The 72089-nt window shown below is 45.5% G+C and overlaps 1 pseudogene; it reads left to right on the top strand.

The window, feature by feature from the left end:
* The first annotated feature begins 25595 nt into the window (after nucleotides 1-25595).
* Nucleotides 25596-45688, top strand: LOC120997867 (annotated as a pseudogene).
* The last annotated feature ends 26401 nt before the right edge of the window (nucleotides 45689-72089 follow it).

Raw genomic sequence — 72089 nt, 5'->3', positions numbered from 1 at the left:
AGGCGACCAATTGCGGCAATTGTTGCAGCAATCCATCTCAGACGTTTGCGGCGAAGGAGAGAGAGCAGGCGACGCTTCTGGGTCCATCCTGTCATTGCCAATCGAAATGAAAGGGGACAGTTCTGGGCACTGTACGTGGCCCTCCGGGCCCATGAAGACAATTTTTTTTCATACACGCGGATGTCCATCACCAGGTTTGTACATATACAATAGTTATAGTAGTGGTGTTGCAATTGTGAAGGTACCAGTTGTAGTATTTTGGGAATGTTAACCCTCCCCATTTTCGTTTGGAACAGCTTTGATGAGCTCCTGGGGTTGTTGGGCACCCGTTTAGAACGTCAGGACACCTTCATGCGGGACAGTATACCACCAGCGGAAAGACTGATTATTACTTTGCGGTAAGTAGACCCTAATTGTGGCCTTATAAAGCATTTGCATTGTGTGGTGACTGGATATTAGTGTGGCCTTTGTTATTTTCTACTGGTGGTTGTGACGTTTGAGTGTTTTTGCGGGGGGGGGGGGGGGGATTTGATGTGTATGCTTTTAAAATTTGGCATATAGATACCATACTTACATAGTTTACCCACATTTTTCCATACGGAACCACTCACTTCCAAATAAGAGTCACACAAACTTAGCAAATGATTTTAATTTGGGGAAAAGTTACAGAACATGTTCCAGTTCCTCCAAAAATGCGCAAAGTGTGTTTTACCAAATCAACATAACTATGTTACTTTATAACGTTAAATTATTCGGAAATATTCCGCAAAAAACAATGAATGTAGAACACCCCTGACACACCAAATTATGTCTGTTATTTTTCACAGATTTTGGTAGTGTGGAAAGGTAAAATGTGGCTCGGGATCCCGCATGGCCTCTCTCAGTCCGCCTGATTGATGGCCAGATTGCATTTGAGCGGTGGTGGAGGGGTTGTTGCCCATGCTGGTGGAGGGATAGGTGTATGATGATTATGGTTGTGTGTGCCATGTGTCGTGAGGGTGTGGTATGTTAGTTTGTGGGTATGTTTGTGATGTGTATGTGTGAGTGGTTAGTGGATGTTGTGGTGGATGTTGTGGAGGATGTTGTGGTGGATGTTGTGGTGCATTGTTGGCCTGTGTGATGTCATAACATGGAATGAAGCTGTCTAGGACCCTTGTTAACGTATCCCTCGCTTCTGTTATTCGACTTCTGGGCACTTGCTGCATTTTTTCCTCCAAACTCAACAGGAAAAGGCCATCACAAGAGAGTTTGGGTGCTGGATGGGCAAGTGCATCCAGGCATGCAATTAGCCGGTCCTCATGGCGTTCTGGCCTTCTCCTTTTTGGTCGGTGAGTCCGAAGGTTTGCGGTTTCCACGACAGGTGGGGCAGGCTGGCTGTGTGGGGGTTTGGAATGTAGGGGTGGGATCGGGTGGAGGAGGACTTAGTGGCCCCGTAGACGCACAGGCCTCACTGTCTCTGTTGAACTCCCCCTCTTCCTCCTCCTGCTGTTGAGGTTGCGACCAGCTACTATCGGTGCTGTGAACATGAAAATATACATAAGTATGTGCAAGATATGAAAGTGAATGCATGTCATACCACACCCTCTCCTGCATGTGTATGCACTGGACTCACCTCCGCATTTCAGTGCATGGTATAAGAAAGGCCATTTGCTCGGCATGGACATAACTGGACCGTGCACCTGGCGAAGCTCCGCTCCTCTGTTCCCTCTCCTTGCGCCGATGACGAACGAATGCATCTTTCAGGCTCTTCCACTTGCTTTTAAGTACGTTGACTATATTAAAAAAAAAACAACATCCATTAATTTATATCCTGATTTTCACTCTTTTTTTGCAGCTATCTAGCTACTGGCCACTCTTTGATCAGTCTTCACTACACCTTCCTGATCGGGAAATCCACAGCCAGTGTGATCGTGAAGGAAACCTGCATCGCCATTTGGCATGTCCTACATGCTGCTGTCATGGGCCAACCAAACAAGGAGGAGTGGCTGAAAATTTCGGATACTTTTCAGCTAAAATGCAATTTCCCAAACTGTGTAGGAGCAATTGACGGCAAACACAACCGCGTTCTGAAGCCAATGAGGAGTGGCAGTCAGTTCTTTAATTATAAAAAATACTTTTCTGTAGTTCTTTTTGCGGTATGTGATGCTAACTATTGTTTCCGTTACATCGATGTGGGTTCCTATGGCAGCAGCTCTGACTCTGCTGTTTTTGGCCATTCTGACTTTGGTCAAATGCTCATTAATAATTCCCTTGACCTTCCCGGGAACACCACACTGCCTGGCACCACTTATCCGTCTATGCCATTTGTTTTTGTTGGGGACGAGGCATTTGCTCTAGGTCAGCATCTTATGAGGCCATACTCCAGCCGTGGTCTCTCCATTGCGCGATGTGTTTTAATTATCGTCTAACAAGAGCACGCAGGGTGGTGGAATGTGCATTCGGCATATTATCCAACAAATGGCGAGTTCTGCACTCACCCATAAATCTTAAATTGGAGACCGCCATCTCGACTGTGAAGGCAGCATGTGCTCTTCACAATTTTGTCAGACAAAGGGATGGCTTCAATTTTGAGGATTCTTTGAGCCATTCAATGGAGAGTACTATTCGCAGCGGTGTTCGTGGGACCACACATGGTGCCGCTATTCGGGACCACTTCACTGCATATTTCATGTCACCACAGGGGGAGTTACCTTGGCAAATGCAAGCCATATAAATTTCTATTAGTTTGTCTTTTTCTGCTGCAAAGATTGTTTCGTTATCTTTTAATATTCCATTTTATTTGTTTAGTGTAATGGCTGCATTAAAAGATTTGAAGAGTGAATGTGTGCAATGCCCTTTTTTCACCTATATAGTGCCCCTTGTAGAAGCAACAATAGTGCCCACCAATACTCGTCCATTAACAAGGGAAAACAATGTGGGCGGAATTAGGGGTCCCATTTATGTGGCCAATACTGGTACTGTACACATACACTCACCTATAATGTGCCAGTGCTGCAATAGCCCACAAGCACAATAATGTTTAAACGTAGACAATATCCATATCAACTTTATAACACCAATCCGCACCACAAATGTAGGCCAACATTTGAAATTAAAATACTTTTCCTGATTGGAACAGCGCCATCTGGCGAAACACAGTGAAACAAGTGCAAATTGAGCATACTGCCCCACTACATTGTGCCAGAATGTGGATGACGGGAAACATTGACTGCCCATATACTAGAACAGGGATGGTGAAGCTGCGGCCCTCCAGCTGTAGCAAAACTACAACTCCATGCATGCCTGGACAGGTTACAGCAAGTAAAATACAGCACAGCATATTGGGAGTTGTAGTTAGACCACAGCTGGAGGGCCGCAGGTAGAGCTGGGCTGGACTATTACATATAGTTTTTACACCAGTGCACACAAGGAGTTCCTTTTTACACTCAGAACACACATGTCAATACCTTGGCCTTCTTTCCCTGTTTTGGATAAGCTCATCCACTGTGGCCAGATGTTTTGGCCAATGTCCTCCCATGCCTGCTTCCTGCTTCTCCTATTTTTGAAATTTGCATCCTGGATGTCATACAGGCAGCGTTTTGACTGCACAAGCCTGATCAGTGTCTCACTATCACAGCCTGCTTCCTCCATCTTGGTCAGGCTATACATTTGCCTCTCACTAGGGGTGTGTCCTTTTATTGCCTGTTGCTATGTGCCAAATGCGCGTTCGTACGCGGGTTTTGATGGTCACAAACGCACAAAATAACATATATGCGCGTTCCTATGCTATCCTATGGCCGCAAACGCGCGACAAACGCGCGACAAAACTTCCCAAAGAAGCTCAAGAACTTGTTTGAGCGTAGGGCGTTTTTCAGCGCGTTCAAACGTTTGAACGCGCTGTAAAACGCTCAAGTGAGAACCAGGGCCATAGGGAAGCATTGGTTTTCATGTGTTGAGCGTTTTACAGCGCGTTTGAACGCGCTGTAAAACGCTCAAGTGTGAACCCAGCCTTAGGGTACCTGCACACAGTTGACAAACAGAAATTCCATATGGATTTTCATTCCGATTTCTGTGCATTTCCACACCAAAATCTACATGCAAAATCTTACTTGTGTTTTTTTGGTGCGGATTTAATGCATATTTGGAGCAGAAAGGTCGCACAAAGAATTGGCATGCTGCGGATTTCAAAATCCACAGGGCATGTCAATTTCTGCACAGAAAAAAAAGGAAAATGTACATAAGATTTATCTAATCTCATCCACTTTGCTGGTGCTGTATTAGGGATCATGCACATTACCATTGGGTCTTTTGCGGTTTGCAAACTGCGGATCAGCAAAACACGGATACCGGCCATGTGCATTCCATTTTTTGCAGAAGAGAATGGCTGGTCCCTAATAGAACAGTACTATCCTTGTCCATAATGCAGACAATAATAGGACATGTTCTATGTTTTTGTGGAATGGCCATGCGGGCACTGAATGTAGTCATTTCAGAATTTTTTGTGGCCCCATTGAAGTGAATTGTTCCACATACGGGATGCAAAAAAAATAAATAGAACGGACACGGGAAAAAAAACTTGTGTGCATGAACCCATACGCTGATGTTTTTCCACATGAAAATCCAAGCAGAATCCACAATGTGTGCAGGCCCCCTTAGGCCTCTTTCACATGGGTGTTGCGGGAAAATGTGCGGGTGCGTTGCGGGAACACCCGCTATTTTTTCCGCGCGACTGCAAAACATTGTAATGCGTTTTGCACTCGCGTGAGAAAAATCACGCATGTTTGGTACCCAAACCCAAACTTCTTCACAGAAGTTCCGGCTTGGGTTAGGTGTTGTGTAGATTGTATTATTTCCCCTTATAACATGGTTATAAGGGAAAATAATAGCATTCTGAATACAGAATGCTTAGTAGGTGATCAATTGAGGGTTAAAAAAAATAAAAAAATTAACTCACCTTCTCCTCTTGTTTGCGTAGTTCCCGGTCTCTTCTTTACTTCTTTAATGATGAGCTGTGGGCTAAAGGACCTTTGGTGACATCAGATCACATGCTCCAATCACATGGTCCATCACCGTGGTGATGGACCATGTGATTGGAGCATGTGATCTGACGTCACCACAGGTCCTAGCCGGTAGTTCATCATTAAAGAAGTAAAGAAGAGACCGGGAACTACGCGAACAAGAGGAGAAGGTGAGTTAATTTTTTTATTTTTTTTAACCCCTCCAGCGCTATTGTACTATGCATTCTGTATTCAGAATGCTATTATTTCCCCTTATAACCATGTTATAAGGGAAAATAATACAGTGAATAGACTGTCACCTAGCAACCATGCGTGAAAATCGCACCGCATCCGCACTTACTTGCGGATGCTTGCGATTTTCACGCAACCCCATTCACTTCTATGGGGCCTGCGTTGCGTGAAAAACGCAGAATATAGAGCATGCTGCGATTGTCACGCAACGCACAAGTGATACGTGAAAATCACCGCTCATGTGAACAGCCCCATTGAAATGAATGGGTCGCTATTCAGTGCGGGTGCAATGCGTTCACCTCACGCATCGCATCCGTGAGGAATACTCGCCCGTGTGAAAGGGGCCTTATAGTGAGCCTCTTACAAGCCTAAACTAGGTGATAACAGGTTGCAATAGCCCACCAGCATTATAATTGGATAGACTATAGATGGTAGGTGTAGAGTCCCTTTAAACAGGAAAAAAAAAAATCACTAAAGCGAAGAGCTGCATTGCAACAAGAGGCTCATTTTAATTATAAACTGGCAGCTCCATCATGTAATACTACATACACATATATTGTGAGCGCCGCCTGAGTGATTTCAGGAGAGATGCTTCATCTAAAGTACCTGCAATAATTTTGTAGAAGTCAGGCTTAGTGTACATTGCATGTGAACCATATAATTATCGTATACACCAGGAAAAGCTCCCAACAAGTACGTTAAATGACTCCATAATGTTTCATTTGAATGATGGAAGCCAAAACAGCATCCTTTTGACCTCCGTGGAAATGGTATGGCGTAAGGGGCGTGATGGAGCTAATCCAGCTGCAAGACTGAGCTGCACCCCCTTACCAAGGATATGCGTGAATGGAACTTTGTTTACTGTGCATTGGACCATTTTCCCCAGTGAGGATGACTGCGTCATAGGTTAGCCTATGTGCATTGTAATCGTATTCCATTTAATTTCTCTATTCAGACCAGACCGCCATGATCATTTTTTTCAGCTATCACTTGTCTCTGTAAAGCTTGGCACACCGGTCAGCCTTCTCTTGTCTTTGCAGAGTTTGGCACACAGACATCTTAGTTTCCCTCTTTTCCATCCTCATCCCCACCTTCTGAACACCCCACCCTGCCACCCCCTAATACTATGCCAACTGTGCTCCTCAATATTGTACTGCAGACACAGTCTCCCTGAAAATACTAGTGCCACGCAGATAGTGCCCCCCTTTAATAATTATTGGCACACAGCGCTGTAAAAAATTACAGTACACAGCAAATAGGACCCCTGACACTTATAATGCTGTAAACAGTGTCGTCCAAAAATAATTTCACTAAGCTGATACTGTGCCAGGGTGCCCCCCACTCAGGGTTGCCAACCATCATTTTTCTTTTTTTTCTGGACAAAAATCAACATTTTTTATGGACATATTGGAAAACGATAATGATAAAGATTATAAGTAATACATGTGTATAGCTCAATAAACTGATAAGAACTCATTACCAGCATTTACTGTGAGCTGTAAAATGATGATAAGTACCACCAAGGTAATCTAGTCAGGTACCACTAGCCTCCAAAAAATCATGGACACGTCTATTTTTTTTCACGGACACAGGAAAAAAGTTGACTATTTTTACGGACTGTCCAGAAATTTATGGACGGTTAGAAACCCTGCCCCCACTGTAACGGTCCTCAAGTAGTAATCCTTCTCTGCCAGAGTGCACTATGTAGTAATAGTGCCCCCAACAGTAATAATGTCCCTTATTTTGACCTAGAAGTAATAATGCCCCATAGTGCCAATACTAGTAAGCATGTTCCTCGTAGTCCTCCAGTAGTAATAAAGCTAACAATAATGCCCCAGTAGTAGGATTTGATCCTGTTTGTGACACCAATGTTAGTATGCAGCGACCAGACTGCAGGGATGCAATGTGTGAGTGCAGTGGCCTAATGGGTGTAGTAGTTTGTACTCACGTTTCTGCAGCTCCCTGGGCCGGCGTTTAGTGACGGGAAGGATAGCACCGGATTCATTCAGGGCATGCTCTGGTGTTGAGGGATTTCCTGCCAGATGTTGGTTGAGGTGGTGGGTTTTAGGTGCAGGGAAGGCAGGGTCCCTGAGGTTGGTGACACCAGCACCCTTGGGTGCAAAGAAGGTGTGGAAATAAAGAGGAGTCAGTATAAATAACTGGAACATTTACTGGTAATCAGTTGCCTTGAAATAGATATACAGGTTCATTGACATGGCAGAGGTAGTATTGTAATCCATACAAGGCACATCACAGTTAGGGTCCATTCACACGTCCGAAAGTGTTTTGCGGATCCGCAAAACACTTACACTGGCAATGTGCATTCCGCAATTTGCGGACTGCACGTCACCGGCACTATAATAGAAAATGCCTAATCTTGTCCGCAATTGCTGACAAGAATAGGACATGTTCTATTTTTTTGCGGAAACGGAAGCACGGATGCGGATCCGCAAATGCGGATGCGGACAGCACATTCCAGCCCCATTGAAAATGAACGGATGCAGACCCATTTTGCGAACGTGTGAATGGACCCTTAGCTGTGGCTGTGATCCTAATAACAGGCTCTTGGTGAGGTATAAATTCTGATCACACTCAGGCTGTGGTAACTTCTGACTGACTATCTTCCAGTTGTGTAGTATACATCAATAAATTGCTTCACATGGCCATTATACATATAGCTTGCCCTTCTTGCTATGCAGTTACCAGGAACGGGTACGCTGACGCCACTTATGCAGTGGGCCAGGATACGGGTGGATAATAGTCTGTATTTGTTTGTGACGCCAATTGCAGCTTGCGCAGGGTACGATCCCAGGGCCCTTCCAAGGTGTTATAACGCACGTCCCAGATTAGGAATGCCAGAGTGGTGTAATGGCTTATGATGTCTCTATAGGGTGGTCAGTGGCGTAACTACCAGGGAAGCAGGGGAAGCAGCTGCTTCGGGGCCCGGGCTGCCAAGGGGGCCCGGCGTCCCGGCAGCGTGTGTGACAGTTTATTTTCAAGTTCGTTAAATATCGATGTCTTACTGTTCAGGGCCCCTTCACAGCAGCTGACCAGGCTAATGTGATCTAATCTCCTAAAGTCTTCTGATGTGTCTGGGATTCGAACCCACAACCCCCAAAGTATCAGAGGCAAAGCATTTACCCTCACAACCATAAAGGCTGCATTACAACTGCTTGAAAAAAAATGAGACTTCTACTGTTATAGCTGGCTAAATGTACATCTATACACATGACAGCTGCCCCAACACACCCAGCACTGCTATATCTCTATATGACAGCTGTCCCAGCACACTCAGCTCTGCTATATCTCTATATATGAGCAGCTGTCATGTGTATAGATGTACACTTAGCCAGCTATAACAGTAGAAGTGTCAGATTTTTTCAGTCAGCAGCAAGGCTTCTCTTATGGTCTTGTGGTTAGATGCTTTGCATCTGATACAGAAGGTCGTGGGTTCGAATCCCAGCAGAAACCTTTTCTGAAATACAAGCACTGACTCCATATATGGACATATAGGGTGGGACACAGGAAGAGGCTGCATCGCATCGCTGACATGGAGGTAAGTATAAGTGTTTATTTTTATTTTTTTAATACCCGACTGTTACTGCCATGGGGGGAGCGGGGGGCACTTGATACTGGCACATGGGGGGAGGCACCTGATACTGGCACATGGGGGGGGAGAGAGAGAGGCACCTGATACTGGCACATGGGGGGGAGAGGGGTTGGCACCTGATACTGGCACCTGGGGGGGGAGGGGGGTTGGCACCTGATACTGGCACATGGGGGGAGGCACCTGATACTGGCACATGGGGGGGAGAGGGGTTGGCATCTGATATTGGCACCTGGGGGGGAGGGGGGGTTGGCACCTGATACTGGCACATGGGGGGGGGAGAGGCACCTGATACTGGCACATGGGGGGGAGAGGGGTTGGCACCTGATACTGGCACCTGGGGGGGAGGGGGGGGTTGGCACCTGATACTGGCACATGGGGGGGAGAGAGGCACCTGATACTGGCACCTGGGGGGGGTTGGCACCTGATACTGGCACCTGGGGGGGGTTGGCACCTGATACTGGCACATGGGGGGGGAAGAGAGGCACCTGATACTGGCACATGGGGGGAGGCACCTGATACTGGCACCTGGGGGGGGGGGGGGAGGCACCTGATACTGGCACATGGGGGGGGGAGAGGGGTTGGCACCTGATACTGGCACCTGGGGGGGTTGGCACCTGATACTGGCACATGGGGGGAGGCACCTGATACTAGCACCTGGGGGGAGGGGGGGTTGGCACCTGATACTGGCACATGGGGGGAGAGGGGTTGGCACCTGATACTGGCACCTGGGGGGGAGGGGGGGTTGGCACCTGATACTGGCACATGGGGGGGGAGAGAGGCACTTGATACTGGCACTTTTTTTGTGGGGGGGGAGATGGCACTATGATACTGGGGCATGTGGGGGGGGGGAGAGGCACTTGATACTGGCACATGATGGGGGGGCATTATGGGGGACACTAGGCCGGCAGCCTGTCAGAGGCCGGACACTGAGGGGAATCTACTGGGGCACTATATATGGGGCATTTTATACTGGTACATTATGGGGTGCACTAGCAGGAAGGGGGGAGAGGAGCACTATGGAGGCATTTACTGGGGGCACTATATAGGGGTATTTTATACTGGGACATTATGGGGGCACTATGGTGACATTAGCTCAACTGGGGGCATTACAAGGGGGTATTTTTGCAATGTCACATTATAAGGAGAATTATTACTACTGGGGGGGGGCATTATGGTGGGCTTTATTACTCCCCCATGGTATGACCCCCTAGTAGCAGCACCAGCCTCTCCCTGCCCTGCGACCCCACTGCCCCTTCTCCAAATCCTTATTATGAAATCTTTCTCATTAGGATAACGCACAACATCAGCTCCGCCGAGCCACCGGCCAAAGTGTTGAAGTGGTTTCTGAGATCCCCAAGGGTCAAGTAACTGTAAGTTTTCATGTGAAATATGTTTGTTATACACATATTGCATCCACTGTGCCCCACAATATACAGTATACCGCTACACTGTGCCAAAGGAGTGGGGTTTACACAGGAGGAGGCAGGTGCGAAGCGCGCTGGGGGGGCCCTTACAAATATTTGCTGTGGGGCCCAGTCACTTCTAGTTACGCCCCTGAGGGTGGTGATAATGGTGTCAACGGTGTCTCCTACCTGGGTATGTCTGGACTCCTGGCTCCTGGCTCACTTGCAATAAATTTGAGTGTAGTGATAGTAGGAGAAATAGAGGAATTTTGCAGCAGAAATTATGTCCAGACCTTTAGATAAAGTTCAAACGTTTCTTCACTGAAGAAACAACAACAATTGTGTTTAACATAGTTTTAGATGCACAGTTGTGAAGACATAATACAAATTGCATCAAATGACAGTACAAAAGCTCCTAACAGATAGTAGCGGGGTAGAGGCGTGTAGTAACACAACTCTGGGGTGTTACAGCTACTCACAATTTCCATACGTGTCCACACTGTCCATAGAGGAATGCGGCTCTGCTTACAGCTTGTCCTTTACTGTAGGTACCGTTGGCTAACTCCTGTCTCAGAATGGTTGCTAGTGGGGTCCATAGGATGAGGCAACACTCTCACCTCCACTAGGCTTTCCTTATACTCTCTTGACACACTGGATCACATTTGTCCGTCTGTTGAGGCCTACCCTTGGTCAGCGCACAACTCAGAGGGGTAGCTAAATGTCAGCTTTCTTCAGGTACAGCGGGTGACATATTATACTTAAAATACCATTAAACATTCAGGGCCCCACTACTGATACGGAGTGTGACACTGCATCTGCAGCTCTTTGGAAAGGATGGTAAGGTGATTCAGGGCATGGCTTAGCAAAGGGTGTTATTCGACCTCAATGGTTTAATCATATTTTGAGTTCTGCGCCTTAACCACCTCCCGTCCGCCCATAGACTATAAACGTCCGAAAGGTGGTTCTCGATTTCTGAATGGACGTTCCTGAACGTCCATTCAGAAACTGCAGCTGCAAGTGACAGCAGGGCAACCCTTAGAGAAGGCAGGGACAGTGCCCATGTGTCCCTGCCTTCTAGATCGCTGTATACACACGGGTGAGTGCAGGAACTGTGAGGTCTTTCAGAGACCTCGATCAGCCCTGCTCTGAGGCTGTACAGCGCTGAATTGCACTGTACAGCCTTCCTTGGGGGGGGGGGGGGGGTATTTCGCCTGTAACTGGGGCTACTATGTCAGCCCCAGTTACAGGAGAAATCAACAGTGAAAAAAAAAAAGTGAAGTTAAATGTCCCCCAGAGGTCTTGTATGACCTTATGGGGGACGAAAAGTGTAAAATAAAAAATACAAAAATAAAGTGTTAAAAAATAAAAATATAAAAAAGGTTTCACATGTAAAAAAAATATTCCCCAAGTAAAAAATAATACATTTTTTTTAAAATTGAAAAAAATAAATAAAATAGACATATTTGGTATTGCCGCGGTGTTGCCGCATCCGTGACTGCCGGCTCTATAAATATATCACATGATCGACCCAGTCCGATAAACATCATAAAAAATCTAATAAAAAACAGTGTAAAAAAAAGCCATTTTTGTCACCTTACATCACAAAAAGTGCAACACCAAGTGATTAAAAAGGCGTATGTCCCACAAAATGGTACCAATAAAACCGTCACCTCATCCCGCAAAAAATTAGCGCGTACATAAGAAAATCACTCAAAAAATAAAAAAAATATCGCTCTCAGAACATGGAGACACTAAAACATAATTTTTTTTGTTTCAAAAATTCTATTATTGTGTTAAAGTGAAAAAAAAAAAAAGTACACATATTAGGTATCTCCGCGTCCGTAACAATCTGCTCTATAAAAATATCACATCACCTAACCCCTCGGGTGAACACCGTAAAAAAACACACAAAAAAACTGTGTAAAAAAAAGCCATTTTTGTCACCTTACATCACAAAAAGTGCAACACCAATCTATCAAAAAGGCGTATGTCCCACAAAATGGTACCAATAAAACCTTCACCTCATCCCTCAAAAAATGAGCCACTACATAAGAAAATATCTTAAAAAATTTAAAAAAATATAGCAGAACATGGACACATTAAAACATAATTATTTGGTTTCAAAAATGCTATTATTGTGTAAAACTTAAATAAATAAGAAAAAGTACACATATTAGGTACCTCCACATCCATAACGATCTGCTCTAAAAAAATGTCACTTGACCAAACCCCTCAGGTGAACGCTGTAAAAATAAATAAATAAAAACTGTGCTAAAACAGCCAATTTTTTGATCACCTTGCCCCATAAAGTGTTATAATGAATGATCAAAAAATCATATGTACCCAAAAATAGTACCAATAAAACTGGCACCTTAGTTTCCCTAGTTTCCAAAATGGGGTCACTTCTTGGGAGTTTCTACTGTAAGGGTGCATCAGGGGGGCTTCAAATGGGACATGGCATCTAAAAACCATGTGGCACTCCTTTTCTTCTGCACCCTGCCGTGTGCCCATACAGCAGTTTATGACCACATGTGGGGTGTTTCTGTAAACCGCAGAATCTAAGTAATTAATATTGAGTTTTGTTGCTGTTAACTATCGATGTGTTAAAGAAAAAATTGGATTGAAATGGAAAATCTGCCAAAAAAGTGAAATTTAACAATTTGATCTCCATTTTCCTTTAATTCTTGTGGAACGCCTAAAGGGTTAACAAAGTTTGTAAGATCGGTTTTAAGTAACTTGAGGGGTGTAGTTTCTACAATGGGGTCATTTATGGGGGTATCCACTATGTAGGCCCCACAAATTGACTTCAGACCTGAACTGGTCCTTAAAAAGTGGGTTTTGGCAATTTTCTTAAAAATTTTAAGAATTGCTTCTAAACTTCTAACGTCCTAAAAAAATAAAATAACATTTACAAATTGATGTCAACATAAAGAAGACATATGGGGAATGTTAAGTAATAAATATTTTATGAGGTATCACATTCTGTTTTAAAAGCAGAGAAATAGAAATTAATAAAATTGCGAATTTTTCAATTTTTTTTTGTAAATTTGGGATTTTTTCATAAATAAAGGTGAAATATATTGACTCAAATTTATGACTAGCATGAAGTACAATGTGTCACGAGAAAACAATCTCTGAATGGCTTGGATAAGTAAAAGCATTCCAAAGTTATTACCACATAAAGTGAGATATGTCAGATTTGCAAAATTAGGCCTGGTCAGGAAGGGGGTGATGGAATATAAGTAACTCCATTTTGTCCTTTCAGCAACGTGTATTACATTTGGCCAGTGCACTTACAAAATCTCCCTTCTCCCTTCCCCCCTTTGGAATGTGAGAAACTTCCTGTGCGGTTTCAAGATACCCATACATTCCTTAGTTTGTAAGTTTGAACAGTCCTACCTTATAGGGTTATCTTGGCTCAAATGCCTGCTGGCCTATGTGTATATACCTGATTGTAACAATATAACAAAACAATAACAAACACAGGTGCACTCTGTAGTCTCACTAAACCCTCAAACTGATTTTAAAATTGAGAGATTAGTCAACATGTTCTACGGTGTAGAACATGTCTAAGCCCGGGCACCACGCCAAGGTTTCTCAAGTAGCCCGGGACCTAATGTGGGTTTGAGCTCCTCCTGCTAATGCCAACCTGTCTTCATAGTTTGTATATACCTGATTGGTCAAATGCTGTTACTATGAGTCATCTATTATGTTAATGCAGAGCTCATGTGTGATCATACTATAGGTCAAACAAATGCTAACATATGATTGGATGTCAAGGAAGCTCAACCCCCTCTATTATAACTGTTTGCCAACTGTGAAATAAACCAGAATGGATTGGAACTAGACATGTGTTCAGTGTTCATCTGATTCATTCTCCCGGTACCGGATAAGATTTAATTCAAGCTGATCACCGAAATCATGTGTCAGGGACACGTTAGGCAAAAGAGTCTATATTGCCTTACAGCTTTGGGGGCTCGTCCTGGAATGAGAGGGTCATCTTCAGGTCTACGGTGAAAGACATCAATTCTTGTCCTCCTTGGACCTGGGGCACTGACCAATATCTCATTCAAGTAAGTCGAACCATCTATTTATGATTTCGGTGGATTGCGGTGTCCGGGACAGACTCAAAAGCTCAGGGAGCTTAAAGTTGATTGTAAGAGGCTCAGGGAGTTCATATCGGTAGATATAGTGCACTATATGAATAAATCTGTTTAGAGAACAGAAGGTTACAAGCTTGGATTAACTCTTATGTATAAATAGTATAAGTATTTTAGAAGTATTAAGATTATCTGTCTGTGTGAGTTGTTGACCGGGTGGTAAGTGTACGGTCACATCCCACTGTGAAATCATTCTGTTTCCATCACTGCCAACATGTAAACTTTATGTTGCATGGTCTAGTCCCACAAATTACTTCCTAGTTAACACATGGGTAGACAATTTGGCAGGATGTGAGAGTTGACAGTTAAAATGTGAAACAGAATGTTATGCCTGGCTGGCAACAGGGATGAAAATCTGTAATAATCTGTGAAGTTAGAGTTTACAGACTGGTTACATCAGAACTCCTGTGATGGTGAAGGGGGCTCTCTGGTGAATGAGAAAACAGAGCAGTGTCAGGAAGGTAATTGATGGCAAGGAAAAAGTGCCCCAGTGTCTGCAATCAGAAAGGGCTTGTTAGAGATTACAGCACTAAAAGATGGTCAGTTAATGCATAAGTGTATTGATAATTGAAAAGAGAAGTTGTTGAAGGATAATAATAGGCTGGTGTATACTGAGTTATGGTTTAAAGTGTCCATGGAAGTGACTGAGAGAAATTGAAGTAAGTTGGAGAAATGAAATGAGCAGCATTTCTTATTACAAGATGGAGGATTTTGAATCATACAGAGAACAAAGAAGTTTGCCATGTGGCATCCCTTCCCCCTCCTGTGCTCAGGAATTCAAAGCTGGTAATTGGTAATGCATCTGCAGACTGTGAAGATACTAACCTGTATTATCTATAGATCTTCCAGACAGGGCTCCAGTATTGGATTAGATCCAATGATGTTTGCAAAAATAACCTTTCCAAATTGTATGTTCCGATGGTTTAAAATGTGCCTGCAGTGATTATTCTAATTGGAAGTGTCCAATCCTATCAATCTAAGGTTGCACCCATTCTAAGTCCTTATTCAGATATGAGTAAAAGTTTGAGGAATATTTGGGACAGTTGAACGTCCTGTGATGGATTGCTTTACTTCCCCTGCTTAAACATTCCTGAAATAAGAGACGCAAGGCAGAGGAAATGGGGGAAGGGGAATTATATAGAATAAGTGGCGATGTGTGTAACACTAAACTAAAACCACATGGCATATAAGATGATTTGAATTTTAACAAAATGACTGTATGATTATAACATGTATATTGTCTTACAGCGACAGACCATCAGCAATTCTGGGTGTGGTTAGGCTATCTGTTTCCAGGAAAGCTGTGTTTGTCTGTACTGCAAATTTTGGAATGTAACAAAGAAATTGTGTGATTGGGTGAAAGATACATGATTCAGTGGAAAGTGAATGGGTGTGTCTCTGAGTTGTAAGTGGAATTGAAAATGTATGAAGACTGAGATGTTTTTAGCAGAGCTGTGTGTGCAATTCAGTTTTTATGTGTAAGGGCGTGGTTATGAGTTGTTTGTGAAAATGTGAATAATATGCGCATTGAGAATTTTATTTTATTTTTCTTGGAAGTTTTTGGTTTTTATTGGTACCAACAGCATTGATCAAGCTGTACATTTCTATTTATTGAAGTCAATGAAAAGTTTTTATGGGCCCTTTGTGTGTTCATGCCTGTATTGTCAAATCTGTTTGTTTCAATGTTTGCAGTTACATGTTACATGTTAAGTGTTGTGCTTAACATCAGAGCTCTGTTCTTATGGACAGCTGGGATACTAATGATTGACAGAAGGAGGACCACAGCGTCCGACTAAAAGGGGTGGACTTAGATGACTCAGAGTGGGAGGAAGGAAGTGTGAGCCTTCTATGTGAATTAATGGGGTTTTGAGAAAAAAAACTTTCAAAACGGACTCACTACCACTCGAGACCATGGACAGGGAATACATCACAGATCATGTATTTAGCATTATACTAGATTGTGCAGTCAGCCTGTTAGGGAGAGATTTGTTCATTAAGCTTGACTTGCAGGTATCAGCAAAGAATCAGGACATAAGAGTACACTCAGATCTCATTCCAATCTCTACACCAGTGCCACTGATTCTTGCAAACATACAGGACCACCCAGAACTTAATAACATTAACCCTGCATTATGGTCTTCAAATGAATATGACACAGGATTCATAGATTGCACGCTTTACACAGCTACTGTGAAACCAGGTGTCATCTCAGTGTTCTAGAAACAATACCCGTTGTCAAAAGAGAAACTTGATGGACTTAGGCCAATGATAGAAGGATTCCTACAAAAGGGAATCCTGGAAGAGGTGATTTCACCCTACAGCACGCCCGTGAATCCAGTGACAAAGGCAGATGGTGCTACCCGCTTTGTACAGGATTTAGGGGCCATCAACAACATCATTGTGCCTATAGCCCCTGTTGTACCTGATGTCACTCAATTATTATCTGCCATTCCAGCAGACGCTGTTTGGTTCAGTGTGATAGATCTGAAAAATGCATTCTTTTCTATCCCAGTTGATAAGATGACCAGACTACTTTTTGCTTTTTCCTTTGACAGACATCAACTGACCTGGTGCAGAAATGCCCCAGGGATATGCTGATTCACCTGTAGTGTACAGCATAGTCCTCCAAGCGATGTTAGAACCATGGTACCCCCCCCCCAGGTTCTGTGCTGCTGCAATATGTTGATGATTTATTACTGTGTAGCATGTCAGCGGAGGCCAGCATTCAAGATGGTTTACAATGGTTGTCAGGATGTGGTCACAAAGTGACACTTAAGAAAATGCAATGGTGTAAAATGCAGGTTGATTACTTGGGCTTTGTCCTCACAAAAGGTGAACGGAGAATCAGCGCAGAAAGAGTCCAGTCTATTGCGGGTTTGGTCACCCCGCACACCAAGAAAGAAATGTTATCTTTCCTTGGTATGATAAACTACTGTAGACAATGTATTCCTGATTGCTCCTACTATGACAATGTTTTGAGGCAAGCCACTCTGGAAGAAAATCCAGATTTGATTAAATGGTCTTCTGAAAATGTACAATGCATTTGATTATCTGAAATATTCACTCATGTCGATTCCAGGGCTGGGCCTCCCTGACTATAATATGCCCTTCCACATGTTTGCACGCCAAAATTGTAAAACCATGGCGGGTGTACTGACACAAGAAAACGGAGGCAAGTTGCGTCCTTGTGTGTTTTTTTCAAAGGTAATGCCCACCCCTGTTCAAGGGATGCCGGCATGTCTGTGTTCTCTTGCAGCCTGTGCTATGATGGTAGAGTTGGCAAATTCTTTCACAATGTGACATTACACCATTTTGCACACCACTCATGATGTTGTAGGCCTACTCAAGGGCATCCACACTCAACACAGCAGGCAGCTGAGCTCATTGCACTCACTAGGACATGTATTTTACATACTGATAGACCTGTCACCATTTATACTGAGAGTAGGTACACACATGGGGTAGTGTGGGACCATGGTATGATCTGGCAGAGGAGAGGATTCACGGCAGCAGATGGTAAGGATCATGTCTCACAGGGCAATGCACTGGCAGTTAAGGTGGCGAAATGAGTGGCCAAATGCAACCTCACAGGTTTGTGTAACCATTGGGAGATGCCATGTTTGGCACCTCCAACCCCTGAGATGTTGCAAATGCTTACTGTTCTTCAGTGGTATGCCACTGAACAGGAACAGTAAGACTGGTGTTATTCAGTATTGCAGAAAAATCCTGAGATAGGATTAGTCTGCGAAGAGGGGAAGTTATGCATTCCCCAACACAGTGCTTCCATCTTAATAGCACATTTCCACGGAGTAGGACATAAACAGCATTGAGATACTCATGGGTAGGCCTTTCCCCACACCATGGGCAAGACGCCCCCAGGTAGTGCAGGAAGGGGACTTGGACCTGATCAGAGAGGAGTAATATTCTGATCAAGGTCCTCAGTAAAACTGAAGAATAAGTTGCTTGTAAGTTTCCTTCTCTTTCACAGGAACCAACCCATCCATTCCGGGTAGGCGACCAGGTGATGATCAAGATCTTAAAGAAGGGAAAGGAACCAGGAAGCTTCACCTACGGACCACCCACCGAGGTAGTCGCGATCACCAGAACAGCAGTCCTCACTGAACAGTCGCCCACGTGGATCCACGCCACAAGGATTAAGTTGGTGAAGAAAAGACAGGTACTAACGGAGGCAGACAGCCTTGACCTCGAAGAAGATACAGAAGGGATACTAACGGAGGCAGACAGCCTTGACCCCCAACGAGATGACGCAGTCGGGAAATTCCTCGAGATGGCTGAGATGCAGTGCCTTAATAATTGCAATTTTGTGTCTCCTACTTACTGTCCCATGGCTGTGGAACAGACAGATATACTTGAAAACAGAATGCAGAGGGGAAGACTATGGAAGACAAAGGAGAACTTATGGCTGTACCTGGCCAAAACTCTGAACTTAACTGACTTTTGTCTCCGAACCACTTTATCTACATCTAACATTTTGGAGACATGTCTGGTAGCAGTCCCCACCCCAGTAGATGTATGGACGGGGCTCCTACGTTCTCAATGGAATGACACAGATTTGGAGGATCATGATGTTAAATATGGATATGTAAATCCTTATCATGCTTGTTATGACTGTCCTACATATGAGACTCTGCAAAGTAATATGATAGAAATAATTACAGGTCTTGTCACAGCAGCAGGAATATGTTATAACTTCACCTGTGATGAGACACTATTGCCTCCCTGCATACAAGCAAAAATGCAGAACAAGACTAAACCAAATATTTGTGATAGAGATTTAGGTAGTTGTAAAAAGATAGTATCAGGAAAAAATATGCAATGTAATATTACAAAAACAGTACCATCTCTAGACAAACATGTACCTCTACCAGCAGGATGGGTATTGGCCTGTGGGAATACTAGTTACACATACATACCGGCCAATATTACAGAGGGACCCTGTACAGTAGCTAGGTTGACATTAGCAATGATACCACTATTCCCAGCAATGCAGACACGACACACGAGAGACACTTCCCTACAGTTACCAGAAAATTGTGAATCTCCTCTCTAGATAAGAATATATGAGTTTAGGGATGTCTTTGATAGGAGTACCAGGTTTGGTCATATATAACCACAGGACAATATCAAAACTTGCCTGTTTTATGGTAAAACAGATAAATGTCACTAGTGCAGTTCTGCAAGATATGCTGCTGGATATACAATCATATAAAAAGGCTATCTTGCAGAATAGGGCAACTATTGACTATTTATTGCTCCAACATGGTATAGGATGCTCAGCGTTCGCAGGGATGTGTTGTTTCAATTTATCAGATCACTCCCGTGGAATAAAAGATAAAATAGGCCAACTAGAAGAAATGATAAAACATATAAAACAGGATGTTGACCAAGGTTGGTGGGACTGGCTTTTTGGCTGGATACCTGACTTTGGTCAAATAAGATATGTTTTAGGAGTGGTACTCGCCGTGATCGCTGCAATAGTGTGTCTCTGCTGTTGTCTACAGTGTGTGCCCTCCCTTCTGGCCGTATGTAAAAAATGTGTCCGAAAGAGGGGTACACTCAACATTCCTCTATACTTCGGTAGAGGTAGAAGAGGCAAACACAACCTCAACAAAGCCTGAGGATTATACTCCTGAAGGGTATATAGAATACCTAAAGGCTTACAAGCAAACAAAATAAGAGCAGAGAAAGAACCATATAGTATAAGGTATATATATAAGGTTCTAAGAGGGGATTGGTGGAATATAAGTAACTCCATTTTGTCCTTTCAGCAACGTGTATTACATTTGGCCAGTGCACTTACAAAATCTCCCTTCCCCCTTTGGAATGTGAGAAACTTCCTGTGCGGTTTCAAGATACCCATACATTCCTTAGTTTGTAAGTTTGAACAGTCCTACCTTATAGGGTTATCTTGGCTCAAATGCCTGCTGGCCTATGTGTATATACCTGATTGGTCAAATGCTGTTACTATGAGTCATCTATTATGCTAATGCAGAGCTCATGTGTGATCATACTATAGGTCAAACAAATGCTAACATATGATTGGATGTCAAGGAAGCTCAACCCCCTCTAATATAACTGTTTGCCAACTGTGAAATAAACCAGAATGGATTGGAACTAGACATGTGTTCAGTGTTCATCTGATTCATTCTCCCGGTACCGGATAAGATTTAATTCAAGCTGATCACCGAAATCATGTGTCAGGGACACGTTAGCAAAAGAGTCTATATTGCCTTGCAAATGGCACAGATGTGAAGTGGTTAAAAAGTTTTTTTTTTTTTTCTCTATTGGGGATAATCCTGTGTACTTATACATATGCTTAAGTATGAAATCACAATTCACCAAATATGACCTCACAAATTGCTGACTATTTTCTCCTGAATAGAGTAGTATTTTGATGTACATTTGGCTTTCTGATCATTTTTTATCTCATTTTTTGGGAGTTGAGTTCACAAAAAAAGTTGTGATATGTGATATTTTTATAGAGCCAATCCTTACAGACACGGTAATATCAAAAATGTCTACTTTATTTATTTTATTTCTACAGTTTTTCAGTGACTTAATTGAAGAAAAAGGGTTTATTTTTTATAAAACACTTTTATTTTTGTATTTTTTATTTTACACTTTGTATCCCCCATAAGGTCATACAAGACCTCTGGGGGACATTTAACTTTTTTTTTACTATTTAGTTCTCCTGTAACTGGGGATGACATAGTAGCCCCAGTTGCAGGGGAAATACACCACCCAGAGAGGCTATACAGCAGTATACAGCGCTGTACAACCTCAGTGCAGGGCTGATCGAGGTCTGTGGAAGATCCCGCCGTTCCTGCAGTCTCCCAGCCCGATGGTCACATGACCGCCGGTCCGGAACAGAAAGCAGCATCGCGTTTCCATTTCTGTATACATAGCTCTCGTTGAGCACTGTGTATAGAGCTATCTAGAAGGCAGGGACACAGAGGAACAGCAGCGTCCAGCTGCAATCTCTGAATGGACGTTCCAGAATGTCCATTCAGAGATAGACTATAAACGTCACAAAACCAAACCAAATAAACTGACATAGGCAAAGTGCTGCTGGTCTGTGTAGGAGGAGTGGTGCAGACCGGGAATCAGCCTCTGCTTCTCCTACATAGCAGAGCGATGTGTAACAGTATCCTGATGCTGGGGAACGCCGGCCACTAAGCTGTGATCATCGGAGCAACTGGGTGAGTATTTTTTATTTTTTTTTACTTGCTCTGAAGGGGGCACTTATCTGTCCATAACTAATATAAAGGGGCACATATGTAAAAAAAAATAATGAAGAAGCAGCACCACCCATCCCAAAATGGGAATAAACGTGCCAATAGAAAAAGAATAGCTTGTGGTGCACGCGGATAGAGATCCGGGCTGGGGGTCCCATTCAGATGCCAACAGTAAAAGAATCTGCAGCACTCGCCAATTAGGTGAAAAAAAATCAGGTTGATTTATTCAAACAGCAGCATAATCACAGCGACGTTTCGACCATGACTGGTCTTTCTCAAGCAGCTTGAGTCATGGTCGAAACGTTGCTGTGATTATGCTACTGTTTGAATAAATCAACCTGATTTTTTTTCACCTAATAAACGAGTGCTGTGGATTCTTTTACTGGGGGCACATATCTAGCTATAACTACTGTGAAGGGCATAACTACTGTAAAGGGGGCACAAAGTGGATATCACTACTGTGAAGGGGGCACATATCTGGCCATAATTACTGTGAAGGCGGCACATATCTAACATAACTGCTGTGAGGGGTAGAACTACTGTAAAAGGGGCACAAAACTACTGTAAAGGGATCACAAGGTGGGCATAACTACTGTGAAGGGGACACAATGTGGGCATAACTGCTGTGAAGGGGACACAATGTGGGCAAGCTATTGTGAATGGGGCACATCTGAGCATGGCTACTGTGAAGGGGGCACATCGGGGCATAGATACTGTGAAGGGGGCACAATGTGGGCATAGCTACTGTAAAGGGGGCACCATGTGGGCATAGCTATTGGAAAGGGGGCACCTCTGAGCATAGCTAATGTGAAGGGGGCAAATCTAGGCATAGATACTAGGAAGGGGGCACCTCTGAGCATGGCTACTGTGAAGGGGGCACATCGGGGCATAGCTATTGTGAAGGGGGCACAATGTGGGCATAGCTACTGTGAAGGGGGCACAATGTGGGCATAGCTACTGTGATGAGGGTAAATCTGGGCATAACTACTGTGAAGTGGGTACATGTGGATATTACCTCTGAGGGCATAGACTGAAAATCCCAAATTATCTCAGTATTAGCTTGCTGTGCATTAACCCTTACCACAGTGTAAACAGTGTAAATAACCAGGATATATTACAATAAACATATAAAATGCATTTCAACAATATGAAATGGTATAAATGTAAACAATGGCATAAATCATAGCTCTTCCAAGTGCACTAAAGTGAATTGATGACTTTGCATAGTAGGGGGCAATAGGGGGCAAATGTCCGCAACCGTCTATAGTTCAAAGTACCCTTGCTCTAGGGTACTACACTGTCAGTAGGTGAGCACTTGGACTGCAATGTTTTGGTTACAGAAGCAAGTGCTGGAGCTGGATGGAATTTTTTGGGGCTGCTATGTGCACCTCATAGTGATGCAGTACTTTGATATTATTAAAGAGTGTTATCAAGTGAAATGTTGTGATTTATTGAGTTTTATATGTACTTAACAGCAATGTACAGGCAACCAAATGGTTAAAATATTGGCAGATTGTTTTGGTTAACAGGGTGATGGATTGGGTCCGCCCTCTGCTTAATTAATTAGGGAGTCTGTTCTGAGCAGAGCTACAGTAAGGACGTGCATGTGAAAGCTTGTGCTATCCAGGCCTGAGTCCAGAGAACCTGGGACTTCATCTACCAAAGAAACAACTCTACTACCAGAACACCCCTGAGAGAGAGAGATCTGGCATCTTAAAAGGCCCATAACCTTATCCAGGCCCTGCTGGCAAGTCATTAAGGTATTTGTCATTTATGACATTAAGACTTCACTCCTGTGGAAAGGATTATTGCAGAAAGAGTTAAAAAGAACCTAATTGCATGCCTGTGGTGTTGAGAGACTGCAAAGTGTCTTTAGACAATGAGAGAGGCAGGGAGTACTACAACTACCATCATTGTCGCTGCCTAAACACTGCTATTGGGAGTTTGGAACTGTGCCTTTTACTGCCGTATGTAATACAGTGAGGCCGGACTAGGATGTGGTGTGTTGCGGATCCGCAACACACACCCCCGGCACCCCTATAGAAATGCCTATTCTTGTCCGCAAGCTGCGGTCATGAATTGGACATGTTCTATCTTTTGCGGAGCTGCGGACCTGAAGATCGGGGCCGCGTTCCGCAAATGCGGATGCTGACAGCACACTGTGTGCTATCCGCATCCATTCCGTCCCCATAGAAAATGAATGGGTCCGCACCCATTCCGCAAAATTGTGGAACGGATGCGGACCCATTTGCGGACGTGTGAATGGAGCCTTAGGGGCAGGCCGACATGATAGGTTTTGGTAGGAAGGGCCGGGCAGGAGGGAGTTAATAGCTGTTGGTGAGGGGGGTGGTTAGGCAGGGGGTGGGAGTAAGGTGTTAAAAGGTGGTGGCTGCATGGGAGCAGGCGTCATTTTGTGTGGTGAGAACTCTTACCGGCACGATGTCCTACTCGGTTGAAGAAGTTCTGCAGCAGCTGAGGGCGGCAGGGAGGCCAGGGGCCCTGACTGGCTTCAGGAACAGGTAGCCAGCCTGTTGCAGGGCGAGGCGGATGGTACGGGGAGCCCGCTGCCGAGCGCTAGACGGCCGTGGCTGGTACGGCCGCCAGCGCACCTGAGCCCTGAGGACACCCCCAGGGTCCGGCGCCTAGTTAGGAGCCCATCAGGGGACCCTCAGCGCCGGGGGTTGGCGACCAAGCTCCTTCCAGGTCCTCCCAGCGTGATAGGAATCCGACATGTCGGCGGGATCCAGTGCAGGGCGGGAGGACCAGCGCCGTTCAGTTTTGGGTGAGAGTGCCGTTCAGTTTTTCAGCGTTTTTTTGTTATTTGGATGCTATTGGGGTGGCTTATAGAGTTTATAGAGGTTCTGGGTGGCTTAGGTATGACGAACAGCATGCGGTGGGACCATAAAGACAGAGGTTATGCATGAGGGTGATGGTGCCGGTGAGGCAGGGGCAGCCCTTTCGGGCTGAACAGGGAGGGGCAGGTCAAGCTGGATTTGCAGCAGCAGCGGCTAAGGGTCTGTGCTTTCTGTTTAATGAAGGGAGTTGCAAGTTTGGGGCAAAATGTAAATTCAAACATGAGTGTTCGTCCTGCGGGGGAGGTCACGGGGCAGGTCACGGGGCTAGCCATTGCTTCCAGGGTGCGAAACAGAGAGGGGGCGAGACTGTTGCGAAGGGGTCGGACGCCTGTGCGGGTGGACGGGATGGCGCGGTATCTAGATAGATATACGGACTGGGGTGCAGCGGAATGTTTAAGGAAAAGTTTCACAGAGGATTTTAGTATCCTGTCTCGCCCAGGGGGAGCCGGTAATTGCGGTTAAGAAAAATCTGCATTCGGCTTTAGAGCACCCGGAGGTGGTGTCAGACAGATTGGCTAAGGAGGTTGCATTAGATAGGATGGATGGGCCTTTTGCGGAGTTACCGTTAGTTAATTTGTGGGTTTTCCCAAAAAGGAGCCGAACAAGTTTCGGCTTATTCATCATTTATCGTTTCCAAAGGGGGCGTCAGTCAATGAGGGTATTGATCCTGAGCTTTGTTCTGTGGTCTATACCTCCTCTGATGCAGCTGTGGATTGGGTACGAAAATTGGGTCTGGGGACCTTATTGGCGAAAACGGACATTGAGGCTGCGTTTCGTCTTTTGCCCGTTCACCCAGACAGTTTGCATTTGTTGGGTTGTTTCTGGCATGGCAGGTATTTTGTTGATAGGTGTTTGCCGATGGGTGCTTGGTGTCTTGTGCATATTTCGAAACGTTTAGTTCCTTCCTGGAATGGGTAGTGAAGGATGTGTCTGGGTGCTCTTCGCTTATACATTATCTCGATTATTTTCTATGTTTGGGTCCAGCAGATTTGCGGGTTTGTGCATTATTGTTGTCCACGTTGCAGTCAGTTTTTTGAGATGTTTGGGGTGCCGTTGGCAGACGGTAAGACGGTGTAGCCCACGATGGAGTTGAGTTTGTTAGGAATAGTTATTGACATGGTTAAAATGGAGTGTCGGTTGCCGGAGGACAAGGTGCGGGATTTGAGGATTGTAGTGGAGAAGGCATTAAGGGCTCATGCACATGACAGTATATTGCGTTCAGTATACTGGCCGTATTTTGAGTTCAGTATGCGGTACATATACTGAACCATTCATTTCAATGGTTCAGCAAAAAAAACTGAAGTGTGCATTCCGTTTCAGTATTTCCGTATTTCCGTACTGTGAAAAGATAGAACATGTCCTATTCTTGTCCGCAAATCACAATGCTTGGCTCCATTCAAGTCAATGGGTCCGCAAAAAAAATGGAACACATACGGAAATGCATCAGTATGTCTTCCGTATCCATTCCGTTTTTGCGGAACCTTCTATTGAAAATGTTATGCCCAGCCCAATTTTTTCTATGTAATTACTGTATACTGTATATGGCATACGGAAAAACGGAACGGAAAAACGGAAAGGAAACGGAACAACGGATCCGTAAATAACGGACCAAAAAACACTGAAAAAGCCATACGGTCGTGTGCATGAGCCCTAAGGCCCCTTTCACACCGGCGAGTATTCCGCGCGGGTGCAATGCGTGAGTTGAACGCATTGCACCTGCACTGAATCCTGACCCATTCATTTCTATGGGGCTGTGCACACGAGCGGTGATTCACGCATCACTTGTGCGTTGCGTGAAAATCGCAGCATGCTCCTCTTTGTGCGTTTTCACGTAACGCAGGCCCCATAGAAATGAATGGGGATGCATGAAAATTCGCAAGCATTTTCACGCACGGTTGCAAGGTGAAGATCGGGAAGGGGACCCGATCATTATTATTTCCCTTTCTAACATGGTTATAAGGGAAAATAATAGCATTCTGAATACAGAATGCATAGTAAAATAGGGCTGGAGGGGTTTAAAAAAAATTATTTAACTCACCTTAATCCACTTGTTCGTGCAGCCGACATCTCTTCTGTCTTCATATGTGAGCAATAGGACCTTTGATGACGTCACTACGCTCATCACATGATCCATCACCATGGTGATGGATCATGTGATGGACCATGTGATGAACGCAGTGACGTCATCAAAGGTCCTATTGCTCACAGATGAAGACAGAAGAGATGCCGGCTGCGCGAACAAGTGGATTAAGGTGAGTTAAATTTATTTATTTTTTTTAACCCCTCCAGCCTTATTGTACTATGCATTCTGTATTCAGAATGCTATTATTTTCCATTATAACCATTTTATAAGGGGAAATAATACAATCTACACTACAACTAACCAAAACCTGAACTTCTGTGAAGAAGTTCGGGTCTGGGTACCACAGTCAGTTTTTTATCACGCGCGTGCAAAACACATTGCACCCGCTCGATAAAAACTGAACATCGGAACGCAATCGCAGTCAAAACTGATTTTGCGTTCCTACTCGCGCGGGTTTGCCGCAATGCACCGGGACGCATCCGGACCTAATCCGGACACGCTCGTCTGCAAGAAGCCTAAGGGTTCCCAAAATCAGTTTGAGGGATTTACAATCCCTGTTAGGGAAGCTCAATTTTGCTTGTTGGATTATTCCGATGGGTCGAATTGTTTGTAGGAGGTTGGCGTCAGCCATGGGGGGTTTCCCTGCATCATTTTATTTGGTTGGGTCGTGAGTTGAAGGGTGATTTAGCGGTTTGGAAGGGTTTTTTGAGGCATTTTAACGGTAGGGCGTTAGTTATGGTTGATGCGGTGGACAGTTTCGATTTTGGATTATATTCGGACGCTGCGGGTGGCTTAGGTTTTGGAGTGTACTGCAACTGGCAGTGGTGTGCGGGGAGGTGGCCTGAGTCCTGGGTGTTGAGGGGCTGGGTGAGGAATGTTGCGCTGCTCGAGCTGTTTCCAGTAGTGCTTGCTGTGGTGCTCTGGGGGGACAAGTTTGGAAATCGGAAAGTTTGTTTTCATTGCGATAACCTGGGGGTGGTACAGGCGATCAATGGTTTGACTGCTTCCTCTCCTGCAGTGGTTCGGTTATTCCAACATTTAGTTCTACGTTGTTTATCGCTTAACGCTTGGATTGTGGCTGCCCATGTGCCAGGGGTTGATAATGGGGTGGCTGACTCTCTTTCTCGTTTGCAGTGGGAGCGTTTTCGGCAGCTGGCCCCAGAAGCAGAGGCGGAAGAGTTGGTGTGTCCGGAGTCTCTTTGGGAGCTCTTGGAGGTACAGTAGAGGGGCTGATGAGGGAGTCGTTGAGAGCTGATACATAGTTGGCCTACGGGAAGGCATGGCGTAGTTGGGAACAATGGTACGAGGATTTGGGACTGGGCGTTGATGAGGGTGAGATTCCTTTGTTATTATTCTTGGGGAATGCGGCAGAAAAAGAGTGGTCCGTAGCCCAGGGGAATCGTTTTATGGCAGGTTTGACTTTTGGGTTTAAATTGCGGTGCCTCCAAGATGTTACTAAAACCTTATTGGTCAGGCAGGTATTAAAGGGTTGTAGAAGGGGGAGGCGCGTGGCGGATAGTAGGAGGCCGGTTTCGTTAGCTTTGTTGTTGCAGATAGGGGTTCAGGCGGTTTGCAGATCAGCAAGTGAAGTGCGGCTGTTTAGGTTGGCGTTTTCTCAGGATTTTTTCGGTGCGTTTCGCTTGGGGGAATTGGTGTGTAGTAGTGTTCGTAGTAAGGGTGGTTTGTTTGGGGAGGATGTTGACTTGTATGGAGACAGGGTGGTGGTGAGTCTTCGTGGGTCTCTAATAGGGAGGGTAGAGGTTGTAGCGTGACGTTGTTTGAGGTTCTCGGGTGTTTGTTATGTCCGGTCCGCTGTTTGAGAGAATACAGGTCGTATGTGAGATTTGTGGGGGGGGCCCTTCTAAGGCATGAAGACGGGTCGTTCCTGTCGCGTTTCCAGTTTGTTGCGGTTTTTAGGAAATGCTTTAGAGCATTGGGAATGGATTCTAGGGATTTTACGGGTCATTCCTTCCGGATTGGTGCGGCAACTGAGGCGGCCAGGTTGGGGTGATTAAGAGAATTGGGAGGTGGGAATCTTCACGTTTTAAGTCATACGTTCAGTTGGGTGGGCGTTGACTGGGGGTGTTGTTATTAATTTGGTGATTTGTTTTTGTGTTTCAGGTACTGCGATTTTGGTGTGGATTCTCGGGCACTCCTTTGTTTTTTGGGGGGCACTTCGGGCGGACGTGCGACTGAACGTGCGGCAGTTAGGTTTCGGTAGGGATGTTGCGGTAATACGGTGGCTCAGGTGCAGAGGTATGTTGTTGTAGTGTCCCACTAGGTAAAGGTGGGCACTGCACAAAAGGGGTTAATGTGTCTTTATTGCATTTAATGTTATGTGTATGCATTTCCCTGTGTTAGCTGGGTGTCAGGCCTGTCAGGGTGTAGTTTAGCCTCCCAGACGTTAGAGGGAGCTAGAGAGCCCTAGATATATATAGGAAGGCCCAGACAGGGGAGTGGTAGTTCATTCCAGGGGACTAGAGGAGTTACTTCGTCCACCTGAAGCTCCTGAGGCTAGGATTAGCTCAGTAGAGACACCCCAGTTGCAGGACAGAATCTCCTGGGAGAAACCCACAGTCCTCCATCATCCAAGCAAAGATAAGTAACACTGATGGGCAGATGCTTTAGAAAGAAAAGCAAGGATTTAATACGAGAGGAAGATATATATATACCAAGGATATAAGCCACCATTTAGGCATCCGGGCCTTGGGATTGAAGTCAGACAGGAGTTCTAGAAAGGACAGTGTACACTATTTCTGAGGAAAGGTACAACCTGATTCTGAGTGCATTGTGGATTTACCCTCTGAGTATCTTGCATAATTACTACCTGCCATCGTGTGGAATAAAGCCTGCTTGTAAAGCTGTGATCTAAAGGACTGTGTTAACATCTGTATGTACAAAGTTGGACTGTTCAGTAAAGCAACGTTTGGTTCACTATACCATCTGTGTACCTCAGTTATTCCAACTATAAATCGGTGTGCCACCGTTACAGGCACTGGCGTCACGAATCCAAAAGGGACCTTCCCCCAGGCACTCAAAATACCTGTAACATCCAGGGCACCTCATCCACCATCAGGCCTGGTCCCTACATACAGAGTGTGCCCCAGAGGAACTGTGTCTACCTCTCCTTCACTGCCGCATGCCTGCCCAGGGTTCTCCAATACAGTAAGCAACCCTCGATTGCCCATAACCGTGACCTCGCTTCGCTATACCCTGCAGGTCTGGCGTGCTGCATAAATTGGCGTCACGAACAGGATTTACGGAACATTCCTGCGCCATTGCGGATATAAAACTGTGTGCTGAAAATTGCCTTAAAGTGACCAAGCCCTATTGTTTTATTCAAAATTGCTGGGCCAAAGAACTGAAAAGAATTAGCGGTGTGAAGATAACGTTTTCTGGACTGTTTGCTGCTTGTTTGAGCCACCGCTTGCTGCCATTTTGCCACTTAAACCTGAGGTGGATTGCAAGTGCGCCCGGTGAACTATTTGGCGCGAAAAAGAGGACTTTGCCGCGAAAAGAACCAGGCGGAGCCATCACCCAGCCGGCGAGGAGGAAGAACGCCGCCCTGTCTGGAGGAAAAGGTGCCGCCTACCTGAGTCCCGGAGCTACGAGAGGCCGCGCCCACCTGCTGACGCTGTACGCAGGACGTCCGACACCCGTAGCCACGCATCTCGCGAGACTTGGAGCGAGCACCACCGGAGTGAGTACCGACTTAAACCTTTTGCTGGCTCCCTCGATCACCTTACCGGAGTATTCCCGACCCCTTCCAGGGCACCGGAGGGAGAACCGTTAGTAACAAAAGACTTTTCTGTGGAAAAAAAAAGTTATTATCATTGCCGCTCCGGTCCGCTCTGCTACATTTAAAGGGCCATACCCACCTAGCAACGCCATTTCCACACCTGAGGAAATCGGACAGGTGGCCCCAGTCGCGCCTTCTGGAATATCCCCAGCCGACCCTAGGGCCCCTGCCGCCGCGGCACCGCCAAGCATGATGCCGCTAACTATGCCGTATTATTTTGGGGCCCCCTGGTTCCCACATTATTCAGGGGAAGCCCATAAGTTAAAGGACTTTAGGGAGCAGATACTGGCCTTGTTCCGGCTTTATCCCATAACTGCTGAACAGCAAATGGAGATCCTCCTGGCTCAGTTGGAAGGGGCCGCCCGCAGAGAAGTCATGTCGTGGCCCCGCTCTGAGAAAAGTAGCCTGGAACAGATTTTTGATCGCTTGGGCACCACATTTGAGGCCAGAACGGTGTCAGAAGTTAAAATGCGTTTCTTCAGCAGAAAGCAGCAGCCTGGAGAGTCGCTCCGGGATTTTGCCCTGCCCTTACAAGAGACACTGAGAGCTGTAGTCCAAGTGGATCCTAAAGAAGCTGAGGACCAGGACCGGACTCTTAGAGAGCAATTCATTGCGGGCGTAAGTAATGAGCATTTAAAGGGCCAGCTACGCATGTTGTCAGCTCAACACCCCCACTGTGCATTTCTGGACTTTAAGGAATTGGCCATCAGTATATTAGGCCAGAACCCTGCTCCAGGGCCAGCAGCCTCCTATGAACCCCAGGCTTGTCAGCCCAAGACTGTGAATGTGGGGTCTGCAGGGGTCAGTCAGGCCACCCAAGCTCCAGTCACAGATGTAGTGGCAGCCCTCATGGAGCAAGTGAACCATCTTACTCTAAGTCTAGAGAAGGTGTGCAAGAAGATAGAGGAATGGGAGAGACCATTGTTACTAGAAGATGAAGGTCCTTTTCCTCCAAGGCTCCCACCTGCATATGGAGACGTATACCCAAAAGAGCCTGATGGGCGACCAAGGTATCGGCCCAGAAGTAGAAAACAGCCTGTCTGCCACCACTGCAAGAAATATGGACATACTGAATCGATGTGCTGGCAGTTAAACGGGCAACCCCTGAGGCAGAGGACCGCCCCTCGGGAGGTAGAACAGTAGGTCCAAAGGATCCAAGCTGGATGCCTAAGTATGTAGGATCCCGTCCAAAAATTAATATATGTATCAACGGGATACCCTTTGAAGCCCTCTTGGACACTGGGTCACAGGTCACCACCATTCAACGGCCTGCCTTTGACAAGTTCTGGGATCCAAGTCTTCTCACCCAGCCACCAGAGTCCTGGCTAGATATCATTGCTTGCAACGGTAAGCCAGTGAAAGTGCATGGGTATTGGGAACCTACCCTTCAGGTGGGAGAAGCCACCCTGCCACAGCAAGGCGTGATTGTGGTACAAGCAGGAGATAAAGGAGGACACCCTGTGATCTTAGGGACTAACGTTCTAAAAAATTGTTACTCTGAAGTGCTTGACGCATTAAATCAAACTATATCTTCAGCCTCACCTGCTTCCAGAAGAGTTATCCAAAAGACTATTAGTGTGCTGAGTGCTCAACAAAAGTTTGCCAACAAGAAAGGAGAAATTTGCACTGTCCGTATCCGGGATAACCGACCGGTAATTCTGCCTCCAAATTCCCAGATCATCCTGTGGTGCCGTGCGGTGTTAGGGATCCAGGGCCAGGACTATCAAGCCCTAGTGGAACCTATTCCCTTTGAAAATCATCCCTTCGTACGGACAGCCAAGAGCATGGTGACTGTGTCTCAAGGTAAAGTGCCTGTCCGCTTAATTAACTTTGGTGATCATCCCGTTACTCTCCTTAAACACTGCCCCGTTGCTCAGCTTTTTCAAGTGTCTTTCCAGGATGTGATTCGTCTGCCTGCCACGGAGGCGTTCCAGACCACACAGAGCAGCAGCACCCCTACAACATCCTGGTGGGAAGAACTACATGTGGGGAACGAATCCACCCCAAAAGAGCAAATAGAGGGAGTCCTGAAGCTGGTGAAGGAGCACCACCAGGCCTTCAGCAAACACTCCACGGACTACGGAGAGGTCAGTGTAATCAAACACACCATACCCACTGGTTCTCATCCTCCTATTAAGGAGAGGCACAGACCCATACCACCTACTACCTATCAGTCTGTGAAAGAGATGATAAAAGAGATGAAAGACTCTAATATAATTCGGGACAGCCATAGTCCCTGGGCTGCGCCTCTAGTTCTTGTCCAAAAAAAAGATGGCAGCATAAGGTTCTGCGTGGATTACAGAAAAATTAATCAAATCACCCACAAAGATGCATATCCATTGCCCCGCATTGAAGAGTCCTTGACTGCTCTGGGGTCATCAGCCTATTTCTCTACCTTGGACTTAACCAGTGGGTACTGGCAAGTACCCATGGCCCCAGAAGATCGAGAAAAGACTGCTTTCACTACACCTATGGGCCTGTTTGAATTCAATTATATGCCGTTTGGACTGTGTAACGCTCCAGGAATGTTCCAGAGGCTGATGGGCCATAGGAATTTTGAGACTGTACTCTTATATCTGGATGACGTCATTGTATACTCCAAGACGTATGAGGACCATTTAAAGCACCTGGGTGAGGTGTTTCAAATTCTTGCTAAATATGGCCTCAAGATCAAACCATCCAAGTGCCACCTGCTGAAACCAGCTGTCAAATACCTTGGGCACGTTGTCAGTGCCGAAGGAATACAGCCTGATCCTGATAAACTTGCTGCTGTCCGCAACTGGCCTACTCCAACGACCGTGAAAGAGGTGAGAAGCTTTCTCAGTTTTGCAGGGTACTACAGGCGTTTCATCCCGCACTTTGCACAAATTGCGGATCCCATCCAGGAACTGTTGAGGGGGCATCCAAAGAAGAGCCCGAAAACCCCTATTCCTGTTGAATGGAATCAAGAACGAGAAATTGCCTTTCAACTCCTAAAGAAGAAGTTGACTGAACCCCCTGTTCTGGGTTACCCAGATTATCAGAAGCCGTTCCTCCTCTACACGGATGCCAGTAAAAGAGGCCTGGGGGCCGTGTTGGCTCAAGTGCAAGACAACAAAGAAAGGGTAATTGCCTACGCCAGCAGATCCCTGAAGGGAGCTGAAAAGAATGACCAGAATTACAGTTCTTTCAAGCTGGAGTTTCTTGCCTTAGTGTGGGCTGTGACTGAAAAGTTCAAAGACTATCTCGCTGCCACACCGTTTGTTGCCTTCACGGACAATAATCCCCTGGCGCATCTGAATGCAGCCAAGTTAGGGGCACTGGAGCAAAGATGGGCCTCCCGCCTTGCCAACTATGACTTTACTGTGAAGTACCGGGCAGGCCGCTCCAATGATAATGCTGATGCCCTGTCGCGGCTACCCACTACAGAGGCCCCAGATGAGCTAAAAGATGCCTGGGAAGAAGTGGAAATGCCTGCGTTCTACAATAAATTCGCCCAGCAGGATAATATCCATACTGAAAATCTCCCTGCTGCTGATCCTCCCTCATCAGATGATCCTGAGTCCAGAGGCGATCAAGAAAGATGGATTAAACTCCAGTCCGAAAGTAGAGTCCTCGGTGAACTGCTCGACTTCCTTACCAGTGGGAAAATCCCTGAGAGAATCCGCAGGAAGAGTGCAGACCCAGAACTAGTGAGACTGTGGAGACATCGCCACCAATTATTCCTTCAAAGAGGTCTGTTGCTCAGAAGGAGTCTGGATCCAGTGTCCTGTGATAGAGTTTACCAAATTCTCCTGCCACGTCGGGATGCCAGCCTGGTACTGGACATGTACCACAACCAGTCCGGACACTTCGGTGTGCAAAAGACTGAGGCTACCATACGGAGGAGATTCTATTGGATTGGGATGAGAGAGGATATCGATAAATGGTGTCGAGAATGCACTGCCTGTGCTGTGGGGCGGACTGAACGCCATGACCAGAGGGCGCCTCTCCATCCTATTGTAAGTACAGCTCCTCTAGAACTTGTCGCGATTGATCATGTGAAGTTGGAGCCGAGTCGCTCTGGGTATACTTATGCCATGACTATAATTGATCACTTCACCAAGTTTGTCGTAGCAGTGCCTGTGAAAGACCTGACAGCCAAGACCACAGCGGAGGCGTTCTGGAAGCATTTCCTGTTGCCCTACGGCTTCCCAGAGAGGATCCTCACGGATCAAGGGTCTGCGTTTGAGTCACAGCTGTTCCAGGAGATGTGTCTGCTGCACAACTGCCAGAAAGTCCGGACCACCGCCTACCATCCGCAAGGTAACGGACTCTGCGAAAAAATGAATAAGACTCATTGAAATGTTGAGAGCAGTACCCCCTGAGACGAAGGGTGATTGGCCTACTCTGTTGCCGCAGCTCATGTACACTTACAACAACACCATCCATTGTTCCACCGGTTACACCCCGTTCTATTTGATGTTTGGCTGACAAGGGAGATTGCCTGCGGACCACTCCCTGGGTGTCCAAGTACCGGATGTAATCAACCCACTACCCAGGACCGATTGGGTAGTGGAGCATCAAAGGCGTCTCCTCAATGCTAAGGAGATTGTCCAGGAACGGATGGAGATTGTTCGTGAGAGGCAGCAGAAGGACTATGACCAGACTGCCCATGCGGGACCCCTGGCTCTGGGAGACAAGGTATAGTTGAGAAACAACCACCGGACCAGCAAGTTGGACAGCAAGTGGGAAAGGATTCCCTACCTTATTACTGCCATACCCAATGCTGCAGCCCACATTTACCAGGTCTCCAGAGAAGGAAAAGGTCCCCAAGTCGTTCACAGGAACCGTCTCAAGTCCTGTATAGAAGGAGAACCAGCGGCGGAGGAGATGGAGCCTGAGCCTTCCGAGGAAGAATTACCGGCTCCACCTATGGACCCTATGCAGGCTGTGGAGAACTTGATCCACGATAAAGAGCCACTCCACTGGGCCCTCACGCCTTGGCTGAATTTGCTGGTTCCTGCTCCTGTTCCTGTTGGTCTCCCGTCTCAGGAGACTTCACCTCCGAGAGCTCCTGAAGAAGTTCCAGAGGCGGTGAGCTCCCTTGACCTTCCTGAGTCCAGGCAGGAAGAATCTCTGCCACCAAGGAGGTCTACACGTTCTACCAGGGGACACCCACCTGTGAGGTTTGAGGACTACATCATGGGCCCAGGTAGCCCCTCACGGGAAACCCCTGTTTAACCCTTGTTGCAAGCCTGGGTACGGACTCATGTGATCCTTTGAGCCTCCAAGGACTTATGTTTATTTATGTTTTCATGGACTATCCTGGTTTATTTATACGCTGCACCAGGTCAGCGCCCCTGTTCCCTTCCATTATCCTGAGAGAAGAGAACGGCGCCCCTTTTCACCATTCCTTGCAGTTACATTGTTTGTTAATTTTTATGCTGTTGCTGTGATAATTGCCATGTATGCCGGTTCTCATTTTGTCTTTCAGGCTGCAGTATCCAGCCAGGCAGGGCCCCTCCATGTTGCGCCGAGGACGGGCAACGTTATAGCGTGGTGGTATGTAGTGTCCCACTAGGTAAAGGTGGGCACTGCACAAAAGGGGTTAATGTGTCTTTATTACATTTAATGTTATGTGTATGCATTTCCCTATGTTAGCTGGGTGTCAGGCCTGTCAGGGTGTAGTTTAGCCTCCCAGACGTTAGAGGGAGCTAGAGAGCCCTATATATATATAGGAAGGCCCAGACAGGGGAGTGGTAGTTCATTCCAGGGGACTAGAGGAGTTACTTCGTCCACCTGAAGCTCCTGAGGCTAGGATTAGCTCAGTAGAGACACCCCAGTTGCAGGACAGAATCTCCTGGGAGAAACCCACAGTCCTCCATCATCCAAGCAAAGATAAGTAACACTGATGGGCAGATGCTTTAGAAAGAAAAGCAAGGATTTAATACGAGAGGAAGATATATATATACCAAGGATATAAGCCACCATTTAGGCATCCGGGCCTTGGGATTGAAGTCAGACAGGAGTTCTAGAAAGGACAGTGTACACTATTTCTGAGGAAAGGTACAACCTGATTCTAAGTGCATTGTGGATTTACCCTCTGAGTATCTTGCATAATTACTACCTGCCATAGTGTGGAATAAAGCCTGCTTGTAAAGCTGTGATCTAAAGGACTGTGTTAACATCTGTATGTACAAAGTTGGACTGTTCAGTAAAGCAACGTTTGGTTCACTATACCATCTGTGTACCTCAGTTATTCCAACTATAAATCGGTGTGCCACCGTTACAGGCACTGGCGTCACGAATCCAAAAGGGACCTTGCCCCAGGCACTCAAAATACCTGTAACATCCAGGGCACCTCATCCACCATCAGGCCTGGTCCCTACATACAGAGTGTGCCCCAGAGGAACTGTGTCTACCTCTCCTTCACTGCCGCATGCCTGCCCAGGGTTCTCCAATACAGTGAGCAACCCTCGATTGCCCATAACCGTGACCTCGCTTCGCTATGCCCTGCAGGTCTGGTGTGCTGCATTGTGAAGTAGTGTTTTGAGGGAAGTGCACCGTTTTGCACGCCTGGATCGACCTCCCGACATCTTGGTGTTGAATGTTGGGGGTAATGACTTGGGAGTTAGGCCTTGCAGGGAACTGATTAAGGACATAAAGTTTGCTTTTTTGCGACTGTGGTTACTGTTTCCGGGCTTGATAACGGCATGGTCCAATATAGTGCCTCGAAAAACATGACGGGAGGCACGTTCGGTGGAGACCCTTAATAAGGCTCAGATTAAGGTGAACAGGGCGATTGGGAGATTTCTGGCTCGGAATGGGGCAGTGGTGGTCAGGCATCCTGATTTGGAGTCGGGGAGTGGAGGATTTTGGAGAGCAGATGGTGTTCACTTGAACGCGGTGGGCATTGATTTGTGGTCCCTGGGTTTGCAAAGAGATATTGAAAGGGCGTTATGGTTATGGAGGAACGAGCAGGCTTGAGGGAGGTAGGGTTCAAGCGGCGCGTTTTTAGTGGTGGGAGATCCTAGAATCTGGTAGTATAGGGCGGTATTGGAAAATGGGAGGGCCTTAATGGTGGGGCTGGACTCTCATAGTTGAGGCACTTGGTTGGTTTGGAGAGGCGTCCATCAGTTGGTGTCTCCGAGCTGGTGTTTTACGGCTGGAGGCAAGATGGAATTGCCATGTTGGGTTTTTATGGATGTAAAATTTTGGGGCTTCTATGATCTCCCCCGTCAGAGTTAATGTTAATTTTATTTATGTTATGTATTTTTTTTATTAATAAAAACGGCTGCTGTGGCCGATTTAATCCGAACAGTGGCTGTGTGTGCTTATTTGGAAGGTTGGAGTTGGGTAAAATTAGAGGGATATTTGAGAGGCCCTGAATAAATACCCAATAACCTAATCATGCTCCTATCTTCAATTCAGAAAAGAAATACTATTTATTGCAACCTGCAGGCCTGGTAATTAACTCCATCATTAGTCCGCCAGGCCTGTATATACACTGCCTTGCACCCAGCCATGCTGTTTACCATCAGGGGCACCCCAACTACCACCAGACAGGAGTCCCAGCACCAGGGTGTGCCTTGTGGGGAAAAAGGGTGCACCCTCCAGTCCTTGCACAGCTCTAGGGTGGAGATAGCCACCATGAACTGTGAGTACTTCTTTCACCATCATCACCATTACAATTCCTCCCATCCATGGCTTTTATATTTAAGGCAGAAAAATATTGCAGAAAAGTTGCATCCTATGCCAGGCACCCCGCCTAGTATATTTTTTTAAGACTAAGGGTACTTTCACACTAGCGTTGTTAGAATCCGGATATCTTTTTTTTTTCCGGATCCGTTAGACTTATTCATTGGAATACCGGATCCGTCTCTTTGGTATCATCCGGAATACCGTTTAATCACTGTGTAGTCCTAATGCACTTTAACCCTTTTTAACCCCCTTTTCAGGTTGAATAGGGACATTGCAGCACTATTTTATGTGCCATTTTAATAATGTGGACTTTTATGTGCTGTGACTTTTATATGCAAATCATAACTTCAAGAAATGTGCCTAGAGATTACCCCAACGCATGTGGGCCTCTGAGATGCTGTTTTATTATGGACTACTGTATTTAATAATTATGGACTATCCTGGTTATCCTTGATACGCTGCACCAGGTCAGCGCGCCTTGTTCCCTATACTATCCTGAGTGAAGAGAACGACGCCCCTTTTCACCGGACTTGTTCCTTTGCCAGCGGAGCTGCCTGATATATATTGGTACTGCAAATGTAGATGTGTGTTCCTGCTTTGCACTTTTTGTCTTTCAGGTGACAGTTTCCAGCTGGGCGGGCCCCTTATGTTGCTCCGAGGACGGGCAACGTCAAAGCAACGGGGTATGTAGTGTCCCACTAGGTAAATGTGGGCGCTACACAAGGGTCAATTGGGCCACGTTGTTCTCCACCTCCTGTGGAACAGGGCCATTGTGTCTTATATGTCATTTTGATGCATAATGTCACTTTATTCATGTTATTTATGTGCATTTTCCCTGCTTTAAAAGACTATCAGGCCTGTTAGGGTGTAATTCCTCCTCCAAGACAGTAGAGGGAGCTAGGGAACCCCTAATATATATAGCCAGGTCCTGTTCAGGGAAAGGGTGTGAAGAGTCAGAAGTGAGTATGGACTTTAGCTAGGCAGCAGCTGAAGTGAGCTTCTGACATGCAGCTAGACAGCCCAGGCTTCTAGATCCTACCAGGGGAAGAGTTACCTCCTGAGAAACCTGCAGTTCCTACAAAGTACAGTACAGAGCAGAGCAGAAGTGTTTCCAGCCAGACGAGAGCTGAAGGGCAGAAGGATCTATCTAATGCAAGGAGATATATACTAGAGGAAGTTTCTTTACCAAGGATAAAGCCACCAATAGGGTATACGGGCCTTGGGATCAAGACAGACAGGAGTTCTGAGGAATAGTGCACAGGATTACTGAGGAAAAGCAGCCTGATCTGTGAGTGTATTTAACCCTCTGAGTATCTTGCAAGAACATTGTGCCTGCCATTTATAAAAGCCTGCTTGTGATTTGCTTCTGTCATATGGAACTGAACCTAAAAGAACTGTAAATAGTTAACCGTTCCAGTAAAGAAAGTTTTGGTTCACTACAAACTGTGTTCCTCAGTTCTTACTACTATAAATCGCTGTGTCACCGTTACAGGCACTGGCGTCACAAATCTTAAAGGGATCTTGCCACCGGCACATTAAACCTGCAACACCCAGGGCACCTCACCTACCATCGGCCTGGTCCCTATACATTGAGAGTGCCCCAGAGGACTTGTGCCAGCCTCTCCATCACTGCTGTACGCCTGCCCAGGGTCATCCTATAAACTGTGAGTAACCAAGAGTAACCCTCGTTTGCCTAAGTAACCGTGACCTCACTATCGCAATACCCTGCAGGGCTGCGTACTGCAACCGTCAGAGCCTTTATTAGCCCCCAAACATGTCCAGCTATCTGGCTCAGTTCCTCTCCAGTTTGAAGCAGAATACGCTGGAGGGAAACTGAGCCAGAACTGATCCCATAGTTTTCTATGGGATTTTGCACATACATCCGGTGTGATTCCAGATACTACTGTAAATAGCTCTGGACAGAAAAACGCTGCATGCTGAGGTTTTCTGTCTGGCACAGTTTACATCTGCTCACTGAAGTGCTGTGCTCAGCCTGTTACCCAGTGGTGTTGCGAGGGGGGTGCGGTGGGTGCGGGCCGCACCGGGTGACACCAGACTGATGGGGTGTCACCCGCCGGCTGCCGGAGTTCTCCTCACTCACTCACATGCACGTCGGCCCGGCCGTCACGTGGTGAAGGGGGTGTGACTGCCTGGTGAATGGCACTGCGGTGGCTGCACTGCAGGAGCAGCCAGCAGGCCCAGGACTGGAGTCTGGAGCTAATGGATTGGGTGGTGAGTGACATGACAGCAGTGACTCACTCACACAGCCAGCCAGACCTGCCACTGCGGTGCCTGAGGGAGGAGGAGGTGTGGTAGGTAGCGCAGAGAGCGCATATTGACTTTATATTTAGATGATTTAATACCCCATTATAGTATTTATTATATGTTGGGGGGTTGGGGCCTACATCTCTCCAGGTCCAGCCAGGTTAAAGCTTGAACAGAAGGTGGAAATGCACTTTAATGCTCCATGACTCATGGAGCATTAAAGTGCATTTCCTGGAAATGCCGCAAACTACATAATGGAGGGCAGTGTGGGGGCAAATTACATAATGGAGGGCAGTGTGGGGGCAAACAACATAATGTGGGGCAGTGTGGGGGCAAATTACTTAATGTGGGGCAGTGTAGGGGGGCATTATTACTAATTATGGCATTCTAGAAGGGAATTACTATTGGTGGGACTATGAGGAGCACTATTACTATGGGGGCACTATTATTTCTTCAGGATAGTATTTGGGGGTATTGGGCAGCACAGCGAGCAGCAGGATAACACTGTGGGGACTCCAGGTTGGGGGATGATGATAGAAATGTGAGGACACTAAGATATCTGTGTGTCACACTCTGCAGAGACGAGACGCGACTGAAAGAAGTGTCTGGACCGAATGCTGAAGATGACGACAGAGAAGATCTACATTGGAGAAGACGTCACCTGGAGGCCCTGGATGTGAGAGGTACGTGCTGCTGTATAGCAAGTACAGCAAAATGCGGGGGGAGGGGGGGACTTAGAGAATTGGGCCATATTCATTGGGGCTGTATATATAGTGTATTTATGTATGTGTACCATGTGTAGTGTACGGGAGTTGTAATACCCGTCACTACCAAAGTGTCACTTGGTGTGCTGTCGTCCCTCCTAATTATGGGGAAATTGTTGTATGCCAGTTTTATAAAATGTAATGTAATGTGTGTATTTCCCTGTCACTGAAACTTGCACTTACAGGCCGGCTAGGGGTGTCATTCCAGCTCTTAGGCATTAGAGGGAGCTAGGGAGCCCTAGTTTATATAAGGGCCAGACAAGGAAGGGAAAGTCAGTGTAACCTGATCTAGTGTGGAGTGCAGAAGTCAGTCTAGACCACAGCTCAGAAGTTTCTAGAGCCTGAGGAAGTTTCCAGAAGCTGAGAGAGACAGAGGCAAAGATCAGGAAAGCAAGAGGTACTCAGAAAGACAGAGGAGGTACTTATTAAAGCTATAGCCAAGGAGATAAAGCCAGAACTAGGTTAATGGGCCTTGGTGAAGATATGCTGTATTCCAGGATCAGACAGAATTAGAGTGCAAGCTCCTTTGCTGCAAGTCCTGTGTTCAACACTCTGTAATTACCCTGCTGTACTGAATTGCCTGCATCGACCGAATTGCAAAATCGACTGTATGCTGAGGAACTGCGTTTCCAATATTGTCTCTGCCTGCAAACTACTAAAAGTTGAAGTTCTGTTTTAACACCACGTTTCCTCAAATTATTCCTGCATCCGCAAACGGCGTGCCACCGTTTACTTGGCACTGGCGTCACGAACTATTTCTACCTATACCTGCCCTTGCAGAGAGTCAGCTGTACCAGGTTAGTGTATATTGCACTACTACCCCCAGAAACACCTATTACACACAACTTGAGTACACTGCACCTCTCTTTTGGCGTCACGAACACGGATACGCACGCTTTATAGTGCAAGAAGCGTGAACTTTGTGCCTTATACCGTTGCCCTGTGACCAAAGTGACAAATTTGCCTGTTTATTTCAAGTGGACTTTGTGGACTGAAAATTATACCCAAAGTGTACCAAAAACTTCTAAAAAGCGCTGTGCAGTATTGCGCTATACAGAGGAAGAAAATCGCCGCATTGGAGTGTGGATTTATAGACTTTTTACAATCCTGCTTGCTGTCAGTGAATGGACAGCGTTTTGCTAAAGATGGCCACCGGCTGCCTGGAGTAAAGTTTCCCGCGCCGCTGAGGACATTCGTGGGCGGATCCCTGCAAAGACACAGAGAGTCCCGCCCCTCTTCATCATCGCACCGCCGCGGCCCTGCTTCTCCTGCGTCACCGCGGTCTCAGGACGTCCGGGATCTCGCGAGACTTGGCCTGCGCAGGCCCGACGATACCGGTAAGCACTTGTAACCGGAGGGAAGGGGAGTGCACTGGCCTCTTTAGTCGCCAGCGGCCACCTCTCAATAGACTACCATGTCAGAGCCAGGAGTGCCTGAACAGCCGGCCCCAGGAGAGCTTGCGGCTCCTGGTCATCCGGCGGCCCCCAGCATGATGCCCTTTACCATGCCCTACTATTTCGGGGCCCCATGGTTCCCCCGCTACAGGGGGGAGACCCATACCCTAAGGGACTTTGAAGAAAAGTTGCTGGCACTATTCCGATTGTACCCTATAAATGCCGACCAGCAAATGGAAATCCTGCTAGCACAACTGGAGGGGGCTGCCCGCAGGGAAGTGTTATCATGGCCTGCTACTGAGCGGAGTACTCTAGAACAGATCTTCACCCGCCTCAGGGCCACTTTTGAAACTAGGACTGCCTCAGAGGTAAAGATGCACTTCTTTGGCAAGAAACAGAAGTCCGGTGAGTCCCTCCGTGACTATGCCCTATCACTTCAGGAGGCTCTAGGGGCTGTAATTCAGATAGATCCCAAGGAGGCTGATAACCAGGACCAGACCCTGAGGGAACAATTTATAACCGGGGTGTCTAGTGAACAAATAAGGACCCAATTAAAGATGCTGTCCGCCCAGCACCCTAACAGTGCCTTTCTGGACTTTAAAGAACTGGCTATAAAAATTCTGGGGTCCACAGTATCTCCTGAGTTGAGCGCCCTATCTGAGTCATCAGCCTGCAGGCCAAAACCGCTTGTCACTAACCGAGCTGAGGCCGGCCAAGCTGTTCAAGTGTCAGTTACTGATACTATTGCCATGCTGACAGAGCAAGTAAATCACCTCACTAAAAGTCTAGAGAAGGTGTGCAGAAAAATAGAGGAATGGGAAAAACCCATAATGACAGAAGAGGAATTCCTGTCACCTCCTAGGCCGTTCCCACCTCCTTACCAAGAGACTCACCCCAGGGATCCTGGGAGACGTAATAGAGGTCGCAAGAAGCCCGTGTGTACATACTGCAAAAAGCTGGGACACACAGAATCCACGTGCTGGCAGTTAAACAGGGCAACCCCTGAGGCTGAGGACCAACCCTCGGGAGGTAGAACACTAGGTCCAGAGGATCCAAATTGGATGCCACGTTATGTAGGATCCCATCCTAAAATCAATATAGAGATCAACGGGATCCCCTTTGAAGCCCTATTAGATACTGGGTCTCAGGTCACTACTATTCAGCTGCCTGCATTTGAAAAGTTCTGGGACACCAACCAGTTGACCCAACCGCCTGAATCCTGGGTGGAAATTATCGCCAGCAATGGCAAACCAGTAAAGGTTCATGGATACTGGGAACCCACCCTGCAGGTGGGAGAAGTAACCCTGCCTCAACAGGGAGTGATCGTAGTACAGGCCGGTGACAGAGGAGGACATCCTGTCATTCTAGGCACCAATGTCTTCAAAAACTGTTATTCAGAAATACTTGCTGTATTACATCAGACTTTGCCCACTGCTTCCTCTGCATCCAGGAGGGTGATTCAAAAGACTATCACTGTGTTAAGTGCCCAGCAGAGGTTTGCTAATGGGAAAGGAGAAATTTGTACTGCCAGGATCCGTGATATTAAGCCTGTGACTTTGCCTCCTAATTCTCAAACTCTTTTGTGGTGTCGTGCTGTCCTGGGAGTCGAAGGCCGAGATTATCCAGCCCTGGTGGAACCACTCCAGATGGAGGATTATCCTTATGTGAGAGCTGCCAAGTGCCTGGTGAACGTCTCCCAAGGTAAAGTACCTGTCCGTCTGATTAATCTGAGTAATCATCCTGTTGCGCTTACTAAGCATTGCCCTGTTGCCCAGCTGTCCCAGGTGTCCTTCCAAGACATCATTCGTCTTCCAGTGACAGAAAAGCCGCCAGCTGCAGACAGCAGATGTTCGCCGGTGACCCAGCCACAAGTGCCCTGGTGGGAAGAGCTCCATGTAGGGGACGAGACTACCCCCCAACATCAACAAGAAGGGATTCTACAGCTTGTCAAGGAGCACCACCAGGCCTTCAGTAAGCATGCTACTGACTATGGAGAGGTTAGTGTCATACAACACACCATACCTACTGGCTCTCATCCTCCTATCAAGGAGAGATACAGACCCTTACCACCTACTTCATATCAGACTGTAAAGGAAATGATCCAAGAAATGAAAGACTCTAATGTGATCCGGGACAGCCGTAGTCCGTGGGCTGCACCCCTGGTTCTTGTAAAGAAGAAGGACGGTAGTATCCGTTTCTGTGTGGATTATAGGAAAATTAATCAAATAACCCACAAAGATGCATACCCACTGCCCCGCATTGAGGAGTCACTAACTGCTCTGGGCTCCTCTGCCTATTTCTCCACATTGGACTTGACCAGTGGCTACTGGCAAGTACCCATGGCCCCTGCAGATAGAGAAAAGACTGCCTTCACTACTCCCATGGGCCTGTTCGAATTCAATTGTATGCCGTTCGGGCTATGTAATGCCCCAGGAACTTTCCAGAGACTAATGGAACGGTGTTTGGGTCACAAAAACTTCGAAACAGTGCTGCTGTATCTTGATGACGTCATTGTGTACTCAAAAACATATGAGGACCATCTGAAACATTTGGCAGAAGTATTTGAAATCCTTATCAAATATGGCTTGAAGGTAAAGCCATCCAAGTGTCACCTGCTCAAACCTGCAGTAAGATACCTGGGGCATATAGTAAGCGGAGAGGGAGTGCAACCTGACCCTGATAAGTTAGCAGCTGTCCGTAATTGGCCGGTTCCTACTACTGTCAAAGAGGTGAGGAGTTTCCTGGGTTTTGCCGGCTACTATAGACGTTTTATCCCCCATTTTGCTCAAATAGCTGATCCTATCCAGGAGCTCTTGAGGGGGCAACCCAAAAAGAGTCCTAGAACTCCTGTGCCCATTGAGTGGAATGAGGAAAGAGAGATAGCGTTCCAATTGCTAAAAAAGAAACTGACCGAGCCTCCAGTGTTAGGTTATCCAGATTATAGCAAGCCCTTCCATCTTTATACCGATGCTAGCAAGCAAGGCCTGGGAGCTGTGTTAGCCCAAATCCAAGAGGGAAAAGAGAGAGTGATAGCATATGCAAGCCGCTCCCTGAAAGGAGCTGAGAAAAATGACCAGAATTATAGTTCCTTTAAACTAGAGTTCCTGGCATTAGTGTGGGCGGTGACAGAAAAATTCAAGGATTATCTAGCCGCCACCCCGTTCATTGCATTCACTGACAATAACCCTCTGGCGCATCTAAATACAGCTAGATTGGGGGCCTTGGAGCAGAGATGGGCCTCTCGCCTTGCCAACTATAATTTCTCTGTAAAGTATCGTGCTGGACGTACTAATGATAACGCTGATGCTTTATCCAGGCTTCCCACAAAGACAGCTCCTGATGATGTGCGAGATGCTTGGGAAGATGTAGAGATGCCGGCTTTCTATAACAAATTTGCTCAACAGGATCAGGCTCGAGCTACCAATAACAGAGCTGCAGTTCCTTCACCCTCCAGTAGGCCTGAACCTAAAGAAGAAAGGTGGGTGAAACTACAGTCTGAAAGTAGAGTGCTGGGTGAGTTGTTGGACTTCATTACTAGTGGCAGAGCCCCTGAGAGGATCCGGCGTAAGAGTGCAGATCCTGAGCTCATCAAACTGTGGAGACAGCGCCATCAACTCTTCATACAAAAGGGCCTATTGCTACGGAGAAGCCTAGACCCAGTGTCCAACGAAAGAGTACACCAGATTCTCATACCCCGACGAGATGCAGGTATGGTGTTGGAGATGTACCACAATCAATCCGGTCACTTTGGGGTCCAAAAGACTGAAGCTACTATCCGCCAGCGGTTTTACTGGGTAGGCATGAGAGAAGACATGGAGAAGTGGTGTCGAGAGTGTGTAGCCTGTGCCTTGAAACGGAGTGAGCACCATGATCAGAGGGCACCACTGAGACCCATTGTAAGTACCCGTCCTCTTGAACTTGTCGCCATCGACCATGTAAAACTGGAGCCTAGTCGCTCAGGGTATGCTTATGCCATGACTATTATTGACCATTTCACAAAGTTTGTTGTAGCAGTGCCTGTGAGAGACCAGACAGCCAAGACTACAGCCGAAATGTTCTGGAAGCACTTCCTCCTGCCCTATGGATGTCCAGAAAAGATCCTCACCGATCAAGGACCTGCTTTTGAGTCCCATCTGTTCCATGAACTGTGCCGCTTACACAACTGTAAGAAGATCCGGACGACGGCCTACCATCCTCAAGGTAACGGATTATGTGAAAAAATGAATCAGACCTTGATAGAGATGCTGAGGGCCGTGCCTCCTGAGAACAGAGGAGATTGGCCCAGTCTGTTGCCACAGCTCATGTTCACATACAATCATACCATACATTGTTCCACCGGGTATACCCCCTTTTATTTGATGTTTGGGCGCCAAGGGACATTGCCTGCTGATCATTCATTGGACATACATGTGCCTGATTGCATTAACCCATTACCTAACACCGACTGGGTTGCTGAGCACCAAAGGCGATTAGATGCAGCCAAAGCCATTGTTCAGGAACGTATGGACCTTGCTAGAGACCGACAGCAGAGAGACTATGATCAGGCAGCCCATGCAGAACCCTTGACCATAGGGGCCGTGGTATGGTTAAAGAATAACCGTCGTACCAGCAAATTGGACAGTAAGTGGGAGCGAAGTCCCTATGTTGTCACTGCAATCCCAAATGTTGGAACTCACACTTATGAGATCACCCGGGAAGACAAGGGATCCCAAATTGTACACCGAAACCGGTTGAAGCTCTGCCTGACACCAGAACCTAGTGCCGAGAGTTCCGGATCTGAATATCCTGTGTCAGAGTCAGCAATACAGCCCGATGATCCTATGCAGGCTGTCAGTGACCTAAGGTATGACGCTGATCCCATGCATTGGCTTCTGACACCTTGGTTGAACTTGCTGGTGCCTGCTCCGGCACCTATTGCGTCTTCACCTCCAGAAGAGCCGGTGCAAGATGCTTCGGATCCAGTTCCCCCTCTCGTGGATATTGTTGTTCCTGTTGTTCCAGTTGTTCCTGACCGAGGTCTCACGGATGGAGACCCTCCTGTTGCTCCTCTCCCTTCTACCTCGTTGCTAAGGGAAGAGGAGACCCCTGTTTTGAGAAGGTCTACCCGGATGACCAGGGGACGCCCACCAGTCCGTTTAGGAGACTTTGATTATTCTGGTGGTGTCTCCTCCCAAACAGTTGCCACGGGCAATACCTTGTTGGACATTTGTGCGCAAGAATGGACTCCCCCACGTGAGCCCTTGCCTGTGCTACACCCACAGGAAACCCCTGGGTAGTTCCGTTATTATGCTGTCATTTTATTGTGCAACTTCCTACTAAGGAAATGTGCCCAGAGATGGACTCCACCGCATGAGAGCCTCTGTGATTAATAAGAAATAACCTGGGTACGGACTCATGTTTGTTATTTGAGCCTCCAAGAACTTTTATACTGTTTTATCCATTTTACTGTTTTATCATGGACTTATTCATTGTCATGGACTATCCTGGTTCTAATGTTACGCTGTGCCAGGTCAGCGCCCCCGTTCCATTCACTATCCTGAGAGAAGAGAACGACGCCCCTTGTCACTACCCTTCACCTTTGCCAATTGGACCTGATGTAAATGTAAATGCAGATGAATTACATGTATGTATGCCTGCATGTCTCTATTTTCTATTTCAGGTAGAGATTCCAGTTGGGCGACCCATGATGGAGTACGAGGTCGTACTCAGCTTAAAGCAGTGGGGTATGTAGTGTACGGGAGTTGTAATACCCGTCACTACCAAAGTGTCACTTGGTGTGCTGTCGTCCCTCCTAATTATGGGGAAATTGTTGTATGCCAGTTTTATAAAATGTAATGTAATGTGTGTATTTCCCTGTCACTGAAACTTGCACTTACAGGCCGGCTAGGGGTGTCATTCCAGCTCTTAGGCATTAGAGGGAGCTAGGGAGCCCTAGTTTATATAAGGGCCAGACAAGGAAGGGAAAGTCAGTGTAACCTGATCTAGTGTGGAGTGCAGAAGTCAGTCTAGACCACAGCTCAGAAGTTTCTAGAGCCTGAGGAAGTTTCCAGAAGCTGAGAGAGACAGAGGCAAAGATCAGGAAAGCAAGAGGTACTCAGAAAGACAGAGGAGGTACTTATTAAAGCTATAGCCAAGGAGATAAAGCCAGAACTAGGTTAATGGGCCTTGGTGAAGATATGCTGTATTCCAGGATCAGACAGAATTAGAGTGCAAGCTCCTTTGCTGCAAGTCCTGTGTTCAACACTCTGTAATTACCCTGCTGTACTGAATTGCCTGCATCGACCGAATTGCAAAATCGACTGTATGCTGAGGAACTGCGTTTCCAATATTGTCTCTGCCTGCAAACTACTAAAAGTTGAAGTTCTGTTTTAACACCACGTTTCCTCAAATTATTCCTGCATCCGCAAACGGCGTGCCACCGTTTACTTGGCACTGGCGTCACGAACTATTTCTACCTATACCTGCCCTTGCAGAGAGTCAGCTGTACCAGGTTAGTGTATATTGCACTACTACCCCCAGAAACACCTATTACACACAACTTGAGTACACTGCACATGTATATGGTGTATTTATGTGTATGTGTGTTGGATATACACTCGCCTAAAGAATTATTAGGAACACCTGTTCTATTTCTCATTAATGCAATTATCTAGTCAACCAATCACATGGCAGTTGCTTCAATGCATTTAGGGGGGTGGTCCTGGTCAAGACAATCTCCTGAACTCCAAACTGAATGTCAGAATGGGAAAGAAAGGTGATTTAAGCAATTTTGAGCGTGGCATGGTTGTTGGTGCCACACGGGCCGGTCTGAGTATTTCACAATCTGCTCAGTTACTGGGATTTTCACGCACAACCATTTCTAGCGTTTACAAAGAATGGTGTGAAAAGGGAAAAACATCCAGTATGCGGCAGTCCTGTGGGCAAAAATGCCTTGTGGATGCTAGAGGTCAGAGGAGAATGGGACGACTGATTCAAGCTGATAGAAGAGCAACGTTGACTGAAATAACCACTCGTTACAACCGAGGTATGCAGCAAAGCATTTGTGAAGCCACAACACGCACAACCTTGAGGCGGATGGGCTACAACAGCAGAAGACCCCACCGGGTACCACTCATCTCCACTACAAATAGGAAAAAGAGGCTACAATTTGCACGAGCTCACCAAAATTGGACTGTTGAAGACTAGAAAAATGTTGCCTGGTCTGATGAGTCTCAATTTCTGTTGAGACATTCAAATGGTAGAGTCCGAATTTGGCGTAAACAGAATGAGAACATGTATCCATCCTCTGATGGCTACTTCCAGCAGGATAATGCACCATGTCACAAAGCTCGAATCATTTCAAATTGGTTTCTTGAACATGACAATGAGTTCACTGTACTAAAATGGCCCCCACAGTCACCAGATCTCAACCCAATACAGCATCTTTGGGATGTGGTGGAACGGGAGCTTCGTGCCCTGGATGTGCATCCCTCAAATCTCCATCAACTGCAAGATGCTATCCTATCAATATGGGTCAACATTTCTAAAGAATGCTATCAGCACCTTGTGGAATCAATGCCACGTAGAATTAAGGCAGTTCTGAAGGCAAAAGGGGGTCCAACACCGTATTAGTATGGTGTTCCTAGTAATTCTTTAGGTGAGTGTATATGGTGTATGTGTTGTGACGCCGCGCGTCCGCCGTTGAGTAGGAAACCTGTTCTCAAAAATTTGAATCCCACCCCTGCCCCCCCCCCCGTTGTCGATCTGCCTGCTAGCACCCCCCCTCCCCCCAAAGGCAATCTGTCTGCTTAGCCCCGCCCCACCCCTACGTTAGCGGTCTGTTTACTATCCAAACACGTCGGCAGGCTCAGTGAAGGACGTGAAAGGAAGTCAGCGGCGCTGCCGCGGCAGGGCGGGGCTTGATGGACGTTCCCTATATGACTTGTCCTGGGGGGGTGGCACCATTTTCTACCGCACCGGGTGACATCAGCCTTAGCAACGCCACTGCAGGTACTACTACAAATACAGTTTGACATGATTCCTCTGTGCTTTGGTTAAAAGGTAACAAACAAGGTACTAACCCTAGCTGGCATAGATTTCAGCCTACAACAGAAAACTGGCATAATAAATGGGATGGGGCCACTGGCCCCACCCTCACTCCTTTGGGAATAAAGCAAGGCTGGCAGAGGAATGGCACTTGCACAAAAAGTTTATCGTTCATCTGGTGAAATGATTGGAGGTGCGGACACTCAATCATCGTTACCTGGGCATACCTGTGAGATGAGCACAGGGAGAGACATGACAAGCATTCATGCGCTGGGGACAGTGTTGCTGCAAAGTGTTAAAAGGACAATATTGCAGAGGGAGAGTGTAGAGAGAGTGCTGGGAGAGCGTATCACCATGTGCATCACTGTGCACTGCACTGACATTCAGAGTTAGGGCTCATACACACGAACGTATTTTCTTTCCGTGTCCGTTTTGTTTTTTGTGCGGGCCGTATGCAGAATCGTTCATTTCAATGGGTCCGTAAAAAATATGAAGTTATTCCGTGTGCATTCCATTTCCGTATGTCCGTATTTCTGTTCCGCAAAAAAATAGAACATGTCCTATTATTGTCCAAATTACGGACAAGGATAGGACTGTTCTATTAGGGGCCAGCTGTTCCGTTCAGCAAAATACGAAATGCCCACGGACATCATCCATATTTTTGGCGGATCCATTTTTTGCGGACTGCAAAATACATACGGTCATGTGCTTGAGCCATTAAGGGCAGGTGTCATATATCCCCGTGTGCATCACTATGCACTGCACCGACATTCATACCTAAAACGTTCTGTGAGCTGTAGCATTATGTTGTGTCCGTATTACAGGCAGGTGTAATTCATTGCCCTGTACATAAATGTGCAGTGGAGCAAAATTTATCATAGCTAATCCCTTCTGTTAGCTGTAGCGTTACGTTGTGTCTGTATTATGGGCAGGTGAAATTTATTGCCCTTTACATAAGTGTGCAGTGGAGCCAAATTTATCATAGTTAATCCCTTCTGTTAGCTGTAGTGTTACATTGCATCCGTATTACAGGAAGGTGTAATTCATTGCCCTGTACATAAGTGTGCAGTGGAACAAAATTTATGATAGATAATCCCTTCTGTTAGCTGTAGCGTTACGTTGTGTCGGTATTACAGGCAGGTGTAATTTATTGCCTTGTACATAAATATGCAGAGGAGTGAATTTTATCATAGCTATCATAGTTAATCCATTCTGTTAGCGATACAGTTGTTATACATTATGACCAACAGACAGTTGCCTGGGCCCTCAAAAGTAAGAGGCTGGGGCAAATATTTAGCTGTAGCTGGCACAAGTAGCAACAGAAGAAAGGGGGGTGGTAGCAGCCGCAGTAACAGGCAAGAGCTGCCACTGTAATCCAACAGTCGTGTTTTGACTAGTGTTGATCACGAATATTCGAATTTCGAATTTTTATCGCGAATATAGGTACTTCGAAAATTCGAGAATATTTCGAATATAGTTATATATATTCGTAATTTTGAATATTCTAATTTTTTTTTATTTTTTTCAATCAGTACACATGATCCCTCACTGCTTCTAGCTTGTGGGCCAATAAGAAGGCTGCAATATACTTGACTTTAGAAGTAGTAGTGTTTGCGAATTTTGCTCTATATTCGTTTTTTTTTAATATTTGCTATATTGCTATATATTCTTGTTTTAGAATATTACAAATATTCGAAAAAAACTAAGTTATAGCAATATAGAGAATATTCGAAAAAAATCGAATATAGAGCAATTTAGCTAATATAGTGCTATAATCTTCGTCTAATAGTTGTAAATTGAAAAATTCGCAATAAAAAAATTCAAATCCGAAAATTCGAATTCCGAAAATTCGCATAATACACAATCATTACCTTTCCGATTTTTCGAGAAAAAAAAATCGCAAATTTTCTACTAAATATTCGCGAAATATCGCGAATTCGAATATGACCCCTGCCGCTCATCACTAGTTTTGACCAACAATCCAGACGTACTTAAATGGGTGACTCACTGTTCAACATCATCTCAAGTGACGACAGATACACTCAGACAGGAATCGGTCGGTCCCTTTGACACCACGCATTGGCACGGCCCAGGAACTGCCTCTATGCCCTCACCTGTCCTGATCCTTTCTCTTGCTTTTTTCTGCTCCTTCTGCTAGCTAAGTAATTATAGCCACCGTCTCTGCTCAACTTTTCAGTGACTATGAGCTTTGTGAGGACAGTCAACAGTTACAGTCCAACCCAGACTTGGAGGAGAGGTCCGCTGCGGACTTCTTTAGGTGTGCAACTACCGATGATGACAGACGGGTGGGAGCACATGTCATTTGGGAGCTAGGTGAAGAGGAGGATGATTATCAGAAGGCGAGGGTAGCAGCGTGCCCGTGAGACAGTAGGGTGGAAGTCACGGGAGATCTGGAGCGAAATGCGGGAGGGGTACACCGTCTGCTACTCGGGAGACTACCTGTGAGGGACACACTAGCAGTGCACGGGTTCATAAAGACAGTAGCAGGCAGGCATCACGCAGTGGTGGTGGGAAAATGCCATACTCGGCAGTGTGGGAATTTCTAACAAATTCACTGGGGGACGTTAGCATGGCGGTATGCAGGATATGTGGGCAAAAGGTGAAGTGCGGCCATGGTGCTAATCAACGGCGCACACGCAGCATCACGACGTGTTGCATGTTTACATTACTGTACATACACCATATACAGTACAGACCAAAAGTTTGGACACACCTTCTCATTCAAAGAGTTTTCTTTATTTTCATGACTATGAAGGCATCAAAACTATGAATTAACACATGTGGAATTATATACATAACAAACAAGTGTGAAACAACTGAAAATATGTCATATTCTAGGTTCTTCAAAGTAGCCACCTTTTGCTTTGATTACTGCTTTGCACACTCTTGGCATTCTCTTGATGAGCTTCAAGAGGTAGTCCCCTGAAATGGTCTTCCAACAGTCTTGAAGGAGTTCCCAGAGATGCTTAGCACTTGTTGGCCCTTTTGCCTTCACTCTGCGGTCCAGCTCACCCCAAACCATCTCGATTGGGTTCAGGTCCGGTGACTGTGGAGGCCAGGTCATCTGGCACAGCACCCCATCACTCTCCTTCATGGTCAAATAGCCCTTACTTTCAAAGTTTTCCCAATTTTTCGGCTGACTGACTGACCTTCATTTCTTAAAGTAATAATGGCCACTCGTTTTTCTTTACTTAGCTGCTTTTTTCTTGCCATAATACAAATTCTAACAGTCTATTCAGTAGGACTATCAGCTGTGTATCCACCTGACTTCTCCTCAACGCAACTGATGGTCCCAACCCCATTTATAAGGCAAGAAATCCCACTTATTAAACCTGACAGGGCACACCTGTGAAGTGAAAACCATTTCAGGGGACTACCTCTTGAAGCTCATCAAGAGAATGCCAAGAGTGTGCAAAGCAGTAATCAAAGCAAAAGGTGGCTACTTTGAAGAACCTAGAATATGACATATTTTCAGTTATTTCACACTTGTTTGTTATGTATATAATTCCACATGTGTTAATTCATAGTTTAGATGCCTTCAGTGTGAATCTACAATTTTCATAGTCATGAAAATAAAGAAAACTCTTTGAATGAGAAGGTGTGTCCAAACTTTTGGTCTGTACTGTATATGCAACACAGATAAATACACCATATACATTGTACACATACATAAATACACCACATAAAAACTACACACATACCACTCAACTTTTAAAAAGCCTAAAGAGCTAAACTATGGAATGGAAACGTTCATCTTTAGCTGCCGCTGTAGTTTTAACAACCATATCTGGAGAACCTGAGGAAACTGGCTGAATCCCATGCCTGGTGCTAACGTTGGCATGATGGCCCTGCGTCAACACATGAAGTGTCACCATAAAGTGACACTCAATTAGTGTTACAGCCTAATGCTGCAACTCCCACAAGCCCACACTACCACTCAAGGAGTCAGGGCTAGTCAACGTCAGCAGAAGGAAGCTGTTGTTTCTTCCCATCGACCTCAATGTCGTCTATTGCTCCTAATGCTCCTCCTCATCACTTGTTTTGACAGCAAACAATCACCGAGGTGATTGCAAAAAGACAACAGTATGCATGCACTCATCAAACGGCACAGAAGCTGAACGTTCACCAGGCCAAGTTGCTGGTACTACAGTCCCTCCCTTTCCATGTAGTTGACTCTGCACATTTCAGAGAACTGATGGCTTGTGCCCACCCAAGGTGGAGAGTCCCAAGCTGACATTACAAGCCCTGAACATGTACGTTGAAAAGAATGTAGGTCAGTCCTTGGGCCTCTCGTGTCTGGTAGCGTTCACGCCAGCGCTGACGTATGGAGTTGTAACTATGGTCAAGGACTATATATTTTGTTCACAGGCCACCGCGACTGGCGGAAATGCTGATTGTGGACTTTTAACCCTTCAAATGCTGTCATCATCCAGGTGTGTTCCAGCTCCCATGGGGATCAGGGGAGCCGGAGTGTGTACGCAGCAGCCCCTGTCCTGATGTTTGATGGTACCAGAGATGGTACACAGCATTTAGGGAGGAAAACCCTCCTCAAAGCAATACAATTGAGGGATTCACAACAGGGATAACCATAATCCCATGTGGATCTGTCACAATGTAGTGGGAGGGGAGGAACACCAGAATGACAACAGAAGGAAAATGACCAGGAACTAGGCCTCGAAGCTAGGGAAAGGGAAACAGTAATCACCTAGGAAACCCTAAACCTAGCCCTGACTCCTGTCAGTATGAATAGACCCTGAAGGTGGGAATATTCAAACACCGTAAACCTAGGCCCTAGTAACACTGAATAGCCCTAGGAGTAGTGACAGGGTCTGAGACTACTGGTTCCTTCCCAGATGAACGAACCAGAATCTCCCTGAGGCCTAGTAAACAACGAGCAAATGGGAACAACAAAATACAAAGAGAAGTACATTTCTCTTCAATAGAAAATGGATGAGCAGGAACTCAGATGAGAACCACACACCAGTTCTTCCAACTCCAGGCAGCTAATATCAACCGCATGGTAAGAAGTGTAGGTACAGACTAAACAGAGGAGCAGTAATGACAACAAGCTACACCTGAGACTAGAGGTGTGGTCATTACCAACAACAACACTGCAACAAGTGAAAACCGAGATTCTGTCAGATAACCTCACGTGCAGTTAGGCCAACCTATACAAGAAAACTAGCTAACATGCAGTGTAAGGATAACACTGGGGTCTAGTATAATATATACTGAACCAAAAAAGAGAACCAAACCAATAACGCCAAAAGAAAAATAGGGAAAACACACATATAAAATATATGTAATTTATTGAGACATAATCAAAATACACAAAATATAACATAAGGCACAAAGGTAGAGGAGGGAGGGGAGACCTCATGTCAGAGGGTCATATACAACCTCCCTCACAAAACCAAGCTGACAGGGAAAGGGGTCACAGACCTGGGTATAGAGCAGCATAGATAGTAAGAACTGTAAGTTCAATAAAGGTAACATATAATGCTATATATGCTGCATGCATACAAAGAGTGCATTTGGTCGCACATGGCAGACTAGCCCACCCAGAGTAGCTGGGATGGCCACAAAAAATAGCTAAGAGACTGTAATACAGACAGGGCGAGTGTGCCAAGTGCAAGCAGTAACATAAAATACTAAGCTACATAAGCGTGACAACAGAATAAAAATTACCCATGATATGCTGGACCCAGAGCGAGCGACCGGAGCTGCACCTCGACGCACGTTTCGCCTTAAGAAGGCTTCGTCAGGAGGTGTGTTTTCCCTATTTTTCTTTTGGGGTTATTGATTTGGTTCTCTTTTTTGGTTCAGATAACCTCACGTGCAGCCAGTCTCTCAGATCTTCTAACCTCTGTCACGGGAGGGATCGTGACAGGATCCCTCTCAACAATAAACCTAATGGTATTTTGCTTTAAAAAAATTTAGGGTTAAACCAGATGCTGAACATGGTGGGTGGATCAAACATGGCTGCTGGATTATTGCAGCAACACTGTCCCTAGCGTATGAGCGCTTGCCATGTCTCTCCCTATGTTCAGCTCACAGGAAAATGTCAGATACCGCACAGGATGAGGCTTTTATAGGGCTGTGACATCACTGGGGATGGCTGCCTGTGGATTGGATGGCTGCACGGCATTATGGGTGAACTTGTGTTACCAAGCTTCTTACTTTCACTTTGTAACATGTGCAGCTGCCATTTTAGGAAAACCTCCTTCATTGCAACGAATGCAACGAAAAATTTGGCTTTGCTGTGAATCAAAGTTTTCCTAAACTTCGTACCAAATTCCGCTTTGAATGCTTTGCTTCGCTCAACACTAGCGCTAACCATTGAGCACAGTCATCACTACACCAAGATTGACGCATAGAGGAATAAAATTTATGTCATGAGTGTGTCAACTATTGACAACTCTTTGCGGTTGTCTAAAATCTATTCGATACACGTCCCCTGATAGGGGATGTAACAGGGATTAAACTGATAAGAATAGTACTACTTAACACACCACTCATATAGGGTGGCACAGTACATTGCATGGCGCACGCCCAGTGCCCCAAATTGGAAGTAAGAGGACCGACCAACCATCTTTTTCAATCTCCCGGTTCCTAAAATCTATTCCATACACCGGCCCCTGATAGGGGACAAAACAGAGATTAAACTGGTAAGAACAGATTTTTTTAATAAAAAAAAAAGAGGACAGCCTCTGCGGAGCTGGGTATTTTTTGGCCGCGTTACTGAACGCTCATGCACAATGGCTGTAGGCTCATGCGGCCTTTTGCGGGGGTGACAAACCTGGTCAGTCAAACCCAAGGCAACATCATCAACCTCCTCCCATATGCGTTTTTTCTGGAGCGTGCCCTGCGAAGAGTGCTGGATCAGGCCGTAGATGAGCATGAAGAGGAAGAGTTGTGGTCACCATCACCACCAGAAGCAGCCTTGTCGTCGTCGATTGCTGGACCTGCGGCAACGCAGAGAGAGGAGTCTGAAGAAGAGGAGTCAGAGTAGGAAGGTGGCTTTGAGGAGGTGTAAGACCAACCACAGCAGGCGTCCCAGGGGGCTTGTTGTCACCTTTCGGGGACCCTTGGTGTTTTACGTGGCTGGGTGGAGGAAGAGACCTTCAATGACGTCAGTGAGGACAAGGAACGGGACATGGCTAGCTTGGTATCCAACCTTGTGCAAATGGGAAGTTTGCGGTTGTGCAAATGGACTGTGCGTTAAACGGGGAGTTTGGTCTGTCAGAGTTTGGTCTGTCACTGTGAAGCGGGCGCAACCCTTACACTACCTGATCGATACAACATCATACCTGATGTTTTAAAGCGCGTTATTCCAAACAATTTAGGAATGTTAGGTGATTTATGCCCTTTATGGATTAAAACCCGACTCTGCGTCAACTACGTAATTTTCCATGGGAGTTTTGCCATGGATCCCCCTCCAGCATGCCACAGTCCAGGTGTTAGTCTCCTTGAAACAACTTTTCCATCACTATTGTGGCCAGAAAGAGTCCCTGTGGGTTTCAAAATTCGCCTGTCTATTGAAGTCTATGGCGGTTCGCCGGGTTCCCCGTTCGCGAACATTTGCGGAAATTCGCGTTCGCGAGCGGAAAATTTTATGTTCGCGACATCTCTACTTAAGGATAACAAAGTCATTGTTTTGGAGTGGCCATCACAAAGCCCTGATCTCAATCCTATTGAAAATTTATGGGCAATGCTGAGAAGGCAGGTACGAGCAAGGCGACCAGCAAACATGGCTCAGTTACACCAGTTTTGTCAGGAGGAATGGACCCAAATTCCAACCAACTATTGTGAGAAGCTTGTGGAAGGATATCCAAAACGTTTGACCCAAGTCATACAGTTTAACCTCTTAGGGACACAGGGCGTACGCCCTGATGTCAGAGTCCTTAAGGACACATGGCGTACCTCACCGCGGCGGGCGGTGATCGGAACAGAGTGCAGCAGGCACCCTGGGACAATATCGAGGGGGTCCTGTGACCCCCCCCCCCCCCCCCCCCCCGTATCAGCGATCACTGCAAACCGCAGGTCAATTCAGACCTACGGTTTGGAGCGTTCACGGGTCATTCCGGCGGCGATTGTGGAAGTCATCGGGTCCCCGTGCTGCTGTAATTGGGGGCCGATGGCATGGAAGGCAGCGCAATCGGGGCTGCCTTCCTGTGAAGAGCCTGGATCTGACAGGCAGGAAGCTGTATGAGTAATACACACTGTACTACTCATACAGCCAATGCATTCCAATACAGAAGTATTGGAATGCATTGTAAGGGGGATCAGACCCCCAAAAGTTGCAGTCCCAAAGTGGGACAAAAAATAAAGTGAAAAAATTATATAAAATAAAGTTTTCCCCCCCAAAAACTAAAAGTTTGAAGTAAAAAAAAAAAACAAAAAACGTCATTTTCCCCAAATAAGGTAAAGAAAAATTGGTAAAAAATAGGGAAAAAAAGAAAATTTTACATATTTGGTATCTTTGCGTCCATATCGACTGGCTCTATAAACATATCACATGACCTAACCCCTCAGATGAACACCGTAAAAAAATAAAAACTCTGCTAAACAATTTTTTTGTCACCTTACATCACTAAAAGTACAGCAAGCGATCAAAAAGGCGTATGCCAGACAAATTAGTACCAATCTAACCGTCACCTCATCCTTCAAAAAATGAGCCCCTACCTAAGACAATCGCCCAAAAAAATAAAAAATAAATATGGCTCAGAATATGGAGACCCTAAAACATTTTTTTTGTTTTAAAAAAGCTGTTTTATGTAAAACTTTAGTAAATTTAAAAAAAGTATACATATTAGGTATTGCCATGTCTGTAACGACCGTCTCTATAAAAATACCACATGACCTAACCCCTCAGGTGAATACCGTAAAAAAAAAAAACGGTGTAAAAAAAGCCATTTTTTTGTCACCTTACATCACAAAAAGTGTAATAGCAAGCGATCAAAGTCATACGCACCCAAAAATAGTGCCAATAAAACAGTCATCTCATCCCGAAAAAAATGAGCCCCTACACAAGACAGTCGCCCAAAAAATAAATAAAACTATGACTTTCAGAATGTGGAGACACTAAAGAATCTTTTTTTTTTTAAATGCTTTGCTATGTAAAACTGAAACAAACAACCCCAAAAAGTTGACATATTTTGTATTGTCGCGTCCATGACAACCTGCTCTATAAAAATACCACATGATCTAACCTGTCAGATGAATGTTGTAAATAACAAAAAATAAAAACGGTGCCAAAACAGCTATTTCTTGTTACCTTGCTTCACAAAAAGTGTAATATGGAGCAACCAAAAATCATATGTACCCTAAAATAGTACTAACAAAACTGCCACCCTATCCCGTAGTTTCCAAAATGGGGTCACTTTTTTGGAGTTTCTACTCTAGGGGTGCATCAGGGGGGCTTCAAATGGGACATGGTGTCAAAAAAACAGTCCAGCAAAATTTGCCTTCCAAAAACCGTATGGCATTCCTTTCCTTCTGTGCCCTGCCGTGTGCCCGTACAGCAGTTTACGACCACATATGGGGTGTTTCTGTAAACTACAGAATCAGGGTCATAAATATTGAGTTTTGTTTGGCTGTTAACCCTTGCTTTGTAACTGGAAAAAATGGATTCAAATGGAAAAGCTGCCAAAAAAGTGAAATTCAGAAATTTCATCTCTATTTTCCATAAATTCTTGTGGAACACTTAAAGGGTTTACAAAGTTTGTAAAAATCCGCTTTGAATACCTTGAGGGGTGTAGTTTGTAAAATGGGGTCATTTCTGGGTGGTTTCTATTATGTAAGCCTCACAAAGTGACTTCAGACCTGATCCTGAGAAAATATATTTTTTTTTTTAAATTTCAAGATTTGCTTCTAAACTTCTAAGCCTTCTAACGTCCCAAAAAATAAAATGGCATTTACAAAATGATCCAAAAATGAAGTAGACATATGGGGAATGTAAAATAATAACTATTTTTGGAGGTACTACTATCTATTATAAAGGCCTCATGCACACGACCGTTTTTTTTTTGCGGTCCGCAAAAACGGGTTCCGTGATCCGTGTCCGTTTATTCTTCCGTGGGTCTTCCTTGATTTTTGGAGGATCCACGGACATGAAGGAAAGTTAAAAAAAGTCGTTTTGGTGTCCGCCTGGCAGTGCAAAGCCAAACGGATCCGTCCTGACTTACAATGAAAGTCAATGGGGACGGATCCGTTTGACGTTGACACAATATGGTGCAATTGCAAACTGATCCGTCCCCCATTGACTTTCAATGTAAAGTCAGGAGTCCCTATTATACCATCGGATCGGAGTTTTCTCCAATCCGATGGTATATTTTAACTTGAAGCGTCCCCATCACCATGGGAACGCCTCTATGTTAAAATATACCATCGGATTTGAGTTATATCGTGAAAACTCAGATCCGACAGTATATTCTAACACAGAGGCATATTCTAACGCATTGCTTATAGCACAGACCTGTCACTTACCAGTAGGAGGAGCGCCCGGCCGGTCACAGACAGCGCAGGTAAGTATAATGCTTCTAAAATTGTTAAGTAACCATGGCAGCCAGGGGCTCCGATCGGAACTCTCCGCTGCCACTAATGATGGGGGGGGATTTTAATTAGGAGGGGGGGAGAAGGGAGGCCGCACTGGCCACCAATGAATTAAATACTGGGGAGGGAGGGGGGGCCGCACTGGCCACCAATGAATTAAATACTGGGGAGGGTGGGGGGGCCGCACTGGCCACCAATTAATTAAATACAGGGGAGGGAGGGAGGGAGGGGGGGCCGCACTGGCCACCAATGAATGTAATACAGGGGATGGAGGGGGGGCCGCACTGGCCACCAATGAATGTAATACAGGGGAGGGAGGGGGGCCGCACTGGCCACCAATGAATTTAAAACTGGGGAGGGAAGGGGGTGTGCCCAATCCTGCCTGGCAGCACCTGATCTCTTACAGGGGCTATGATACGCACAATTAACCCCTCAGGTGCAGCACCTGAGGGGTTAATTGTGCTGATCACATCCCCCTGTAAGAGATCGGGTGCTGCCAGGCAGCAGGGGGCAGTCATGTACACAGTTCTTAGTATATTCTAACTTGAAGCGTCCCCATCACTATGGGAACGCCTCTGTGTTAGAATATACTGTCGGATCTGAGTTTTCACAAAGTGAAAACTCAGATCTGAAAAAGCTTTTATGCAGACGGATCTGCGGATCCGTCTGTGTGAAAGTAGCCTACGGACACGGATCACGGACGCGGAAGACAAGCTTGTGTGCCTTCGTGTTTTTTCACGGACCCATTGACTTAAATGGGTCCGCGAACCGTTGTCCGTCAAAAAAATAGGACAGGTCATATTTTTTTGACGGACAGGAAACACGGATCACAGACGCGGATGAACAAAGGTGCATTTTCTGAGTTTTCAACGGACCCATTGAAAGTCAATGGGTCCGCAGAAAATCACGGAAAACGGAACAACGAACACGGATGCACACAACGGTCGTGTGCATGAGGCCTAAAGTAGAGAAATTGAAATTTGGAAATGAGCTAATTTTTAACAATTTTGGGTAAATTTGGAATATTTTTATAAATAAACATTTTTTTTTTTGACTCAATTTTACCACTGTCATGAAGTACAATACGTGACGAGAAAACATTCTCAGAATGGCCTGGATAAGTAAAAGCGTTTTAAAGTTATCACCACATAAAGTGACACATATCAGATTTGCAAAAAATGGCCGAAATATCCTTAAGGTGAAATATGGCAGGGTCCTTAAGGGGTTAATGACAATGGTACCAAATATTAATGAAATGTATGTAAACTTTTGACTTTGCAGAAAGTAATAAAAATGCCTTAAAACAGTCTCTTTCTCTTTCAATATTCTGGCATTTGGCAAATAATAATAATAATGGTAATCCTAATTGACCAAAAACAGGAAAGGTTTATTGTGATTTCATGTCAGATATTGAAAAAAAACATGCATATGTGTCTTTTTACATAGTGTATGTAAACTTCTGGTTTTAACTGTATGTAGCAGCAAACATATTGATAGCAATCAAGTAAGTAACCCTGCTTTCTGCATAGCATATTGCTGCAGCGGTTTAGCTCAGTCAATTCTCACCTTTAGAATCAAGTATGCCAATGAACATCTAAATGTCAGCCTCTCCCTTTTATAGAATGCATTGCCTCCTTGTAATCCCATCTCTTGTATAATGTATAAAGCTGTCACCGCCATACCTGCTGATATGTGACGAGAGCATGTAGAAAGAAGATTTAGATGGAAGCTGGGGGATCTGTTTATTTGCATAGGTGTTAGAGGAATAATGCATTTCCCAGCGAGTTCTTGTGCCACGCGCTTTATATGTAAATCAGGAGGGGAGATAAACGTCCACAGCAGCAGGCTGTACGGTGGCAGGGCCTGTTAGCATCTCATTATCAAGTGCACCGCCACCTCTGCATAGGGATAACTTACAAGTCTAAAAAGGAAACCAGACAAGAGGTGACAGGTTTGCTATGGCAGTGCACTCGCCTTGAAGCCTCCAGCTCCAGAGGTGACAGGTTTCCGATCTTAATGTCAATTCCTAAGAGCTTATCTAATGCCCTGGGCAGTTTTCTATCCTTGGAACACATTTAATTCCTCTGTGTCCATATCTCCTCCACAACAGGTGGACTGAGCGATGAAACTGGGACACAGAACAAGGTCTGAATATTGTGCACACACAATGTAATGTAGGTCACCCACAGCCTCATAATATTATACATTACCACAGTTAATATCATTTGTCCTGTGCATTTAACATGAGGGGTATTAAATTCACGTCCTCATTTTAGGGGTTCACAGTTATTGTATCTTGCCTGAGGGGGTGTAATTCTGCCTCCAGACAATCACTAAATACACCACATATGACAGCAATGGTGTTCACCTCACAGTCAGGGTCAGACATGAGAGACCCTACATGGAATCATCACTATGCTGTTTAGTAAAGGAGTCATCTATAAAAAAAATATCCAATATAAGCTAATTGTGGCTAAAACAGTACGTAGTATAAATACAATACTACTATAAGCAGTACATCTTGCATGAAGTATGTAGTACTTGGTACAGTAGGTGTAGACCCTGGTATCGACTTGAATTGGGTCCCAGGACTTTCAAGCTAAGCATCTGCCCTTTGCCCCTGATCCCAGGAGCTTAGAATTAGAGATAAGAGAATCAAATTCGATCCGAATTTCAGGAAAAATTAGATTCACACCTAATCCGAATTTCCTCACGCTTCGTGGTAACTAATCACATTTTTTCCTAAAATGGTTGCTGCACGTGTGAGGACATGGAGCAAGGAACTCTGGGAAGGCAGGATCACCCATAATGCCATGCATGCAGCCAATCAGCAGCCAGCCAGCCTTGTGATGTCACAGCCCTATGAATAGCCTCAGCCATCTTGGATTCTGCCATTTTCCAGTGTACTTAGTGCAGGGAGAGACGTCAGCAGGCACTAGGGACAGTGCTAGGAAAGACTTTATTGTGCTAAAAAAAACTATGTGCAGGGATAGATTATTCAAGGTGTAGGGAAAGGATGGGAGGAATTATTCCACAGCTTTTATATTGAACAATATTCAATAGGGAAGGTTACAGCCTGGGTAATCGGAACAATCCTATTACACCTTGCTGCACTAACTGGGCACCCAACTTGCCATTATATAGCTCTGTAATTCCAGCAAACCGTTCTTATTAGGGTACAAGTGCTGTGTGATACAGCCATTAACAGGGTTTATTACATGGAAATATTTCTATGTCTTATTTGCCCTTGTGCGGTGCAGTTATATGTTCTAAAGCATTTTTTGGCTTGTATTAGTGGGAAAAAAGGGCTTATTAGCATTGTGTGGTGAAGTGCGAAAATGACAGCCCTTTTTTTTGTGTATTAGTGGCAAAAAAATATATATTTTCCATTCAGCAGTGCAGTTATGGCTTATTGCACATGAACGTGTGCGCTCCGTGGCCATATTGCGGACCGCATTTGCGGATCCGCAATACACGGCACTGTTCTGTGTGCATTCCGCATCACGGATGTGGACCCATTTCACTTCAATGGGTCCGCAAATCCGGAGATGTGGAATGGTGCGGAACGGAAGCACGGAACCGAACCCTACGGAAGCACTACGGAGTGCTTCCCTGAGGTTTCGTCCCGTACTTCCGTTGAGCAAAAAGATAGAACATGTCCTATCTTTTTGTGGAATGAGTCCGCGATCCGCTGCGGCTGCCCCACAGTGGGTGTTCGTGCATTGCGGCCCGCAATTTGCGGGCCACAGCACGGCCACAGGGAGCATACGTTCGTGTGCAAGAGGCCTATATGTTCTAAAGCACTTTTTGTCGTGTATTAGTGGCAAAATAAAAATATATTTGTTGTTCAGCTGTGCAGCTATATGTTCTAAAGCCCTTTTTGTGTGTATTAGTGGAGATAAAAAGGGCTTAATAACTGTTTTGTGGTGAAGTGAGAAAATTACAGACTTTTTGGGGGTGTTTTAATTTCCTTTTTATTTATTTATTTCATCTAACAGTATGTCAGACGGAGAAGTGCCAGGCACTGCACAGGGGAGTGGCAGAGGCCTAAATGCTTCTGGCACAGGCAGAGGTCACAGCAGAGTAAGGGGCCATGACAGCAGGGGTCAATTTGAGAGGCCTGGGCTCCCAGTGTCATCTAGCAGTCGTGTCTTGACCAGCAACCCAGCGGTTCTTGAATGGTTGACTCGATCTTCGACTTCGTCGCAAGTGACATCAAACACCCCCAGCCAAGAGTCGGTGGGTTCGTCAGACACAGACCACTCTGTGGTCTCTTTCATGCTGCTGCCACCTCCACACTGTGTCGCCTTGCCACTCTGTGGTCTCCTCATGCTGCTGCCACCTCCACACTGTCGTTGTGCCACTCTGTGGCATCCTCCTGATGCTGCTGCTGCCTCCACACTCTGTCATTGAGCCACTCTGTGGCCTTCTCATGCTGCTTCCACCTCACCACTATGTCATAGGGATACTCTGTGGACTTCTCATGCTGTTCCTACCCTCCCCACTTTATGACTGGGCCACTATTTTGCCTTTCAGCCTGGCTGACATTATTTATTTGACCTTTCTTCTTATCTGTCAGAAGGAAGGAAAAATGAGACGCACAACGGATCCTGTCTGTGTAGCAGCTTTAAGACTTGTATGGTCCCATCAGAATTGGCTTGTGATTTAGTAGCCAAAAGCAGGAGTGGGTACAAAACACAGAAGACATGCAAATATTCCACTCACGTGTCATCTCTGTTTTGGATCCACTCCTGTTTTTTTTGGGCATTAGCAATACTGATGGATGGTGATGAGTGAAGGTGGATGCTCCACAGACAGGATCTGTTTTTTGTGGGGTTTTTGTTCTGACGGATCAGAGGAAGGGCAAAATAATCAGTGATGTCGACACAAACTGACTGCTGACACCCTCTCCACTCTGTCAGGGGCTCTACTTGTATAAGCGTTTAATCCTGAAAAAGCAAACTGAGACTAAACAGGCTAAAATAATTAGTGATGAGCGGCAGGTGCCAAATTCGATTTCGACGGAAATTCGCGAATATTCGATAGAATATTCGTTTTATATTCGTCGAAATCGAATATTCGTCATTATTCTTGTTATCGCGATTAATATGCGATTTAAATAATCGCGTATTGCGATTTTAATTAAAGGCTACTCTACTATTGAAATAGCAATGCGATTAATTCAAGTTATAATAATCGAATTTCGATTTTAACTTAGCACTGCTATATTCCATATTCGTTAATTCTAGCTTAATATGGAATATAGCAGTGCTAAGTTAAAATCGAAATTCGATTATTATAACTTAATTTTTTTTTTTTTTTATTGTTATATTTTTTTCTTTCCCACTTCCCTAAAGTTGTTCTTACCTGTCCTTTGGATTCCTGGCTTCCTGGCTGCTCCAGTCAGTGCCCGTTGCCGCTTCTGCCGACTTCTGTGCTCATGGAGCGTCCCCATCACCATGGGAACGTCTCCATATACTAGAATGTACTGTCGGATTTGAGAATTACGTGAAAAATCGCAATTCGATTATTTCAAGTTATAATAATTGAATTTCGATTTTAACTTAGCACTGCTATATTTAATTCTAGCCTAATATGGAATATAGCAGTGCTAAGTTAAAATCGAAATTCGATTATTATAACTTGAATTAATCGAATTGCGATTTCAACTTGGACCTGGTTTACTATGGTTGGCTTGGTAGAATTAGCGAATATGACGAATGTATTCGTCATATTCCACAAAACGAATATAACGAATGTATTCGTCATATTCCACAAAACGAAGATAACGAAGTATTCTGCATCTTCGTTTTAGCTACCTATTCATCAACTTCGCTAATTCTAGCAATCATATAGGAAAGTTTACTATAGAGACAGCTAAGTTTAATTCGCTATGCGATTATATTACTTTGCTTTTTTTTAATAAATAGAATAATTATAATAATTATCAGGTATTATAATTATTCTATTTTTTTTTTTTTTAAAAAGCAGTCATATAATCGCATAGCGAATTAAACTTAGCTGTCTCTATAGTAAACTTTCCTATATGATTGCTAGAATAGTAATTCTCAAATCCGACAGTACATTCTAGTATATGGAGATGTTCGAATGGTGATGGGGACGCTCCATGAGCACGGAAGTCGGCAGAAGCGGCAACGGGCGCTGACTGGAGCAGCCAGGAAGCCAGGAATCCAAAGGACAGGTAAGAACAACTTTAGGGAAGTGTGAAAGAAAAAAATATAACAATAAAAAAAAAAAAAATAATTCAAGTTATAATAATCGAATTTCGATTTTAACTTAGCACTGCTATATTCCATATTAGGCTAGAATTAAATATAGCAGTGCTAAGTTAAAATCGAAATTCGATTATTATAACTTGAAATAATCGAATTGCGATTTTTCACATAATTCTCAAATCCGACAGTACATTCTAGTATATGGAGATGTTCGAATGGTGATGGGGACGCTCCATGAGCACGGAAGTCGTCAGAAGCGGCAACGGGCACTGACTGGAGCAGCCAGGAAGCCAGGAATCCAAAGGACAGGTAAGAACAACTTTAGGGAAGTAGGAAAGAAAAAAAATATAACAATAAAAAAAAAAAAAAAAAACGAATATTCGAAATATCGAATTTATATCACTATATTCGAAATATTTGCGAATTAGCGAAGTGCCGATATTCGCGAAAAAAATTCGATATTCGAATATTCGCGCTCAACACTAAAAATAATCAGTAATTTTATTAAATATATAAATATGACAAAAGACACAAAACCACATCAAAAGATGTGGTAAGAATCACTCCTGAGGAATAGTATAACACAGATGTATATAAATGGAGGCTTGTAATAAAATGCTAAAACATCCCTGGAGGTGGAAGGGAAGATAAGTGATCAGGTGGGGCTGCCATAAAAAAAAAAAAAAAGTTGTCTTGTTAGGCCCCTTTCACACGGGCGAGTATTCCGCGCGGATGCGATGCGTGAGTTGAACGCATTGCACACGCACTGAATCCTGACCCATTCATTTATATGGGGCTGTGAACACGAGCGGTGATTTTCACGTATCACTTGTGCGTTGCATGAAAATCGCAGCATGCTCCTCTTTGTGCGTTTTTCACGTAACGCAGGCCCCATAGAAATGAATGGGGTTGCGTGAAAATCGCAAGCATCCGCAAGCAAGTGCGGATGCGGTGCGATTTTCACGTACGGTTGCTAGGAGATGATCGGGATGGGGACCCGATCATTATTATTTTCCCTTATAACATGGTTATAAGGGAAAATAATAGCATTCTGAATACAGAATGCATAGTAAAATACGGCTGGAGGGGTTAAAAAAATAATAAATATTAATTAACTCACCTTAGTCCACTTGATCGCGCAGCCCGGCTTCTCTTCTGTCTCCTTCTTTGCTGATTGCAGGAAAAGGACCTGTGGTGACGTCATTCCGGACATCACATGATCCATCACATGATCTTTTACCATGGTGACGTCACCACAGGTCCTTTTCCTGCAATCAGCAAAGAAGGAGACAGAAGAGAAGCCGGGCTGCGCGATCAAGTGGTCTAAGGTGAGTTTAAATATTTTTAATTTATTTTTAACCCCTTCAGCCCTATTTTACTATGCATTCTGTATTCAGAATGCTATTATTTTCCCTTATAACCATGTTACAAGGTTTGGGTACCAAACATGCGAGTGCAAAACGCATTACAATGTTTTGCACTCTCGCGAAAAAATCGTGCATGTTCCCACAACGCACCCGCACCTTTTCCCGCAACGCCCGTGTGAAAGAGGCCTTAGTGTTAAATCGCAAAGTAGCAATACAAAGAGGTAGTGCAACACAAATGTAAGATATATATTAAACCCTGAAATAAGGGAAAGTGTAAAAAAGTATATGCAACTACCTAGATTGTATATAAATGTAATTAATAAAATTACTGATTATTTTAGCCTGTTTAGGCTACATCTACACGACAACATTTGTCGCGCGACATTTTGTTGCACTAATGCCGCCCGACAATTTTTATAATGGCAGTCTATGGTGTCGCACTGCAACATGCAACATGCTGCGACTGCGACGCAACAGTCGCAGAAAATCCATTCGAGATGGATTTTTCTGCGACTGTTGCATCGCAGCATGTTGCATGTTGCAGTGCGACACCATAAACTGCCATTATAAAAGTTGTCGCGCGACATTAGTGCAACAAAATGTTGCACTACAAATGTTGCAGTGTAGTTGTGTCCTATCTGTCGCGCGACTTATTGTCGTGCGACAAATGTCGTCGTGTAGACGTAGCCTTAGTCTGTTTGCTTTTTTAGGATTACTTCATGATGCTGAGCTGGCTTCTTTAGGGTCAGACAATTTTGCCCAACATTTATGTGGGTTTTACTTGTGTATGTTAACCTGTGCATGCTATTGTATAAGCGTTTAATAGAACAGGTTCTGTAGACATCTATGTGGAATCAGCTGACGACGGGGTAAAGGAGTAAAGGAGTGCGCTTCTTCTTGGCGCTAACATCGACCTGTGAGGGCTCATGCACACGACAGTATTTTGCGTTCAGTATACTGGCCGTTTTTTTAGTTCAGTATGTGGTACATATACTGAACCATTCATTTCAATGGTTCAGCAAAAAAAACTGAAGTGTCTCCGTGTGCATTCCGTTTCAGTATTTCCGTATTTCTGTACCGTGAAAAGATAGAACATGTCCTATTCTTGTCCGCAAATCACGGTGCTTGGCTCCATTCAAGTCAATGGGTCTGCAAAAAAACGGAACACATACGGAAATGCATCCGTATGTCTTCCGTATCCGTTCCGTTTTTGCTGAACCATCTATTGAAAATGTTATGCCCAGCCCAATTTTTTCTATGTACCGTATTTTTCGCTTTATAAGACGCACCTGATGATAAGACGCACCTAGGTTTTTGAGGAGGAAAATAAGAAAAAAATATTTTGAACCAAAAGGTGTGCTTTTGGTAGCTTTTGAACTAATGGTGGTCTGTGGATGACGCACTGTTATGGGGGGATCTGTGGATGACGCACTGTTATGGGGATCTGTGGATGACACTGTTATGGGGGAATCTGTGGATGACGCACTGTTATGGGGGAATCTGTGGATGACACTGTTATGGGGGAATCTGTGGATGACGCACTGTTATGGGGGAATCTGTGGATGACGCACTGTTATGGGGATCTGTGGATGACGCACTGTTATGGGGATCTGTGGATGACGCACTGTTATGGGGATCTGTGGATGACACTGATAGGGGATCTGTGGATGACACTGATGGGGGATCTGTGGATGAAACTGATGGGGGATCTGTGGATGACACTGATGGGGGATCTGTGGATGACACTGATGGGGGATCTGTGGATGACACTGATGGGGGATCTGTGGATGACACTGATGGGGGATCTGTGGATGACACTGATGGGGGGATCTGTGCATTACACTGAGGGGGGATCTGTGCATGACACTTATGGCGCTCTGTGGATGACACTTATGTCATCCACAGATCCCCATAAGTGTCATCTACAGATCCCCCATCAGATGCATCAGTGTGGAGGGAGGAGGCGGGGCCCGGTGTAGTGACTCTACTATAATACACCGGGCCCCGCAACTGTTAAACATTCAATCTGATAGTATATGCTCTGTACGGGCGGCTCTTACTGTAGTACCGTAAGTATAGCGCAGACCGGCATCTCCATCGGTCATGCGCCACCTGCCGCAGCTTCCTCTGTCATGCGCCATCTGCTCCAGCTCCCTCTGTCATGCGCCGCCTGCCCCAGCTCACTCCTCATGCGCCGCCTGCCTGCTTATCTCACTTTATGAATGAACAGGCAGGCGGCGCATGACAGAGGGAGCTGGAGCAGAGGGCGCATGAGGAAGGAGGTGCGGCAAGCGGCGCATGACCGATGGAGATGCCGCTCTGCGCTATACTTACGGTACTATAGTAAGAGCCGCCCGTACAGAGCATATACTATTAGATTGAATGTTTAACAGTTGCGGGGCCCGGTGTATTAGAGTAGAGTCACTGCACCGGGCCCCGCCTCCTCCCTCCACACTGTCACTGACACTTCGCTGGCCGCGCTGTGCAGCATAGCGGCCAGCGAAGTATTCGCTTTATAAGACGCACTGCCATTTTCCCCCCAAAAGTGCGTCTTATAAAGCGAAAAATACGGTAATTACTGTATTCTGTATATGGCATACGGAAAAACAGAACGGAAAAACTGAAAGAAAACGGAAACACAACGGAAACGGAACAACGGATCTATAAAAAACGGACCGCAAATCACTGAAAAAGCCATACGGTCGTGTGCATGAGCCCTAAGGCTGAGTTTATACTTGAGTTATTTGGTCAGTTTTGGCCCCGTGACTGCCCAAATACAGTAATTTAAATGTGCAGTGATTCTAAGAGCGACGCCTGTCATCTGCATGTCAATACACAGTATTATTTCACTACCAAAGCAGACTCCCTATGCGTGTTACTGCAAGGCACAGTGTTCTACACCACTATAAGGCCCCTTGCAGACGAGCGTGTCCGGATTAGGTCCAGATGTGTCCCGGGTGTACTGCGGCAAACCCGTGCTAGTAGGTACACAATTGCAGTCAGTTTTGACTGCGATTGCGTTCCATTGTTCAGTTTTTATCGCGCGGGTGCAATGCGTTTTGCACGCACGTGATAAAAAACTGAATGTGGTACCCAGACCCGAACTTCTTCACTGAAGTTCAGGTTTGGGTTCGGTGGTGTGTAGATGTAATTATTTTCCCTTATAACATGGTTATAAGGGAAAATAATAGCATTCTTAATACAGAATGCTTAGTACAAGTTTAATTGAGGGTTAAAAAATAAGAAAAAATTAACTCCTCCAATTGATCGCGTAGCTGCCAGTCTCCTGTTCTTTCTTCAGGACCTGTCAAAGGACCTGTCGTGACGTCACTGAGCTCATCACATGGTCCATCACGGCAGCTCATGATTAAAGAAGTAAGAAGAGATCGGCAACTACGCGATCAAGA

The sequence above is a fragment of the Bufo bufo genome, chromosome 1, assembly GCF_905171765.1.
Source record: "Bufo bufo chromosome 1, aBufBuf1.1, whole genome shotgun sequence".
Taxonomy (NCBI): domain Eukaryota; kingdom Metazoa; phylum Chordata; class Amphibia; order Anura; family Bufonidae; genus Bufo; species Bufo bufo.
Note: the sequence above shows the minus strand (reverse complement) of the source record. Positions and strands in the feature narration are given on the sequence as shown.